Genomic DNA, 72,089 nt, shown 5'->3' with positions numbered 1-72,089 from the left:
CCCCGGTTACTGGGCAATGTTGCATACCAAGCAGCTGCTTTTAGTTCTTGCTCAACAAATCTTCATTACAATCCCTGAGCGAACCAATGTTGATTTTCAGGGTTCCCTTGCACTAATGCATTCCCAGCCCATATTTCCTAATAAAAAAGAAAAGCCCGTCTGCAGTTTCTATGAAAAGCTATGTGAAATTGTCAGGAATATGGCTTGTTTGCCCAGATTCCTCCGGACCGGAATCAATGGAACCCTGCTCCCCTTCCTCCTCACCTGATTCTTCGGATGCAGGCTCCTGTCTTCGCCCCTTTCTTCTGGAAGTCTTCTTTTTTGAGATGAGAAATGGTCTTCTACAACAGGAAGCCACCCTGTCTCCCTGATGTGACAGGGATACAACGGACCTCCTGTCGGAGAAACCGACTGAGAGGAAAAAAGCACAGCTCAAAAAAACCTCTCTATAGATGTTCTTGTCGGCAGGCAGACTTTCGGTGACCAGTGGATGAGGTAGGTATGGCGGAAGCAGAATGGAGAAAATACACTTCCAGCAATCGAATAGAAGATGAGCACACTGGAGTACCCACAACGTGGAAGCACTCCAGAAGACTAAGAACACTATGGAAAGAGAACAGAGTAAGGAGAAAACGGCTACAAAGACGGGTCTGAGAAATGAGGAAAGGAAAGAAAGAAGGCAAATCGGAAAGATCCAAGAAGGCAAAACTGGAGCATGGAGAAACGGAAGGGAAGTCAAAGGTACAGCGGGAAAGGCGGCAAGGGAAAAAAAGTAGGAAGAGAGGAAAAAAGGAAAACTAGTCTGACGCCAAAGGCACCAAACGGAAGCTCAAGAGGGGAGAGAAAGAAACAAGGAAAGACAGGCCGGCGGAGCCGGCTACGGTGAGAAAAGTTTACAGAAAAGACTACGAGAGCAACAAACGCAGGTTCGGCACGGTAAGCAAGAAAATTGCAACGCGCCGATCAAAACAAAGAGGAGGAGCTAAATACAGAAACAGGACAAAGTGAAAGAAAGGCTAGAATGCCTAAGCCGGAAATAGAGGAACTGAAAATGGGACATTCTAATGGCGCCGACGTCGCCATTGATCTCCGAGTCGCCAGGGAATGCCCCTCGAGAACGGCGACATGACAGAAATGTCCCATCAAATGCATGGCCCGCTCTCATGCCGTCACAGAACATGCTTTGTTGCAGGCTCACTCAACTAGATTCCAACCGCTTTCCCAGCAGTCTACCAACTTGCTTTCCTCTGAATCATCCCCTTCTGAAAGAACTATGGTAGAGCATCTTACAGTGCAGGCATTCTCAACTAAGGATTCACTCCTTTAAATATGCAAGGATAGCAGTAAGCAACCCGGATGGTCATAGATCTTACACTGAGACACCTTTGTGTGTCTCCTTTCTTATTCCCACCAGCAGCCACTTCACTACCATTCACTGCCGCCAACACACACACCTGTGCAGAGACTTCAAAGCAAATGCAGGCCTAAAGAGGCTTGTCTCGGGAGGATAGCTCAGGGGCAACGTGCACACCTTGTAAGCAAGACCACGCTGCAGGTTCAATCCTCGGGTCTGCGGTTAGAAATGGATATTAAGCCAATTATAAATATCATATCATGCCAATTACACTTCATGGAAATTGGTCAACAATGCAATAAATCATGCAGGCAACAGATAGATGGAGCTGGAGAAGCAGGCAAGTTGTGGCAGAACTTGTGAAGGGTAGAAGGACTGACGATAAGAAGAGAGCAAGGTCACAGAGGAAAAAGTGCGAGAAAGGAGGCAAGAAAGGGAAGGAAAGCAGAACAATGTGTGAGGAAGGGCAGGAGAGATTAGAGCTGAAGGGAGAGAAGATGAATGGAAAGAGATGTAGAGACTGTGCTCCACTAACACTTGTTTTGCAAATTGGCTTTAAACAAGTGATTCGAACATTTTATTAACAATTGGACATGTATTCTTAGTGACTACTTCGTCAAACTGTGATTGTGTGAATGTTTTTTTTTAACTCTAATGAGAAATGCTGCCACGTTTGTTGTATCATCATTTTAAAACATGTTTTGTTTGATAAAAGTCAGCTCAGGTGCACCTCCAAAGTTAAAGCTGCTGACTCTTACGACAGGTGAGAGTCAGGGTGCATGCCCCTCTGCGATTGAGAAGAAAGCACTGCATCATACTTTTTGCCTTGCGTTCTAAAGCGAAGAAAGCTCCCTTCGTGTTGTATTACACATTACAGCAGAAATTGTAAACATTTTGTCCTGAATTGGTCGTCTATTCCTTTCTTACTGCAAGAAATATGATTAGCTGCATTTCCCACATGTCTAAACATGGCTTTTTCAAGATGGCGTTTTCAAGGTCCAAACAGGCCCCCAAACTCACAAGGTTTATTGAAAAAAACAGTGGGTGGTGTTACGTAGCCTGTTCCGGCTTGCGCAAGCGAGTTCGAATACACGAGGACCGGATGACGGCAGTTGCCGCTGGGACCCCATACTGAACAGACATGTCTGCATGTTCTTGTACTAAGTGCGTGTTATATCCGCCCTACGTCCCGCAGCGCGGTGACGTATGGCCGCTTAATAAAAGCCCCGCCCACGACAGTGGGAGGCAGTTCCGGGCAAACCCAGCACAGTGTGTGGGTGTCTTTTATCTGCACTCCTGCCGATGCCGCGCCCCAGGCCGCGCGGCCTCCTGGACCGGTGCCAGCCCCACGTGCGGGGCCTCCCGAGCACTGGAATATAACAATGGCGACGAGGAAGTGAGCGAGCAACCACGCGCTCTACATCACCTCACACGCGGACGCCCCACGGACGTCCCGCACAAATTTTTGGACACCCGGTGGGGGGCCACCGAGACCACGTGACCCCCACCCCAAAAAAAAAAAAATATATATATTTTTTTTTCATTCCCTATCCAAAAGGGGTCGAGAATTTTTTTTTCCTCTCTTCGTTTGCTTTTCCTCCTGCATGGCGCACATGCTACAAGGCGCCCATCGGTCGGTGCACAAGTGCCAGTGGGCACATTCACCGCGACAGAACACTCCTCAATGCAGTGTGCGGACGAACCCATGAGGCAGGACAACATCAGGCCAGCACGACAGCATAATCAACAAACCGAGGGTATGTGACACCATGGCGGCTGGGTCATCAACTCCTGGACCTTCCACGCCGTCCAGGATCGCGGCAAACCTGTCGATGGCGTCGCCACCACCCCGCACCCTGGGCAGTTCGTCGACGTTGGTTCAACCCTTCGACCCATTCACCGACCCATCGTCCAGTGGACCCAGATGGCAGTTATGGCTACAAAAGTTCGAGATGGCCATGGAATGCAAGGACATCACGTCATCCAGAAAGATGAAAGCTCATCTGCTCCTCAGTGTGGGCGACTAGGTGCTACGCATCTTCAACTCCCTGAATGTTGATGATGGCCAAGACGCGTACCTGAGTGTGAAGGACGCCTTAACGGCACATTTCCTCCCGCAACTAAATCCAGATTATGAGACTTTCATTTTTTGCACGACTATCCAGGCCACTGATGAGACTCTAGACGCCTACCAAACGAGGCTGAGGGAACTGGCCATGTCGTGTGAGTTCACGAACACTGAGAGGGAGATCAGACGACAAATCATAAATGGCATACATTCGGAGAAGCTGAGGCGTCTCGTACTCAGTGAGAAAGGCATCCCTCTACAACGCATCCTGGAACTGGGTCGACAGAGGGAGCTTGCCCACTCCAGGGCCGCCAACATGGAAGCGACACTACAGAAACTGCAGCCGTCCCTCTCAACAGCGATGGTCGCCCAGATCTCAGACAGACCATTTACGAGAGGTGAAAGCGGCGGCAACCACACCCATAACAGGTGGCAACCTCGAGTACCAGGACCCACGGAATGTGGGTGGTGGTCAAAGACACGGAAGGCGAAACTGCCCGGCGCAAGGCACCACGTGCGGAGCGTGCGGCAGGAAGGATCACTACGCGAAAGTGTGCAGATCAGCGAACACGCCACTGCAGCCCCCACAAGGCACTCAGGAAAAGGGGTCCCAGAAAAAAAAGAAGCAAGCCAGCGCAAGGAGGGTCGCAGTAGTCAACTCCTCGACGGAAGAGGAAGGGGATGATCTCTCAGCCCTATGGCAAACGGCGGGCATGGAGAGCGAAGGAAAGGGCCGAAAGGTATACCTGGTATCTGCACTGAATCAGGGGCCAGTACCGCCGAAAAGAACCGCCAGGCGACGAAAATGCACGGTCTCCATCCAAGGCCAGTACGTACAGATGACCATTGATACGGGAGCCTCGGTAAACGTCATGCCAACCAGTGTCTTCCAAACTCTTACACCACCACCTGAGCTCAAATCTACAGACACTCGTCTATTTGCCTACGGCAGCCGGAGACCCCTGCCAGTCATCGGGAGGTTCCGCACCACTCTTGAACATGGCGAACAGAAGGTGTGGTCAAAGATATATGTCGTGAAGGCGGGGATCGAAAGCCTACTGAGCGGAGATGCGGCTGAAGACTTGGGCGTGGTCAAATTCATCTGCCACATTGACTACGCAGCCGAAGTCGAGAACTTTCTAAGGCAACTACCCAAGCTACAGAAGGGGATAGGCTGTCGCAAGGGAAAGACTATCAAACTACACATTGATCAATCAGTGCAACCACGTGCGGTGAGACACCGGAGGACACCGTTCCACATGAGGGAACAGGTAGAGAAAGAGTTAAAGTCACTGGAAGCTGCCGGAATCATTGAAGAAGTCACGGGACCAACGCTGTGGGTCTCCCCGATGGTGGTCACCAGGAAGCCCAAACAGCCCGGAAAAGTCCAGATCTGTATTGACATGCGCTTGCCCAATGCGGCCATAAAAAGGGAACGACACATAACACCAACAATCGATGAAATCATCACCGACCTCACTGGGTCATGTGTGTTCTCGAAGGTAGACTTAAAAGCGGGGTACCACCAACTTAAGCTCCACAGAGAGTCGCGCTACATTACCACTTTCTCAACCCAACTAGGTCTGAGGAGGTACAAGCGCCTGAGCTTCGCCATCTCCTCGGCCGCGGAAGTCTTTCAACAGACCATCCAGGAGGTCATCAGAGGCATACCAAGGGTATTGAACGTGAGCGATGATATCCTAATACATGCACCTGACACCAAGGAACACATCACGAGACTGAAGACACTCCTGGGTAGGTTGGAAGAAGCCGGACTCACAATCCATCGAGAGAAGTGCGAGTTCCTAAAATCGGAAATAACCTTCTTCGGGTACAAGTTTGACCGCACCGGCATCTCACCTGATCCCCAAAAAGTGGCAGACATCCAAGCTGCTAGTCCTCCAGCGACCCCCACCGAAGTACGCAGTTTTCTGGGAATGGCCACCTACTGTGGCAGATTCATTCGAAACCTAGCAACCCTATCTGAACCGCTACGGGAACTTACAAAGGTCAGCACCAAGTGGGTCTGGGGGCAGGAATGCCAGGAAGCTTTCAAGAGCATTAAAGACTCCCTGTCGACTGATACCAAGATGGCCTACTACGACACGGACCTACCGACAGAACTATTTGTGGATGCCAGCCCAGTAGGACTTGGAGCAATCCTGATGCAAGTCACGAATGAGGGCGAAAAAAGACCGATCGCATATGCATCCAGGGCACTCACAGCTACGGAACAAAGGTACTCCCACATAGAGAAGGAGGCCATTGCCGTACTATGGGGGTGTCGACACTTCCACATGTACCTGTATGGGCGCAAGTTCACGGCAATCACTGACCACAAGCCCCTACTACCAATTTTCACCGGGTCATCGGCGTACCCACCAGCCAGAATCACCAAGTGGCTGCTACACCTCCAGCAATATGATTTCGAACTCGTCTATCAGCCGGGCAGTGGCAACCCAGCGGACTTCCTTTCGAGACACCCACGTCCAGCCACTCACCAGGAAGTTCTGATCGCCGAAGAAACGGAGGAACACATTTGTCAAGTGGTTCGCACCATGAGGCCCAAAGCGGTAAACATTGAGTACATTGCAACAGAAACCCTAAATGACCCCTGTTGCGACCTGGTAAAAGATGCCATGATGTCAGGCAACTGGAAGGAATTCATGACGCACACCCGCAACAGAACCGAGGGGGCTAGGGAGTTCCTGGCCGGCATGTTCACGGTTCGACAAGACCTCTCAATCACCGAAGGAGGGCTCCTGCTGAGGGGAGATCGTATCATCATACCCCCAAATTTGCAAGACAGGATAGTAGCCCTAGCGCATGAGGGACACCAGGGTCTCGCAAGAACAAAGGCCCGGGTCAGACACAGGGTGTGGTTCCCGCACATCGATGATCAGGTCGAAGGCTTAGTGAACACCTGTTTACCCTGCCAAATAACGGGTGGGCCCCCAGATCCAGCACCGATTCTGTTGGCCGAGCGCGACCGGGCACGATAGGAAGCGATCAGTATTGATTTTTGCAAAATCAGAGAGGGTCTACATCTACTGGTGGCAATCGACGATCACTCACGCTATCCAGAGGTCGAGATACTGGAGTCCACCGGAAGTGGTCATCCCGGTGATAGAAAAGATGTTTGCCACTCATGGTCTGCCCACAACCATTAAGAGTGACAATGGACCCCCGTTCACAGGGGAAGAGTTCAAGCAATATTTACAGGGACTGGGACTGGGCATCAAATACCACCACATCATGCCGAGGTGGCCACAAGCCAATGGGGACGTCGAGCGGTTTATGAGGACCATCAATAAGGTGCTCCGAGTGTCGAGGGCAAACGCCAGCCCGTGGAAGGTCGACCTATACCGCTTCCTGCGGAACTATCGGGTCACCCCACACAGCACCACGGGCATACCACCTGCTGACCTCATGTTTGGAACCATCATCAAATCGTCGATTCCCCATCACCCAAGCAGGACCCCCGATGACGTCGACAATGCCCGCATGGAGATGAGGAGAACACGTGCCAATGCTCACTTGAGTGCCAAACGAAGAGCAAGGCCGTCCGACCATCGGGTGGGTGACCAAGTCATCATGTTACGAAACCCCACGAAGTCCAAGCTAGACACCAGGTACGAGGAACTGCCATGGACTGTCAGCAACCGGCGCGGGACCATGATAACAGTGACCCGGGGGCGTCGGAAAGTGACAAGGAATGCCTCCTGGTTCAAGCCCGTGCCCTGCACTCTCTGGCCGGACTGCGAGGGCCCTCAAGACGACGACAACTTACAACAAGACAGCAAAGAGCTGGCGCAAGACCCAGAGGAAGAAGCTGCATGGGACCGCAGCTGGCAACCAGAGAGCCTGGCCGGCAGTGGGGACGCCTGCAGTGAAGGTGAGCAGATTCACGAGCCGAGCGGGGACAGCCCCCAGGTGAAGCGGTATAGTCTGAGAGCCAACACGAGGCCGCCCGCGAGGCTGAATGACTATGTATGCTGAGCAGACACCGTAGCCAAGCATCCCACACAAGGGGGAGCTGGTACAGTGTGAAAAGAGAACTGTGTCAGGCGTTTGAAGTTGAGTATGTTGATTGTGTTAATGTTAAGTTTATTTGAAATAAAGGAGGAATGTTATATCCGCCCTACGTCCCGCAGCGCGGTGACGTAGGGCCGCTTAATAAAAGCCCCGCCCCGACAGTGGGAGGCAGTTCCGGGCAAACCCAGCACAGCGTGTGGGTGTCTTTTATCTGCGCTCCTGCCGATGCCGCGCCCCAGGCCGCGCGGCCTCCTGGACCGGTGCCAGCCCCACGTGCGGGGCCTCCAGAGCACTGGAATATAACAGTGCGTGTGCGTGGTGTGGGGCGGCCTGGGGCCCTGATGAAAAGTCAACAGGTGGGATAGGCAAGAGGAGGAAGAGCCAGAGTGGGTGCACAACACAAGAATTATTTTCAGAAGCACTTGCAGCACTAACTTATGGCTTCGATTCACGGCAGCAGCAGGCCTGACTCTGCAAGACTGTCATTTGAGGTCACTATTCAGTAAGCAGTGCAAAGATGGGTAGTGGTAACTAAATAAATCCCTGCTATCAGAAGTACCTGTATAAAAGCCACCCGCAGGAAAGAGTGAAATCTGTTGCTCCCATACCAATGGTAGCAGAGAAATGTAAACAGCCATCACTGCCTGTCGTTATTCTGTAGTGCACATCAGTGTGCATGCGCATGTGAGGGGCGGGCCAGGCTCATTTGAAAAATGTGTTGCTACTGCCATCAGCAAGAGTGCTTCATCGGGCTCAAGGGCTTGATGACACATCTTGCAAGGCAGGAGGAGGCAAACAGTTTTAAGATTAAATGAGAGGGAAAAAACAGAAGACCAGCTCTAGGAGCTCCTGCCCTACCAGCCTGGGGGGAAAATGCCCTCCTGCCTCCCAGCCCAGTCTGATCCTGACATTTAGAGGGAAGCAATAGCTGCTTGTGGCGTCAGGAACTATTAGACACATTTATTTCTGAACAATTATGGACACTGCCTAAGGTAAACAGAGAATTCACTTTAGTTAAATGTATGACATGACCCTAAAGACTACCAGATCTTTACATATTATGCAAACTCCATTTATTACATTTGTGACACAATGTACTTGCATGGCTCTTTGGGGTCTGTTCCTTACCCGAGCAATCATGAAGAGTTGCTGTCATCTGTATAGGTCCAACATGCTTCAGGGCCATATGCCCTGCTGACTTTATGTGATGGTCTCTTGTTGAATGACACCGATTACAATGAGGTGCAAGGGCATGGTATAGGGGTGCACTGGCTGACATGATTAAATGGGATGACACTTATATAGAGTCATGGAGACATTGATTAAACACTGTCATGTTGATGTGCGCTTTGTGCAATGTGTCAAGTGTTTACTTGACGATTCCTGGGGAAAATCGGTTGGACATTCTGCAGTAATCGCTCTTCCACCTATAGGTTATGTGCAGGTTGGAAGAAGGAGTTGTAACACTTTGAGGGCATTTTAGTGTTTTTTGATTAAATTATATAGATAAGGCCTACCATTCACTATTGCTAAAGGGTTCACCCTACCCATCTAAAAGACTAAGAGTGCTCGTCAGTCATCAGGAAGTCCTACAATAAAATGTTCTTGGTCCAAACCTAACTCTACCTGACCTTACCACTAAAATAAATAACTTAGACGCATCTAAGAGGAGATCCTTATTCTCTTGGGTTGGTGATTTTTTCAATAGTATTTGGACGAAATGTCTCTGTTCACCTGTTCCTCTTTTTATAATCTTCTTAAATAAAGCCTGGATATCTTCAACATGAGCTCTTTTAATTCTTGGACAACACTCCTGGGTTGTGTGCTTTCTTTAGGATATGTTGTGACAAATCAATCTTTACATAGTGTTGCACACAATTGACTCTTGTTTTATAGTCTCTCAATTCACCCTTGATTAGATTACATGGGATTTGATCCCCTTGTGTAATGTCTCTCTCATGGGATCTTTCTTAAGTGCTTTCTCTTCTATTCTCATACTTTCTTACTATGAGAGTATATTTCTTAAGACATGGCTTTGGATCATGTTTGCTCCAGTCTTCCTTTCTTGGCTTATGAGACCGTATCTCTTCCTCCCAGGGTATTTGTCTCCAGTCTCTCTCTATGACCCTTTTGGGTGTATTTGGTATTCGCACTACAAGCTCTCCACATTGCCAGATAACCAACTTTAGTCCTTGTGTCTCTTCTTTGGGACCAGGATGAGTTACACTCTTCATGCACGTTATTCCCCTCGCAGGGTTGAAGATGATTGATTCTAGACACCTTTCCAATTGTAGTTCAAAAATTGCGTTCCTCTTGAATTGTCTTTATGACTGGGACGAGTTGTACTCTTCATGTGTTCCTGCCCCGGCTGCCTCCAAACTTTTCCCGTATTCCCCGGGCCCTTCAGGTGAGTATGGGAACCTTGCAGGACTCAGCACTCACTTAGGTATTCTTGTCGGTATTCGGTTTCCTTCTGCTTGGCTTTCATCAACGTCCCAATCTCAGCTACCCCTCGGGCTACTGCCTTCTTTGGATGCATGCGACAGAAGCTCTGCTAGCTCCCAGCAGTGATGGTCTCGGTGTAGTTGGGCTGGTGCTTTGTCCACCATGATTCGCTCGTGCTTATGCCATCACCACGTCCTGGATACCTCTTCTCTCTTGGACAGCGGTTTCCCCAGTGCCTTGCTCGCTGGTCTTTCACTTTGCCCATCCTCACCTGTTCGAAAGATGCATGCTCTGTGCCTATTCTCGACTCTGCCCTTACTTGGTGCTATCACATCAGGGGGCTTCCCCTGCATCCAATACTCTCTCTCCTCCTCTCCACGTTTCATTTAAGTGCAGGACTCTTAAAGGGACATATTTGTTTACGTTCTCTGGTGGTTTTGCTTCAGCATTGCTTGCAGCCACATATAAGGATGGTGAATTCTTGTTCCAGTAGGCAGTCCCATATATGCCGATAGTGTGGTAATCCAGGGAGTTGCTCACAGGAATGGTAGTCCTTGTCCCCTAAGTGGGAGTAACTCTCAGTGAGGTCCCACTTGCCTAGACCCCTAGGAAGGGTCTTGTGGAGTGAGCTCACCTGCCTAGCCTCAAAAGGAGTGCCCCCCCCCCGTTGGGAAGAAGGGACGAATACTGTTGATTCATCACAGGTATGTTTACAAGTTATCCAGTACTACTGCTGTATTTCAGTGGTAATGATGACAAAATTGGTTGAAATGACAACACTCAAAATGGGTCACGTGTTCTTTAGGATTAGGCTGGTGGCATGATGGGGCTTACCTCTATTTCAGGTTCAATGGCACTACAATGGTGTTTTGGAAGTGTTTCCCTGTGAAGGGATCCTAGACCCTGTGTTCCAGCAGGACTTTTGCAATGAAGTGGAGGATAGACCTGAGATTTGTGTGGTTTAATCATGCAATTATACATTGCAGACACATTGATGGCTTTGCCGGCTGTACTGCCATTTTCTTCCCACCCCACCACATTGGGGGACAACCTTTTTTATCTACTGTGTGGCCTGAAGCTGCACACATGGTACTCATGCATTTTCTTCTACAATGTGCCCTACGTCCTCATTTGCACTCACCTGGGTCAACATAACTGCCAATTCCAGCCTCTTCTGTGCCACCTCCCTCTATGCCATCCAGAGCTATGATGCTGGACACTTTTTCCTCTCAGGGTGTAAGGTGTAGTGGCTTTTGCTTTTCCTCCCTAGGCTGCTGTCCCAGAGCCGAACGTGGCAAGCAGAGCATGCACATGTGCCTTCAAGTCGTTCCAGCGCTTCCTGCAGTCTTCCATGTCACATGGCACTGTGCCCATCACCACCACTTTATCCCTGACATTGATCCAGATGGTGCTATTCCTTTGTAAGGAAGTCTTACGGTGCAGGGCACCAAACAGTTCCATTGCATTGGACACCACCTCCTCTTCTAACACCTGCATCTCCCCCTCATTGAATTTGGGCTTTCACAGGTGCATTTCTGGTACCTTGGACTTGTCACCGGGCATCTTTTATGTGTGTATGAGGGTCTGGATGGCCACAGGCAGTGACACATTTTAAAAGCAAAAAATGTCTTGGTTTATCCACTGCGCATTGTCATGATTTACAAATGTTACGAACAAGCTAAGGCAGGTGTGCAACAGATTAGACCACTTCACTCACTGTGCGTGCGCGAATACGAAGTACACGGTTGCACATACGGCAAAGGCTAGTGTCAAAAGACAAAGTTAAGACATCTGCAGTAGACGATATATTGCCATTGATGAATAACACTTGTAGTTTCAGCTAAAAGCAAGCGCAGAGCTTCCTAACCACAGAATAGCAGCATCTTGTCTTCAACGGCTTAATGCCTTGAAAATACACAATCATAGTAATAAGCTATGGATGTTCTTTGGGCATAAAACACCCATTCACACACAATGCGAGCGTGGTTTTCAAAAGACAGAATCAGACACTAACTGTGAACTCACAGGCACTTGCCGTTAGGGTCAGCTAAAGGTGAACAGTTTTTTCCCCTTTCAAACAGAAGAAAGCCAACCACAAGCTTCCTGTTTTAAGATGAGCTTTTAGGCGATAAGAGATGCTTCTGCGCTGATAAGCAGCCAAAGGCAGGAAACACAATACCAAAATAGAAATGGACGGTTGGAGTGGCTGAGACAAATGTATCTGTTTCCCTCTGAAGAAAGGCATTCACTAGAATGAGGCTTTAAAGGGGTCAACGAGCGAATGCCATGCTTTGCTCTTGTCCCTACAGGGAGCACATTCACTGTAAGGTAAATATCCAAGAGGCAGAGCCTCCGACGCTGGAGCAATTGGCACTGGACATGGACACATGTGCTATGATCGAACGACGGATATACAACGCAAGAGGCTGTCCCAACAAAGCTTCTAAAATATGGAGGAAGTGGGAGGAGGGAAGACCCTGATGTATACGGACACTGGTGATGTAACTCTGTACACCTGCAAAATGGGTCACGGTCGGGATCTACGTGAATGGTGATACAAGATTTAATACTACTGTATTACTGGTCGAGCCGGCCTCAATTGCTCTAGCTGCCTTTTTTCTTTTGTTTTTGGTTGTTTTGTTCATGTTATAACTATTTAATAAAAAATGTAAATGTTTTATTAAAAAGAAATATCCAAGAGGCGAAGACGGTACCTGTCAATTGAGTTTTCACATAGGTAAATCATATGTGCAATGCAAACCGAAGCACAAGAGCAGATTCAGACTCTAGACTTTCTCTCCAGACCGAGGAAGTGACACACATCATACATGTAGGCTAAGTCACGCGTGTTACTCTAAAAAGCACAACAGGCTAAGGAGATTCCGCAGCAGGCAGACCACGAGATCGTTGGGGGTCGGGAAGAGCAGTCGATAGCAGGTCAGAGCAGCAAGCCCAGGAAACCGTGAGTTTCAAGTGTGTTGGTTGAACCTTTTTGCATATGTTAGACTGACAGTGTGTTTTATTATGTCACTCCACTCCTGATCATACCATAGTATAGCTTAGACAACCATAACATGAACTCCATGATTGCTCAAGCTGGTGTTTCAAAATGATGAATTGTACTTTATCTTTGTTAAATGCTAATCATGTTTATAGCCTATGCAATAATGCTGTCTCTATATCTGACAGTATGCTATGTTTTTACTGTGTTAATCATAGCAGGTGTTATGATGACCAAATCTGGTAGAGACCAGAAATAATATTAAATATATTGACTTGCTACCTTCCAGTGTCAGCTTCATATTTTTGAGTAATGCTTCAAAATAAGGTCTCTCTGAGTCAGAACGAACTACACAATATTCTTTGGCTGAATTTTGGTCAATTATGACAAGAGGTGCAAACACTCAGGGAAACTGTCAAAGCGCTAGACTGGAACCCATGAGGCGCCTCTCATCATAACTTAAGACTTTTGATTCTGTGCCCATGCCACACAGCCCTACCTAGGGTCGAGGGGTGCGGCCAGGGGATCACGCCCTAAGGGGAAATTAAGTCAGCATGGACAAATATTCATTTCTTCCAAGTATACAGTCACTATTGATTAACAGATGTAATCTTCTTTGATTCTTGCAAATGAGAAATCTCAGTAAACTCTTCTGTTTTCAAGTCCTTATTTAATTTCTATTGGTGATTGGTATAATCCTGTCAACAGGTGTTTCGACATTTAAGAACATAGTTCTTCATCAGGGCCAGTATATCATCTTTCTCCCATATAGTACTTGAACAAAATACTTTGCAACTGGTGTCCAAAATCAATCAAATGATCTTCCTATATGAATAGTTTCCACAATTTTAAAGGGCTGTTTCCCACTGGCTGCTTCCCACTGGCATAGGGGATTGTGCACTCTTCCTGAACCTATATTGTGCTCCAACTACTGCTGTCCATATAACCCCAATAGTCTGCTCTGCACAGAGCGCAATATAGGTTCAGGAAGAGTGCACAATCCCCTTTGACAGTGGGAAGCAGCCAGTGGGAAGCAGCCCTTTAAAATTGTGGAAACTATTCAGATAGGAAGATCATTTGATTGATTTTGGACACCACTGTACAAGTATTTTGTTCAAGTACTATATCCGAGAAAGGTGATACACTGGCCCTGAAGAAGACCTGTGTTCTTAAAGGTCAAAACACGTGTTGGCGAGATTATACCAATCACCAAAAGAAATTAAATAAGGACTTGATAACAGAACTGTTTACTGAGATTTCTCATTTGCAAGAATCAGAAAAGAATACATCTGTTAATCAACAGTGACTGTATACTTGGAAGGAATTGAATATTTGTCTATGTGCAGTAGGGTAGTAGGGTTGTGACGGTATACCGTTATAAATACTGTGAACAAGTTAATTGTCATTAAATAACCGCTATCTTGTTTGTAACGGTATACCGATATCGCATTTGTAGTGCACATGTGCAGTGCACTTTACAATATGCGAACAGGGCTGTGGAGAAACTGGCTTCTGTTTGCAGTCAGTGAGCCTGGGACTGGAGGAGTTTGCCCGGGAGCACTGGTTTCTGTTTGCAGTCTGTGAGCCAGGGACTGGAGGAGGAGTTTGCCTGGGGGCACTGGCTTCTGTTTGCAGTCAATTGATTGATTGATTGATATTTTATTTCTATCGCGCTCGTACACAAGTGTTTCAGAGCGCGAATGAGCCTGGGACTGGAGGAAGAGTTTGCTCGGGCCCGGACTGCTTAGAGTAGAATGTGCCTGACGGCCGACACATGTCTCTGACTAAGTAAAGTCAGAGAAACAGTTAGCTCAGCACTGTCGGACTCGGCAGCAGTGCCTGCAACACTCGTTCGGGCACCATAAAACCAGCCTGAACCATTCACAGCTGGTGCTGCTGTTAGAGCAGCGGATTAGTCAACAGAAGCTCTTTTGACTTCTTTGCTGTGACTCGAGTGACAACAGAACGATGACAGGTGGGTGTTGGTGCGGGCTAATTACATTCGTAGCCCTTTTCCACTCCGAGATGGTCTAGTGCCCTGGATTCTGAATCAGACGCAGTAGCAGGGCAGCATCAGCACAAAAAGAAAGGTATGTGTTTTTTTCCCTAATTACATGAAAGTGCGATATAAATAAATGGGTCCTTGACACCTTCTTCAGAGCCAAATGGGCTCAGGCTGTACATTCAAGCACTGGCAGTTTCCGTGGCTATGCAGGTCGGCAGGCATGGGCAGTGAGGAGGACTGGGGCCAGTATTGAGGGTATAAGTAGGAATTATAAAATGTGACGAGGATTGCGGAGATGAAAGAGGCAAATAGTGACAGTGTGGATTAATAAAGAGATGAGACCTCGGGTAGGCTTTGTGGAATACAGATAGGGTGGTACAGATTGGCAGTGTGAAATTATACAAGTGGGTGGGTGTAAATATGCGACAGTGAGGTGAAACGGAGGGGCAGCCATGAGGTAAAGTAAAGGTATGAGTGTATAGGGTCTGTGCGGTCAAGGAAGGTATCCAACCATTAGCTGTAGCAAAAAAAAATGGGGGGACAGTCATTTGGGACACAGTGAGATGGTACAGCCACTGTTTTTAAATTGGGCAGGGGTCAGAAAAAAGCTTGGGGAGCCTTTATCTGAGGGGTGGTGAGTAAGAGATCCGCAGCCTTTTCCTATGGTGGGGAGGGTGCGTGGGAGTCTTAACTCCAGCATTAAACCTGGGTGGGTGTGACTGTGAAACCTGCAGCCCTAGCCTACGGTGGGCATTGGGGGTTAAATACAGACTTTACCTGAAGAGGCCGAGGTGGGGGTCTTCTGACCTTAACAGCTGCAGCCTGTGGAGGGGGCATGCAACCTAGTGCATGTTTGTAGGACGAGCTTGACGAGCTAACAGTTGGCGTATTAAAATATGGGGGCTGTAGAAGGGGGGAAAGGGAGGTGGGTGTCGGAGGCAGCAAGGTACTGCGAGGGCAGGTGCTCAGGTTGCAAACACATTTCTTTTATCAGTGGCATGATGGAACGTTTCCAACTCAAAGAGCTCGCAGAGCACCAGTTACCTTGTAAATGTGTGATAGTTAAAGTGAGCAACACAAAGCACCCATTTAAAGACATCTTGAAATGCAAAAAAATAAAGTTGCTTTTTGTCACTCACTAATCAAATGTTTTCAACATCACGATGAATAACAACGAGCAGAGGTTTGTTACAAAGTCTCTCCATAGCTATCTGAGTTTATAACTTTTTTTTATCACATGCCTTAAATCACTGAAAGTACACAGTGGGTGACATCTTGCATTCTGGGACTTGAGTTTATCATTCAGGATGTAAAAATTAAAGCCACAATGATATTCATGTGGCTTAATTATGCAATTGCAATTTGCATTTTTTGTAAGTAACCTCATTATTACTGTAGGCCTTGAAATCCAAACTATTTTTACAGAGTAAAGCTTGGAAAGTAGGTATATGGTCAAATTTGAACGATAGATTAAAATCCCTGCTTCACTCACTGTTCAGCCAAAGTTTGTGATCCTTGTCTGCCCCTGGGCCCTCCCTGCCTCGCCATCACACTCCCTCCTTTTTGGAGGCATCCAAAGTACCACTCGCTCCTTTTTTCACTTCCACCACTGCCTAACTGGCAATTTTATGTACATGTAGCTTCCAATGGGCAGCTTGTTGCAAAAGTGCCCAGGTGCTTCCTGCTAACATTTTAACCTTCTAAAATAAAAGAAATGCTCATGTTGTATTGCTCTTTTTATAAAACAAAACATGGGGCTTGCAGGAGTCCTCCCCAGTCCACTGACTCCAGCCCTAGGTCACTCACCTTGACGGCCTGGAAGTGCAACTGGAAAACGAGTTGATCTGATCTTATTTGTGCATATCAGCTCGTTTTCCAATTTGTACAATGCAGATCAAATGCAGAGCACACTCAAATTCCCATGCAATTGCTTGCAAGGTCGCTGGACCATCATGAGATGGGATCACAGGGCTGTAGTGGAGGTCTGCTGAAAGGAAGGCAATCCCCATGTTTAATTCCGTTGGAAGCATACAATTAAACAGGCCTTTTTAAAAAAATTGAACACAAAGTAAATTCTGTCAGCCAGGGCCGTTGCTTTGTCATCCCTCCCTAACCCCTACCAGTCCAGTACCAGTTAAATGTTATTGTTTTGCCCAGATCCTCTAGCACATGAAGTGCCACGTTAATAGCCCTGCTTGCACTTGCAGTGCAGAGCACACATCAGCACATGCTTTGCAAGGGCTCATCAGAGGGGAGATGGTGTAACATCACGGGTCTAGTTCTACCATCCGAGGTAGAGAAGACTGAGCTATTAACTGCAAGAGTCCAATAGTCTACACATTACATAGCCGAAAAATAAGCTCTCTTGGGGGTCATCTTTCCTTGCATGGCAGAGCTATTCAATAGCCGGTAAGATAGCAGCAGGCTACTTGCTGAGCTATATCTGTGATCTGCAGGTTCCAATCCCTGCTAAGTCAACTCAGCCTTTCATCTTTCTAAATGGGCTTTAGTCCCAGCCCCTCAACCCCCCTGCAGTTTTGGATCATAGTGACTTGACTGACCGTGGCAGAACAGGACATGACACAAACAGTGCCTGTCACTGCACGCGTCATAAAAACCCAGCAATTGCTAATGTAAAGCATGCATGGAGGTGCCGAATTAATTGCCTGCTGATTCTGAATGACTTTAGCAATGAACCTCACTTTGCCCCCATAGGAAAGAAATGTTGCATAATTTCCAGTTTCTGGCCGTACATCCTAAGTGTGTCTGTGTCATTGTGCTGGGAAATGTGGATGAAATACTGTTAGTCATAGATGTCAGATGAACTGTAAATAATGCAGTGATTTTGTGCAGTATCTCTATCGGGTATTTGGCATCCCCAATCCATTCCGTGTATATTAAGTAATCAGGCAATACCTTTGGGGAAAGAAGGCCTACATTTTCCCACACTGCTGAGTCCTAACTGAGCCGAGTGTAATGCATCGGCTTGCACACAATCACACGTCATATGATCCAAAAAGAATAACTTTTTATATGGCCCTGTCCCCCCCTGACTCACCCCAGTATGCTGAAAATATCTTCTAAATGTGTGCTTCTGTGTTGACCAGGCTCTTTCAGTCTACAAGCAGCAGCGCCATAGCATCTGAACCCTGCAAGTTCTTCTGACATCAAGCCTCAGTGACTAGAGCTTCCTTCCACTTCCTTGTGATTTAATTTGAATATACACACCTGTGTTCTATATTGCAATAACTGTGGTATACTGTCATTTCAAATGAAGGTTATCATACCGTCAAAAAATCAATATCGTGACATCCCTATTTATTGCGCAGTGGATACACCACATTTTTTTACTTTATACTATGTGTTAGGCTCATGAGGGGACCCTGAGTCTGGATTGGCAATCCTTGCAGCAAGGACATGTAATTGAGTGGATACAACACTTAATCAATTTTGCATTCATGTTCAGTGGTTTGCGCCTTAGAGTAGAAATCCCCACTCCCTCAGTTAAGTGAGGGTCTACCCCGTTTTGACACATTTTAAATGTATTGTGTTTTTAAAAGATGGCCACTGCTGAGCTTTCCGTTTATGTCAAGATGACATTTCTGCTTGGCTGTAATTCCGCCAGCGGGATTACCATTCAGCAATTCCTCCAATTTTGCGGCAGTAACATTAATTCTGCAGAAGAATGGACAATTTACCAATTAGAGTTACCATTACTGCCAATGGTTAGTGAATGCACCTGTCAACTGCCGATGTGGCAGGAATTTCACCTGACACCAGGGCTTTGACCGTAATCCAGTCTGGCAGAATAACTATCAATTTCACCATGCCACATTTTAATGAGGCACTATGTGTCCCGTGTTGGGATTAGTGCTGAACATTTTTGTTTTATCTTATTCAGTTGCTGCTGCACAACTCAAAATCAAATTAGTTTGATTTGGATAATATATGGTTAAACAATATCAACAAATCATCCATATTAGTTAGATATATAAATCACAACAATTAATATACATCATTTTCTAAGGTATGTACGACTATTTAGATCCATTACTCCAATTCAATACATCAAATTGGAAGCAACAGGAATACATACATTAGTATAATAAGCAATTCTAAGCAAACTACAAAATTAAGCTGAGACCTTCTTCTCATGGCAGTGGTCAAGGAATGTTCTAAGCTCCAAATAATTTGAACATCTATTACTTTAAGATATATATGCGAAAGGCGAATTTAAATGTTATGATGGTCACATTCTTAAGAAAAGGTCACATTGGTTTGGAGTGAGATATACAGAACAAATAGCACATGCACATGAGACTCAGCTGAGATAGTATTGGAGTTATATTATATTACAAATATAACAATTCATTAATATTATACTGCGCTAGTCTGAATACAGACCAGAGGAATTTCTTGTATACTGTAGTGCAAAGAACAATTAGGTGTAGTGTCAGTCCCAGGCGTGTTGCTAGGTCTGGAAAAGATCTGTGACTACGCTAATGTATGGACTTTTGGTACTCCGAGCTAGCTAGCCTTTTGGTTGTAGCCCCTGAGATTCTATCCAGGGATACAACCAAAATACCCAGGGCTATAGCCCCAACCCCCCCACCTGTCCTAGCAATGCCTCTGGTCAGTCCACTTTTAAAATCAAACAAAATGCAGGATTTGGTACCTTCTATTGGCCTAACTGGAAATTCTATGCAGAGATGAATAATGCATTAGCTTTCAAAGCCCCATATACTCCTTCATCAGATGGCCCAGAGTGAAATGGTTGGTAAAAGAAAAAACCCATAGGACACTGCATCCCTCAAAGCCAAGGAAAATAAATTGCATTTTAAACTTCATGGTCTGAAGAAACAGTATGCATGTAAAGCAGGTCTGAAAGTGGTGTCTTATCTAAAAGACAATCAAAACTCCTGGAAGCAGGGAACACACAGAACGGTTTGATAACACAAAAATGATTTGGGCAAGACTGTCAAACACTTCCATGAATCACTAAATGGGTTCCACCAGTCTATAAAGTTCACCATGGAATATTTCAAGAAGAATATACACTTCCTAGATGCAACTACCTCTATTGGATGGAACAGCCAGCTAGCACAGCCATCTAGAAACAGCTTTATATAAGAAACTCATTCACAGGAACAAATACCTGTACTAGGTACGTTTCCATCTAAGGTACACAAAACGGCCGGTTACCTACCACCAGACCATGCTCCATACAGCCTTCCTGCCACAGTCTTTACATCTTTGCTGCAAAAGGGACTCTCAGCCAGACAAATTGATAAGGAATTTGATCATGCATTGAAGATATCCAGGGATAATCTCCTACAATATGCAGACAGCAGAGATACAGAACGAATACCTTTGGTTGTCACCTATCATCCAGCACTAACACAACTGAATAGGATTGTTAAGGACTTACAACCAATATTTAATGGTTGACAGGGATGATAAGCTGAGAGAAATGTTCAGAGAAGCACTCCTAACTGTATACAAGCAACCGAGAAACCTAGTGCGGTCTCTGCCCAGGAGTACATTTCCACCAGAACAAGAGCAAAGACCTATAAAGTACCCATGCAATGGCAGAAGATGCAAAGTGTGGCAACACATCTGCACCGGAATCAAATTGAATGCAAATATGAACACTGGAATCCAGAAATAACAAACATGACACTTGAATAGAAATGGGAACAGCCTTTAGTGACAGGTTTGCACTTTCATAGAAAACTCACTACTAATCAATAATCCAAACTCATGGAAGGTTGGTAAGTATCTTAAATGGCATACAGCAAACAACAAAGCAGCGTACATACATCAATGCGACAGGACAAGAAACACCCCACTCCAGATGTTCGGACTGAACACGATCCAGCTACCCCCTTCACTGCTATAAATGGCTTTTATACATACCATAAAATGGTCTTCTTTTGAAGGAGCATGACAGACTAATTTCAATGACAACGGTACAACATGTATCAGGTTATCTCCAGCCTGTTTCACACGGTCCTCATAATATGTACATTAACGGCATTCTCACGTTTAGCTGAGTATACTTTTCAACATGTAGCAGATGTATTCAGATGCATGTTGAACAAGTCAGCAGAATCTGTGCTCTACATCTCGCTTTACTGAGCCAAATCAATCTGGCAAACACTAGATAGAGAAGCTTAGCTTTGTGGCTAAGGCATAGAAGGCATTCAATGAACTGCAGTATATGTATATTTTCCATGACAATTCTCTCATATGAGACCTTCACTCAAGTCTCATCCATTTACTGATTCAGAACTGCACATATCGCATAAATGTACATCCTGACAGTGCAGTTATTCAGTGATTTTTGGAGGTAAAGTGGAGGAGTTAAAAATCACCAGCATTACCATGCGGTGTTACCGCCGGAAGTGATACCGGCAAAAATCCCTAACTGAGCCCTATGGACTCCATTAAATAGGGATTTGCACCAGCAAACTGTCACTTATAATCTGGTGGTATTACCGCCAGAGGCAATACCTCCAGTGGTACTGCTGCCTGACCAAGTGACGTATCAGTAATTCTGTTTGCCGGTATTCCAGCAGATTTACCACCAGAAATCCAGCAATCTCGTAATGAGCCTTTATCTGTCAGGCAGTTTATGGCGAGTACCTAGTTGTAATCTTTTAGACTTTGAAGATCAATAAATACAGTAATATATTTAAATGTAACTTATAATATCTTATTGTGTTATTTGTGACGTACCATTGAGCGAATTTCAATGCATAATTTATGAATGATCATTACATGGTATGCGCAGGAGTACACAATTCTAAATACATTTGCAGAGACGAACAAGATGGTGGCATCCTCCCTCAAATGTACAGATCTCTCCCAGTCTACACCTACTCCGCCCCCTTCCCTTCTCAATAGGATCAAAGAGCTTTAGATATGCAGCACCCTAGTGTGAGGCCAAGTCTTTTGTGAATGCGTATGCCCTTTGATTACTGTTCCCAGGCCAGCTTCCTGTGTAGGGGCTGCCCTGGGAAAGGGCGTTACCTGCCCTTAAAAAGGAACACAGAGGCAATCCCCCAGATAACGTTCCTGCCGGTACAGCAAGTTCCAGCTTGTCTGGGGAGAATACACATAACCCTTCCACAGTTGCGCTGGCTCACAGGAGCGGACACATGTGATGTGATGTATTGGATGTGGCTAAAACGATTATGAGCAGTGCCAAGCACTATGCCTTAACTCAAGCATGGTTTATTTGTCTGTGGTCACCCTGACAGCAGCATGGGCTACTCATAAACATAAGATTTTGATACAGTGGGGCCTATCGTAATGCAGCCCCGTGTGCTGCAGAAACATGGCTGTCCCTGCGGCTGTCTAATGGGCACCTATGACCTCTGAACCTACTCCGTGCCATTGGTAGAGCAGGCACTGCAGATCAAGATACTGATGCAGCCAGGCACAGGTACTTCTGTCCTTTTGGCATGGAGAATATGAGGGGGGAAGCTGATTGGCAAGTTGACCTTCAAGAAATGGAATTACCAGTATCCTTTTATTAAATTAATAAAAATCTAATTGCAATCTTGTCATAACTGTAGTAATTGTGACAAGTGGTATTGAAAGAAGCAATCACAGTGAGGTGAACAAAAAGATGAGCATGGATGCAGTCTGAGGCACGATGCTCTAGTCACACTGTAGTTGTGCACAAAAGGTCTCATAGACTGGGCGTACTCTTCAAGGGTAGTTCATAAAACACACGGTTTGTGATCAATTCCAATAGTTCAGTTCAAGAAGGTAGAGGTGAGAGTCTGTAAGAGACACAAAGGCATAGTCTTTGGTTCTGGCTGGGCCTCGAGGCAGGATCAGACCCTCTGAAGTTCTTAATTGCGCATGTCAGTAATGTCAAAGATAACCAAAGACCCATAACCACCAATGCACCCCACTCAAACTGGTGAAAGGATAACTGCGAGATGGTAGCAAAAGGGTCCAACCCCTTCAGGTGCAGGCATCTTGCGTTGCAGATGTTCCCAATCCTGCCCCTGCACTATCACATCCGGGAAGTGCATCGCCAACCTCCAGGCAGTTCAGTAGTTGCTTGGCATAAAAGGAGAACAAATCTCTTATAGCTCATTAACCTCTGGGTGGAACTGTTTGAGGCTTCAGGCAATATAGCCTCAGGGCTGGGAAGAGAGGTCCAGAGGAGTCAGAAGCGAGAGGCTGGAATCGAAAAGGGAAATTTTATTCAGCATCGACTCTCGGGGTAGTCGGAACAGCAACTCTTGAAGAGATCCCACTACGTTGAACAGTCTAAGCAGCTGCAGGTCTTGATTCAGGACTTGGGCATACAGGTAGAGTGGGACTTGTGTAATCAGCCCCTGCCCCTGCACAAGGATGGCTCGGACGGAGGTGCAGGTGGTGCAGTCATTGATGTCTCTGAACTGAAGCCATCTATTCAGGCTGCACCAGTTCCTTGCGGACTGGTTCCTGGAAGGTGGTTGTCAGGAGCTGTGATACCTGAACTGGCTACAGAATCCAGTCACTTGCTACAACCTGGTGACCTGGGCTACCGATGCATGCACCAATGGATGTCGGCGCTACAGCCCCAGTGGCCAGGACCACACCAAGTCCTGCTTATAATCCAGACTGTGGTAAAGTGAGAGGGAGTGCCCTCCTGGATTCACACTGCCCTTTGCCAGAAAGTGCAGTCCTCCGCTGTCGGATCTGCCTTGACCCGAGTGTAAAGAGAATAAAACTGTTTTAACACAAGCTTGACAGTAATGTAGGACCATATCATCTTCTAGATGCAAGTTCAAATAGTGAAGAGATGCACGGGGTGTGGTACTCGTATGATTTGGGTGCCCACTAAGGATCTCATGCAGAGACAACCCATGCTTTCAGTGTGGGTGATTGCGCATGTGGAGCAGGGCAAGGGGCAATGCTTCGGGCCATTTTAATCCAGTCTCATGACAGATTTTTGACCGAGTTTTACTTCAGATTGCTGTTTCAGCATTCCACTTCCTCGCTAGACTGGGGATGTAGCTGCAGTCAAATTGTTGAGAAAAATGTAAGATCTTGCACACTTTCCTGATACACTTCCTGGAGAAAGTGGGTGCCTCGATCACGGTCAATTAGGAGTAGGAACTGAAACCGGGGAATTAGGTCAAATAAGAATGTCTTGGTAAAAATAATAGCATCAGCTTTTTGGCAGTGGCAAGATTCCAACCACCCAAAGAAAATGTACACTACCGTGAAGCAGCATTCGTACCCCATGATTCTGGAGATCTGTAGGAAGTCAAACTGCACATTAAGAAATGGCCCTTCAAGTACCGAATGTGCAGACTGCCTGGTTTTCACCGCTCGTCACACATTATGAGCTAAGCAAACAGCACAATTTTCACTATATACCTGGGCCACAATGTTAAATATAGGGGCATATCAGTCACAGTTCACAATATCAGTCATAGGCCCTTTACTGGAATGTGCAATGGAGTGTGCCAGTTGGGCCAGGTATGGTAAAAGTACAAAGGAACCACCAAGCAACCGTCTGGACAGCACCAAAGTGTGTCAGCGGACAACTTACATCTGTCAAGACCAGAACTTATTGTTAGACTGGAAAGAGAGGCAATCAGTGACTGTTGAACTGAAACACAGATAAGGACATCATTAGGTGCCATGGGCCCAATTTACAGCTGTATTTGGAGGTGACTTATCAGCTAGAGAGTTGCCCACAGCAGTAAAGGATTAAGAGGGGTTGTGCCGCAACACTTGACCATTGCTAGGGCAGAAGGGCGTAATAGGGTTTGTAGCAAAGGAAACGCATATTTCTGTTCAGAATAGGGGTACCCGAAGTGATCAAGTGGTCCTTTTGCTGCACAAGGACACCATAATTGTGACCTACCCCATGAGCATACAGGGAGTCAGTATAAATGGCCGCTGACTTATCTTTTGATAAAATGCATGCTCGAGTGAGGGCAGTAAATTTGGTGGATTTATCAAGCGATAAGCTTCTAAGACATCGTGAGGAGAACATGCAGCATATCCAGACATCACTCCCCCCTCCTTCTGATACAATAAAAAAGAACCATCCACAAAGTGGATTAAATCAGGGTTGCACAGAGTTGTGGGTCTTTCAAGTCAGCACAAGGAGGACAGGGTACTCCCAGACAGTCATGTGGTTCCCCCTTCTTGAATGTTGGGATCAGAGATGCAGGATTCAGAACAGAGCAAAAGCTAAGAGTGCATTGGCAGCAGAGATAAGAAGCTCTTTATACATGATGAGTCAGGAGTTGGATGTATGCTTTCCCTTGAGTAGGAGGGCAAGGAACGTGCGTGGCACTGCAATGGTTATGTGGTGGGCCTGAACCAATACATCAGACTTCTCTACCAGTGGTGCCATAGCAGCGACAGCTCGCAGACATGCCGTTAAGCTGGCAGCCATGGTATCCAACATCATACTTTGATAGGATACAGGACAGTGCTTTTCACCATGTAGTTGGATTGGGCTTAACACAAAACAGTAAAAAAAAAGTTATCAGGTAGTCCAGCAATCTTTTGGCCAATGCTTTTGAGAGCTCTTTCTTGATGACAAAAGCTTCATCAGCTTCCGTAGACCATGGCAGGGGTTTGGTAGTTGAATCATGGGTGAAGTGGGCTTAACTATAGTGGCGTATCCCAGTATCCATTGCCGGCAGTAACTGACCACCCTGATGAATCCCCTCATCTGTTTGCAGGTCCGGGGTTTGGGCACCTGCCGGACAGCGTTAATGAGATACTGGGACAAGTGCCTTTAGCCTATTGATATATCATTGCCTTAATAGCGCAAGCGTGTCAAGCAAAACTGCAACTTTTCTCTCTACGAATTGTGACCTTTTTGAGAAAAAGCTGTCAATTAATGGTCTTGTTCACACGCTTTAAAGGAGGGGGGTGCCAGGAAAAGATCTACATATTTCACAAGAAGAGACCCTCCTTTAAACTCAAGTGAGTCAAAATCCCTTTTGAGTATCTGGGAGAAGAGCGTGGGGCTCTCTACATGCCCAATAGGAAGCCTAGTGAAGGTGTACTGCAAGGTTTTATAGGCAAATGTGAACAAATGTTGACTATCCTGGTGGACTGGTATTATGAAAAAAGTGGAGCACAAATCAACAACAGTAAAATGTGTGGTGGGGGAAAGCATGCAAGACAAAATTGTGGCCGGGTTCAGAACCACTGGAAAGGGGGAAATACAGCTGCATTCACTGCGTGTAGGTCCTGAACAAATTGATAGACATCTTTACCAGGTTTCTTAGTCAGAAGAATGGGGGAGTTACAAGGGCTGGAAGTGGGCACAATAATTCCAGTGACTCAATAACAGGGCAAGTCCCTTCCCCCAGCTTTTTTAGAGAGGAGATAGGGTACTGTGGTACATATGGAAGTGATTTGGCTGTGTTCAGAGTATTCTTCACAGGTTCGGCATTCAGGATATGACCAACTTCATTTGCATGTGTATCCCATACTTTGGAAGGAACTCGCTCTAACAATCCCTGTTTCAACAAAACAGAGTCATTCCGGGTTTCCTGGTTCAAATTTGCCTCTTCCTGTAATGCAGCCAAAACCTCCAATTCCAAATGAATGAGAATGTTATGATTGGGAATGTTATGAAAAATACCTTCTGTGGAGCAGTAGTTAGAGAAACACATTTTTCACAATAAATCTAAACCCAACAAGTTAACAGTGGTACAGGGACTTCGCAGAAAAGCATGTTCTTCAGAAATAGGACCTAGAGCTGGTAGACAAAGGGTCAGAGACAGGCTGTCATGATTCCTGCCCCTCATGTCCCCAGCCCTCCAAGATGTCAAGCTGGAGCCAGGCCACGATCACCTACATGGCCCTCAAGGGCCTCTCCATCCCTCCAAAGACCCACTTGGAGTCAGACTTGGCGCTTGTGGCACCAGACTCACTCACTCCCATCGGATAACATTGGGCATTGGACTTGTAGTGCATTGATGCGGACAAGATGGATGCCCTCACATATTTCGGTTCCCAGAACTGCTTGTGCGTTCTAGTCTTTTGGGTGTGGTTCAGCCCATAGGCACCTGGGATACCCAGAGACTATTTAAGCCACACCCAGGCTGAGAAACATGCTTTGCGTTTTCTGCACCTGCAGCGTGACACTCACCGTGTTCGGATCGCTCTCCAGTAGGCCTGCATCTTTCTTCTGCGCTCAGCTCTTGCAAGAACAAGAACACCGTTAGGAACAGCCTCACCTTGCAGCGCTTCTGCCCATCAGTCATCGCTCCTTCTGTTCTGCGGGCATCTTCGGCAGTGTCATTCCCATCCCGGCACGCCGCTTCCTAAGGAAAAGGGAAAAGAACAGAAAAAAGGCATTAGTAAGCATTCTGAAAATCTTTGCTTATTTTTAAATACTGTACGAGCTTCAATCGCTTACCTGAATCCCAGCCGATCTGGGGGAACTCTGTCTCCGGAACTTCTCATCCATCTGCAAGAGGGAAAAGACACACCAGGTTAGCGTGGAAACATCTAGAGGCGCCGCATACCGCGCTTACCCACCGCATTTGTTCTTCATAACCGGCGTCCACGCTGAAAACGTCGCGGCACCTAAAAGACACAGAAAAAGAACTCAGTTCAATGCAAATACGAAAGGGGTGCATCGCGCATCGCACTCTCACTCACCTTCAGCACTACTCATCTCAGCAGCAGGCCGCCATCCCCGGACGCCGGCCATCACCTAAGGAAGGAAAGGAACGAAGTTAGAGAACTGTTCAAAAGACTCATTATACTTACCTGTCGGACTCTTGCCAGTGAAGTAACTAGGCAGCAACAAGCCCGCATCAATCAACGCGCCCCTGCGCTGAAGGCAGGACGGAGAGCACACTATCCAAGAAAACAAGGTGAGCTGTGGATCAAAGGGAAGGGTTGGACCCCGGGAAGAAGGGGTTCAAGCACACAGAGACAATAGGGAGTTAAACTCTACCAACCCTGTGTTTCAGGCCCAGTCTCCAGTCGAATAGCCTCCAGGGAAGGGTTTGAGGTCGTAAGAGGTCAGAACAGGCGGAGTGACGTCCACGTGGATACCAGGTGAGCATTACACAGGGTGGGGGTATTGGCACACCCCCAGTACCAACTAAATTAATGATTTAAGTAGAGCATAAAACATGAGGAAATCCAGAAGCATTCAGTGTGGTGTGTGAAGCCCTATCAAACAAACATGAAACCGTTTGTCTTCCCATAGCACAATTTACATAAGCGGCAGTAGGTTTAAGCAGTATCAATGGGGCAACAATCTCACAGAACACCCGGCTGTCCAAATGGATATTCAATATGGCTGACGGTGGAAGCTGGGGAAACCCAGATGAAGCAAGGGCTGTGGACTGGTTGACTCGTCTGCCTTGTGGTGGCCTGTTCGGACATTCAGCTTTCCCATTCTTTACAATAAGTACATTGATAATTTTACATTTTCTCAGTCCGTCTTTTATTATTGCTTCCATATTCCACCTGCAAGGACAGACCTCTTCCTCTTCCCTACTCTCTTGAAGTAGGCCAGAATCGTCCCCTCCCCAAAGGGCACATAGCTGCTGTATCTGTAAAGACATGAGCCTTGCTTCAGTACTCTATCGGCTTTCTCAAAGAAGTGCTGTGCAGCTAACAAAGCCCAAGTCAAATTTTTTCCTCACCAACCAATTAGAATAGGCTTTGCCTCTTTGGCTACTTTCGGGTACAGACCTATAAAAAACTTAGATACCAAGACTTGTGGGGTGGTAGTGGTAGCAGCTATGATTCCTGAATATTGAGCAAAACATTGTTTCAGTCTTTTGGGAAAGTCTGTCAAATTTTAAACCTCAGCCTGTTTACAGGCGTTGATTTTAGACCAATCTGTTGTTTTAGGGCAGATGTACCAATCTGTCGGTGAACGCTTTTAAGCCTCTAAGGGTGTTTCTGTTGGCTGGCCAGTTAAAAATGTCCTTAAGCAGGGTAAACATGTCAGCAGGGAGAACAGCTCTCAACAAATGATTAAGGCCGGTGTACGTGGGTCAGTATCAATCAATAATGACATGCAATTCCTCCTGAAACTTGGTGGAGGCCTACAGACTGCGAGATCCAGCAGAATACGAGGCAGCCAAGGGGGGTCCTGTTGGGAAACCAGGATGCAGGCGAGAATGGGACAAAATGTTGGCACTGGGGCCAAGAAGAGCAATGCGAAGGCCACAGTATTGGGAAACCTTGCAGGTTGGTGCCTGCAGCAGGAGCTCCATGCCGGAGAAGAGATCCAGTTGTTACAAGTCACTGGGAGGAGAGGAGAGGAGAGGAGAGGAGAGCAGGGCTCGCCAAACACAGAGGGGAAGTATACGTGGAGCAGAGCAGGATGCGACAGCTGCCCGAAGGAGATGCCGGAGACTGGTGAGTGAGGAAAAGGGATTACTCAGACTGGGGTGCTCCTGGGGCTGTTACAGGGTGAAAGGGGAATCCCGAACTGACGAGAATTAAGGTGCAAGACATGGTGAACCAAAGTAAATGGGTTTTGGTGATTAATGCAAAGTGTGAGCAAACAAGAACTGGAAACTATTGAATACTGAAATGAATGAGAGAATTTGGTGAGCATAGAAAAGCTTTTAATAAACCAATATGAAAACGACAAGTTGGTGTGAAAAGTGAATATCATATATTGCAAGTTAAGAGCAAATCTGATGAAATACAATTTAAAGCAAGAATGCAACATTGCTACGGAGTGTGAATGCAACGTGGTGAAGGGAACGGAGCACCACAAGTGAACTGTATAACTGAGCTCCGGGTGGCAAATTCCAGAGACTGGCAAAGAGTGAAACACTTTGTGGCAAAGCCAAAGGGCTGGCAAAGAGAGAGCCAAGGGAGTATGAATCAAAACACAGGTGCAGCTACAGAAGAAGCTGTGTGGTCAAGCAAGCCTAGGGGGACCGGTGCGTGACTGCGCCTAGACCGGGTATACCCTATCTGTGAAAGCCAAACAAATATACAGAAAGTAATTACCAGTGCCTGAACGAGATTGCTGAAGTGAGGTAGAAGAAAGCAATCTGTATGAACTGTCAATAACTAGAAGGAATATAAAGTTGACTTGGAACTGGTTTTGTATATTGAGAGACTGACCTTAAGTACGGGTTGCAAGCTGAGCACGCTGAGAACCCTGAGATCTCATTTTGAAACTGTGCTGTCTTCTTGGGGAAGGGAACCCCGAGATGCCTTTTGAGACTTTGTGGAACTGTCTTGAACTTGGGGAAGGGGGGCTGGAAAGTAAGCCCAGAGCTGTAAGAAACCCCTCATTAGGATAGGGCAAGTTAGGCCTTCAATCATCCTGACCTTTAAGTTAATAAACCATTTGTATTTGAACGTTGAATCTGTTGTCTGTATCTTGCTTCATGATGCCTTCACAGGTCCTTTTGGATCTTGGGGAATTTCTAAACAATGTTAAAAGGCTTTGGTAAAGGAGAGCTGGTTTGTCTGCAGACCGTCCAAAATAACGTGGTCTGGGCCGTAGAGGTCTTATGTAAGAAAGATCATGTTTCAGATGCTAGGAAAGCTCCCTTCCCTGTGGCGTCAAGAATTATTTCTGCTTATTGACCATCATGCAAAAGTGCCTCTATGCAAGAAGCCTGGTATACCTGTCCGACAGGCTTCTCTGGCAACCAGCACGCAGAGTGCTTCCATCTAATAACTCTCTTCTGCATGACCCACGGCTAAATTGAATCAGGTGGCTCATGGGTACTTCCCCTGTGTTGCACCTGAAGGCTGGAATGCTCTTCCACCTGACCTGAGGTCCTGGCGCTCTCTTACCAGGTTCAAGTGTGGCTTAAAGACATTGCTATTCCATTAATTCCTCTTGTTCCTCGCCTGGTGTCTGCTCTGCCCTCTTTCAGTCTGATCAGTCTGATGGTTTATGTGGTGTCCAGTCAACTGGTCGACGACAAACTGGTCGACTGCAATTTGGTCGACACCATTTGGTCGAATGCCAAATGGTCGAATTTTTTTTTTTTTTTATATATGTGTTTTGTGGGTTTTCGTGTGGGGAAAAAAAATAAAAAAGAAAAAAAAGAGGGTTGGGGGGGGGACCCCCCCCAAAAAACCAAAAAATGGGTAAAAAAAAATTTTTAAAAAAAATCGACCATTTGGCATTCGACCAAATGGTGTCGACCAAATTGTCTGTCGACCAAATGTTTTCGACCATTTGACTGGTAACCGGTTTATGTTCAATGTAGTCTGTCTTGTCAGCACTCCTATACCTACAGGTCCTGTCTCAGCGCTATATAACTAATAAATACATTCAATAAAAAAGTGGTGGCAATCCAGGGTGCGTGGACTGTAACCAACATGTTACTGCCCCCTTCGAGCTATCTTAAAAAGAAACAGCAGAATTGTTGGAAAGGTGGGAGTTTGAAAACCCTTCAAAAGTGCTTGAGGAACAGGTTAACTGTTGCTGGACAGTGTCCAGGACGTAGAGTGAACTTGGGGTACTGGTGAGTAATTGTGTTGGAGTGGATCGATTGCACATGGTTGGTACGCTCAGGGTAGAATCGGGAATCAAAACCACACTGCTTTTGCTCTGATGCAGAGCAGAGCAGGAAAGGAGGCAGAAATGGATATCTGCCCTGGTGATTGGGTGCCAGATTCAAGAAAGCAGTGCTATAGGATTCAAGAACTTCTTGCGGTGGGGGTACCCCTTGGAGGACTGGATACAGATGACTATAGCCTCTTTTGGTTTTTAGACACCTGGAGTTCGGCACATTCTGCCTTAAGGGTTTTAACTTGCTCCTGCAGCTTCTTATGCATGTCTTTAAGTGCACATGTTTTTGATTCCTAATGTCTCTTGGTTATTTCAGAGTACCAGTGAAAATAGCTATCCCCCTGTTGCTGGTGCACCTTGGCGTCTTTTGTTTCGAAGGCGCCCCGCAAGAATATGAAGCTGTCTAAGTCAAGTGTGCCTCCCTGGGCAAACTGAGTCATCTCAAGTACAATAGTGCCATTTGTCCAGGTACTTAAATATTTTGGGGGTGTAATGTATATACCTGAAGTGGGCTGGACTTCCTTTAGGAGGAATGTGAAGGATTCCAATTGGGCGTCACACACCGGACCAGGACCCTTGGTCTCAGCCTAGCATGTAGCACTCAATGAGAATACCTTTTCTTTATTTTCTACGAATTCGAATTGAGCCGATACCCAACCCGTCTCACACCCCTTTTACAAATAACCTGGGTCACAATGGACCATGAACCAGGCCGGTGGGTGGTAATACAATACTTATTTATTTTATTTTCAAAGGAAATCACACAATTTTTATATTGGGCAGCAATCACCAATGGGGTGATAATTACAATGAAAACGATTGAAATACACTTGGTTAACCTTCTACCAGAACACATCCAAAGAACAAATTAATGGTAGCACTTTTTCTATTCGGGTAGATAGCACCAAAGTTAAGGTTTCACCGTGCAATGTTCCCTCAAACCCCAAATAATGGAATTCTGAGTGGATAGAAAGAAGCAGCAGGGAGTCAGGGATATGAGGCAGCAAACAGAATCAGACCTTCCCTCAGAAAGTGAGAGGCAAAAAACCCTTTGCAATGGCATAAAATGACACTCGGAAATTGACAAATAATTAATTATGTGTGTGATTAAATAATGATGTACATATGTTTTATCACAGTATCAGAGATGTTATATCACTAGCATCTATAAGGTAAAGTATCACAAAAGGCATACAGTCCAAAAGCAACTTGAAAAGGAGAACATATTGCAGTCAAAATCACACGTGGAAAAGTTGCAATTTACATTTTTAGCAGCTTTAAATGTCAACACGTTTATTTTTTATTAAAAACGGGTGAATATACAGAATCGAAATGCGTTTTTTAGGCTGGGTGATAGATGCACATCACAGGGATCATATAGAGGTGAAAGAGTGACTATAGCTGAATAATTGGATGAGATTTTCAAGGGGAAAGAAATTCGGTTTTGGTAAAATAAAGCAGTTAAAAAGAGAAAATTGGTTTGGAAGGAAAAAGGACACATTTTACTTAAACTAGATTATCAAGAAGATAGCGCTGCCCATGAAACAGGTTAAACGGCTGTCTTAACCCCCTTCACGCTGCGTGTCTCTATGTGGAAATTATTTAAATTATTCATAATATTGCTAAGGAGTTACAAGATGGGGTGAATGAAAGGAGGGAGCTAACACTAGGAAATCAAGGGCAGGATGCACAGAGAATTCTAACAGTTTTAAACAAGTTACCAGGGTATTAATAGGTTTACTTAGAACATAGGACAAAGACAAAGGGTCAAGATGGGATAGGATGTGTGTTGCTATGGGATGGGAAAATACTCACAAACCGCACTTGAGTTTGGGATTTGGGACAGCCAACCGGGTTGTGGACTCAAAGGGATATGGTCACAGCATGGCAGGCGCTCCTTACAGCAAACAGCTGGGCAAGTCTGGTCTCCGGATGGCAAGGGTACAGCGGGTATGCAGGTGGTGGGCAAAAAGCCAGTCTGGTCACAGGATGCTCCCAAAAGGGTACCACAGCTTTTTTCCCCTTTGTTATTGGGATTTTTAGTGGGGTTTCTGGATCAATGGCCTTGCTGGGATAGGATTAGCTATGCTTTGGCCTGGCAGTAGAGTCTGTAATCTTGCAAAGGTGGATCTGTCATGTCTGGATACGCCGGCGCTGGAAATTCAGGAGACAGTGTCCTGTCCCTGTGGGCTCCCACCCCTTATATAAAGCGGGTGACATCATCAGGTTTATTGTTGGGCAGAACTAAGCTAGACCTACCCCCAAGAACTGGATAGGTCAGCCTAAATTGGTTGCCTCCTCCAGGAGGGGACTCAGTTTATGGGTTTGTATTTCATGAGGTGCAAAGCCATCCCGCAGTCCTTTTTGCCCAAAATCTATCTGAACATAAATCATACATTTGTTCAGTTGTGGCACTTTCGCAAATTACATAAACAGATTACATATTTCACACAGAGCATGGCAGTCTCACGTTTGTAGGACTTGGTTTCGTCCGTCTAATAATTTTTCGTCATTTTCAATGAAATTATTTTACCTAAAAATCTATAACTTTAGACATGTGTATATATTATCATAAGGCATGTGAGTATTATATTTCAAAGTGGCATCATATACACTTTCCTCAGAATGTCCAATTCTCTGCCATTTCTGTCCCCACTATGCCAGTGAAGGCTACCAAGTCTTAAATTAAAGCCACCAAAATTGCATCTAGATTGTGAAACTTTCGCATTACTGCGTTGTGCAATTTTGGAGATAAAAAGTCTTGAAATGTATTAATAAAATAGCCTTTGGAGCCAGATGGCGACCATTGTCAACCAAAGATGGGTATAACTTCCAAGGCTGCTCTGGAGTTGGCTTTGAAGCTCCCCAGTAGAAGTTGAGGGGAGGTGATTTTCCAAAAGTCACATGTAGGCGTCCCAGCTATTGTGTCAACCTGGAGCATAGACAGAAATATGATGAGCGTGTGATATTCTGCCTCCTGGTCCATTCAGAGTTTCAAAGGGCACAATTAGCATGTAGGTGTCCCAGAAATCCCTTGTGGCTTCCTTTGGGGGTAGGAAACTCCTGTTGTCAACACCCACGTGTCCCTTGAGCCATGACAGAAAACCTGTTTGGGCTGATTTCCCAGTACAGCCAATACATTTATTTCTTTATTTCATTTTGTTCTGAATCAAACGCAAGCCTGTTGAACAAAACATCCCATATATGTTTCCCAGCAAAAAACCCTTTACATTGCTAGGCAAGTACAGGGCCTTATTCAACATTACACTTTTAAAACAGGTATTTTTCCGATTTGCAAAAGCACATTTTAACACGTGGTGAAGTCTGCTGGGATGTCCCTTTCATAAGGTCTTCTCTTCTGAATTCCCAACATTATTTTGCAGCCCTAGTCAGTTTCTCTTATGCAGCAGTCTGTTCAAGACACAGGTCCACTGAAATTGACATATGCCCATAGAGCTAGGGTTTCTTTTGAAGCATGGATTTTTGACATTTTGTAGGCCAAAAGTCAAGCGTTTTCCATGCGGCTGAAAGCAAAGTCTGTCGATTTCCCAGATCTGGTCTGACACAGCCTGTCATTCAGAGATAATGTTCTCTTCAGCTGGAGCACCATCTGAATATGGATGGGCAGGGCAGGGTCTCACTGATAAAAGGAGTGTGATGTTGAACATATGAAAAGAGCATCAGGGCAGCATCCTTTTCAGCGTAAAATATTCCCTTGTTAATGGGAACTTTTTAGCAAGCAGCAGAGCAGCACTGCTTTTCAATTTGCTTCTTTGGTGCACACAAGAACACACATTGGCAGCCTTTCTCAGTGTGCTCCCTGTTCCAACTTGCCCAAAAGGTGCTGGGCAAGACAGTGCAGCCATCATTTTGTGGCTGCAAACGCAGTTTTGATGCAAGGCAATGGTGCTCAAAGGAGCCAGTGCAGCCATTTTGCTATTAACTGCTGAAATGCAGCTTGGTTATGGATGGGAATTCTGCTGAGTGGGTCAATGTATCCCACAGGAAGCAGCACTTCTCTAAACTGACTAGTTCCATTTCTCACAGGGGAACACAAGTAATGGCTCATTGAGGAACTAGGTCCATGTCACTGAGTCAGCACCAAGAGATACCGTGCTCTGAGGCTGGTGGAGTCGACTCAGCTCATGCTGACTGCAGTAACATAGCTATTCAGTTTTTGTGTGTAGCCGCATGAGCTCTGCTCCTCCCCCATTACTGTCATTTCAATTGCTTTGTGACAAAGGCATTCTGTCCATTTGTTGTCCCACCCAACTGTAAGCTACAATGTATACAGAGTGGTCCAGAGACTGGGGTCGGAAAGAGTCGAGGACAAAGACACACACGAGCGAATCAAAGCCTATATCGGCTCCAGTACTAGATAGAAAGAGTTGAAGCATGATCAGATTGCACATGCTCGGGTAGGGAAGGGTTTAGATGGGACAGAATAATAGTGCACGTAGCCAGCATTTTTTGTTCACATCTACACCAGGTACATGCATTCAAGACCCGCTCCTGTCCCACAACTTTCATCATCATCAGTTATTCATTTTGTACGTTTTTTTCTCAGTGTCGTGCATGGTGTTAGTTACATTCCTTGTTATTTCTTGGCAAATTAGATGGCCAGCCACTTTCCTATTTTTTTAATCCAGAACAGACTGACTTCAGATACACACGGTACTGTCACTCTTTGTTTGTGTATCCTTTGCCAGAGTTGATTATTCCCAGCCTCGATGGTAAAAGAATGCATGCTGCACACTGTGCTAACATCCGTGCATTTCATTTTCACAACAATTACATGATGACGTCAGGAGCGGGCAGCGCAATGACATCATCATGAGTATATCAATTATCATTAACACAAGATGGTGCTTTAAAATGAACAGACTAAACTTGGACTGAAGGTAATGGAATGCGTGATGTGCATGGCGCTCACGTTTGTGCATTTCCGAACATTAACATTGCACTTTAAAAAAGAATAGATTTAGCTTGGTTTGAAGGTAACCAAATGCATGCTGTAAGCGGTGCTAACCAGTGACGTCACTAGGGGGGGGCTGCCTGGGCTCTGTAATGTGTCACCCCTCTTGGGAAGCTAGGTTTTTCCCAGGGGCTCGGGCAGTAACCACGCGATTGTACTCAATAAAAAAGATTTGCGAGCTTGCGCTCGTCAGTCTTCAAAGCAACAAACATGGTGTGATGTGTTGATTATTGCACAGCGCCATGCTGGCCCTGCGTAGCTGACTGAGGGCCTGCGCTGCAGGGCCCTCCACCATGACAGCGACCCTGTTGGGCAACGCTGTCCTGCATGGCTGTCTGTCGTGCTGACAGAGCCCCTGCTGGGCAAGGCCGGCGTCACCTGCTGATGCAGGCCTGGGTGCCCCCAGGCCATGGATGAGCCCGTGTGCTCACGGGCTGACCGGGTGCCCCCTGTCCGAGATATCTGCTGGGTGCCCCCAGCCTTGGTGTCTCGTCGGGTGATCCCGACTTAACCAGGGTGATCCCTGCATATAATCCGGCTGCATGATCGCGGCACATATGTCTGCTGGTCGCCCCCAGCCTTGGTCTGCCTGCCCTGGGTGCCCCCAGGCCAGGCGCAATCAACAATGAAGAGCTGTTAAGTTCCTTCTGCCGCCAGGACCAGCTCCTCCAATCAGAATGTAGCCACAAAACTGTGAAGGATGGGTCATCAGTGACATAATGGCTATGTGCCTACATTCTGAGGGGAGGTGCAGTGGGGCTTCGTAGTTGGTGTGCACAAAAGCTTCTCTGCAGGAGTGCTTGTGAGATCACACATTCCCTTTCAAAGGCGGCCCCCCTACTTTTGTCTGTGGCCCCCCTACTTTTGTCTTTGGCCCCATTTGTACACCCCTAAATTTGATTCCTGACAACGCCACTCGTGCTAACATCCATGCAGTTTCACAACAATGACATGAGGACGTCAGACACGGGCAGCATGATGACATCATCATTAATATATTAATTATCAAAAACTCAAGATGTTGTTTCCTGCGCCGGATTGGCAACTGTGGCCCATGTAAGTATATATGGGATGCTCACCAGTTCTTTAAGCAATAATAGTTTAGTTTATTATTTGTATAGCGCAGCCTAAACCTGAGGTATCTGGGCGCTTAGAATGGAGCATATGTTACAGTTGCAATGTATCAGATAAGGAGCAAAGAATTGTGAGACCAGGGTTACAGAATGGTCGTCAGTCGTATTACAGTGGAAAAAGAATGCAGAATTTGAGAAAACCAGCTTGCTACAAGTAGGCCGGCTAACATCAGGCAGCGGTCCAGGTTTCAAAGGTAGACTGTGTCTGCAGCATGACAGAAATAATGGACTACACGAAACACAATAGGCAAACAGTAGGTACCCCCAAACTGGGTATGCAAAAGGTGATAGACAAGACAGGCGTACAAGTGCAGTAGGAAAGCACAAATTGGGTGAACCTGGTAAAGTTCTAAGGATACATATCAGAATTGTGGCAATCTAATGTTGCTGGGTGAATAGCATGTTCTTCACTTTAGATCTAAAGGACCAGAAGGCGGGTTCTGCTCTAATGTCTGTGGGGAGTGTATTCCAGTACTTTGCTTCTAATACTGGGAAAATCAACCCACCTGCTGTTTTCAGGTTATATTTGGGAATATTGAGGCAATGTAGATAAGGTGATTTAGTTGAGCTGTGCCATGAGAATTTGTCAGTCAGGTATTATGGTGCTGTTCTAGACAGGCATTTATGGGTGATAACAAGCGTATGTAGTGTAATTCTGTCACATACTGGTAGCCAATGTGCATCCCGTTTAATGGTGGAAATGTGATTGGATCGTGGTATGTTTAAGGCGCAACGAAGGGCATTGTTCTGGAGAACCTGTAATCCATTCAGGTTGTGGTTGGTGGAATCAAGGAATATGGTGTTACAGTAATCCGGTCTTGATAGAATCAGGCTCTGGCCAGAGTGAGGCAGTTATTAGTGGACAAAAAGGGTTTGCAGGCGTTGATAAGTTTGTTCGTATACGCTGTGGCGGAGGCTGTGGAGTTTACTTGCTTTTTAAGGGAAAGGGTGGCGTCAAGGTCATGTTACCATCTATGTTGAAAGACTGGTAACGGTGGTCGAGTTTGTTTAGGCGGACTTGGGTGCCGATGATGAGTAGTTCCGTTTTATCGTCGTTTAAGCAGAGGCTGTGTGTGACCATTCAGGCCTGTATTTCTAAATAGATCTCATTTAGCTTTGTTGAATCCCGCTCGTAACAACCAGTGAGAGTAATGAGGACCTGGGTGTCGTCCGCATAATTCATGTCTGTGACACCCAGGTCATCAAGACGACCAAAGAGGAGGTTCGTAAAGATATTATAGAGTGCAGGTGAAACACTGGACCCTTGGGGGACTCCACACTGGACCCTGGTTGTCCTATTTGAAAGAAAGGATCGGATCCAACTGGTGGCATTCAGTGAGAAGGTAGCAGCAGTGGAAAGGTGTTGAGTCAGGATATGGTAGTCGACAAGGTCAAAAGCAAGAGATCCAGCAGGAGCAGGCTAGCCCAATTGCCCTTGTCTTTGGTTTCATCCATTTGGATTTTAAGGTCCAAAAGGGCTCTCACAGTCCCATGCCTGGGTTTGAAGCCGGATTGTTGCAAGCCTAAGAGATGATCCTTCTCCAAATGTTGTTGAATTTGGAGATAGGCCACTCTATCTAATATCTTCAGAAGGAATGGACTGTTGTAATGGGCCTGTAGTTTGTCGGGATGTTGGGGTCTAGTTATTTTTTTTAGGAGAGGCATGCCCCATGCTTCTTTGAGGTTTTTAGGGACTGAGGAGTTTTTGAAAGAGGAGTTGATTAAGGATGTAATGAACGGTGGCAGTTCTTTTGCCCCATCTTTAACAACTGAGGCTGGGCAGGAATCTCCCTGGCAATTAGATGGTTTGAGACTTAACATTATATTTGCCACTTCATTCACAGTTACTGGGGTGAAGTGGAAAGGGAGACAAGAAGGCAGATGAGGGGAGGGCACTATGGGTGACTGGTTGTTACATGCAAGGTGGTTTTTTTTGTTTCAATTTTAGATTGAAGAAGAGCTATCTTGTCTAACAAGGCTTTCTGGATGTTCGCACACCAAGCCTTGTCTTTAATACAGTCTTCAGGGAGTGGTGCAGGGGTCTCCAATTCTCTTAGAATGGGGAAAAGTTCTTTGGTACCAGATTTAGCATTCTGAATTCTGGTATTATAGATCTCCTTTTCAGTATTGGTGATGGCCGATTTGTAAGTGACCGCGGCAGTGGAGAATATTTCCATCAGGAGAGGAGGGGGATTTTCTCCAGATCGCTTCAGATGTTCTTTTAATGGTGCCTAACGCTTTAAGTTTGTCCGTGAACCATTTATTTAGATGGGCGGCTGGTTTGGCCTTCCTCAATTTTAGCGGGGCAATTTGATTTAGGGCTTGATCCATAGTAACATTGTAAAGGTCGACCATGGAGGCAGGGTCAGTAACTAGGTTGGCGAGTGGGCTGGTGATAGGACGCAGCAGTGGTAAAAGGTTTTCCAAGGTTATATTGCGTTTGTTTCTGGACAAAGATTGTGGAGCGATGACAATTGGTGTGTTAGTACAAGTACCTTTAGGTATGGAAAAGGTAATGCAGTGGTGTACTGACCAGACAGAGGGTGTATTAGTGAGTATAGACACGTCACAATTAGAGTCAGCCAGCCAATCCAGCGTTCTGCCTTTAGAATGGGTAGGGTCAGTGATACGTTAAGTGAAACCCAGTTGTGTGATGGTGTCATCCAGCGAGGAGGCACTAGAGTTATTAGGGTCATAGAGACCAAGATTGAGGTCGCCCAATAAAATGATTTGTGATCCTGATTTATTATTTAAGGTTAGAAGATGGGTGATGTCTTCCTGGAAGGAGGAAATGGCTCCTGGGGGTCTATATATGAGGTGAAGTAGGATGGTACGGGTGTCAGACAGTGAGAGTTTAACTGAAAGGAGTTCTGCTGAGGGTAGGCCTAACTGAGAATTTTCAAAGGTTCAAGTGGGATTTGGCTATGAAGGCCACTACGCCATCTTTCCCAGTGTCTTTGTCTGCTCGAATTATTGTGTAGTTGTCAGGAATGGCTAATGATAGTGAGGGGCCTGCGGCTGGGTGTAGTGTCATGATTCCTGACCCTCATGTCCCCAGCCCTCCAAGATGTCAGGCTGGAGCCAGGCCACAATCACCTACATGGGCCTCAAGGGCCTCTCCATCCCTCCAAAGACCCATTTGGAGTCAGACTTGGCGCTTGTGGCACCAGACTCACTCACTCCCATAGGATAACATTGGGGATTGGACTTGTAGTGCATTGATGCGGACAAGATGGATGCCCCCACATATTTCGGTTCCCAGAACTGCTTGTGCGTTCTAGTCTTTTGGGTGTGGTTCAGCCCATAGGCACCTGGGATACCCAGAGACTATTTAAGCCACACCCAGGCTGAGAAACATGCTTTGCGTTTTCTGCACCTGCAGCGTGACACTCACCGTGTTCGGATCGGTCTCCAGTAGGCCTGCATCTTTCTTCTGCACTCAGCTCCTGCAAGAAGAAGAACACCGTTAGGAACAGCATTACCTTGCGGCGCTTCTGCCCATCATTCATCGCTCCTTCTGTTCTGCGGGCATCTTCGGCGGGGTCATTCCCATCCCGGCCCGCTGCTTCCTAAGGAAAAGGGAAAAGAACAGAAAAAAGGCATTAGTAAGCATTCTGCAAATCTTTGCTTATTTTTAAATACTGTATGAGCTTCAAACGCTTACCTGAATCCCCGCCACTCTAGGGGAACTCTGTCTCCGGAACTTCTCATCCATCTGCAAGAGGGAAAAGACACTCCAGGTTAGCATGGAAACATCTAGAGGCGCTGCATACCGCGCTTACCCACCGCATTTGTTCTTCATAACCGGCATCCACGCTGAAAACGTTGCGGCACCTAAAAGACACAGAAAAATAACTCAGTTCAATACAAATACGAAAGGGGTGCATCGCACTCTCGCTCACCTTCAGCGCTACTCATCTCAGCAGCACGCCGCCACCCCCGGAAGCCGGCCATCATCTAAGGAAGGAAAGGAACAAAGTTAGAGAACTGTTCAAAAGACTCATTATACTTACCTGTCGGACTCTTGCCAGTGAAGTAACTAGGCAGCAACGAGCCCGCATCAATCAACGCGCCCCTGCGCTGAAAGCAGGACAGAGAGCACACTATCCAAGAAAACAAGATGAGCTGTGGATCAAAGGGAAGGGTTAGACCCCGGGGAAGAAGGGGTTCAAGCACACAGAGACAATAGGGAGTTAAACTCTACCAATCCTGTGTTTCAGGCCCAGTCTCCAGTCGAATAGCCTCCAGGGAAGGGCTCGAGGTCGTAAGAGGTCAGAACAGGCTGAGTGACGTCCCTGTGGATACCAGGTGAGCGTTACATGTAGCCAGGTTTCGGTAACAGTGAGAAAGTCCAATTGGTTGGAGGTAATGCGGTCCGCAATGTCAGGACCGTGAGCGACCAATGAGCGTGCATTAATAAGAGCACCTTTAAAGAACGGAGTGTCAATGACTGTGGCTCCTTGTAGAAGATTGTGGTGTGTAGTGGGGCTAGCGTCATTATGTAGGCAGGTGGATGTGGGTGGGTGTAGGTGGTGTGCAGATCCTGTTAGTGTGGTGAAGGGTCAGTGCACTGTGGGTCATCTCCCTACGAGGGAGGCGAGAACCTAGTCTTGTATTTCTGAGGTTGACAGGACATGGAATCAGAGTTGTAGGTGGGGAGGCAAAGCGGGTGATCCAATCTGCAGGGGAGATAGGATATGCCATAGTATCAGAGGTTGTATGCAGTGTGTCTGGGGGTGAGTGTCATGGCCACTGCTTTCAAGGAGTCAGGACCTACCCAACATCCTTGGAAGCAGGCTCATAACATGTCTTATCGGCACCAGCAAGTCCCAATAGGGACCTTTTGGACCTTGTCCTGGCACCGGTGGTGCCAGGCTCATAGTAAGGATCCGTCCCGGCACAGGAAGCGCCGGGCTCATATCAAGTGTAAAGGTGCTTGGGTGAACCTACCTGGAGCAGACCATGCTGCTTACTTACCAGCAAGATGATGCTTTACTCTCTTCTGGCAGGGACTACTTTTCCTTCTGGGTGGGGCAGGCACCACTCCCTGGATCATTGCTGCTGGAGCCCTTCTGGAAGCAGGAACTCTTTTACCTGGGCGAGGCTGCTGTGGAAGAAGACACCTAAGCACTCCTATGGGCTATTTAAACCACACCCGATTGGTACCACATGCTTCGCGTTATTCTGCATCTGCAGCAGGACGCTCACCGTGTCAGCTCCAGCGAATCTTCAGCTCCGGATCCTGTAATTACGAAAATTACCTGCTGGGAACCAATCTTCAATCTTCAGCGGCTCCTGCAAAACAAAAGGCACAGGTTAGACAAAAGCAAAGTTAGCGCTTCAACTCACCCGATCCATCGGCAGCATCCAAGATGTTTTTTCTGCATTTCTCGTCCGGCATCGGGCCTGCAAAGACAAAGAACATTGGTTAGTAACGCTTGGTTACAATACTGCTTACCTGTGTTGCGCTTGCTCCAACCTTGCTCGCACTGCATTCCGGCACCTGTAGAGACAAAAGGGGACATTAAGGTGCATTCTACGGCCCCAAAGCAGCCTTCCTACTTACGTGCCTTTGAATTCATCATCTTCTTGTTACGCTCTCTGCCACGAATCGGGGAGAGAATCTTCTTTGGCATCGACAGCATCTGAAAAGTAAAAGACATAGACATTAGGGAAAAAGACATTTGAAGAGAGCAATCTAAAGAGAACTTTAATACTTACAAGTCACGCTCGTGCAGCAAACGGCGGCTTCGCTCTCAACTACCCTCTGCAATCAAGAGGCGGAACTCACATCCAGTGAAGTAACTGGATCCAGCGCCCCTGTACAAGACGCAGGATGGAGAGCTCAGCATTCACTTACTTAAGGTGAGCACAACAATCACCCGAGTACCACGGGAAGAGAGGGAGAGAGGGGCTAAGAACTTCTCCCAACCTTCCAGCCACTAATACCTTGATTTTCCACTTGCAGACACCTCACTCTGCAGGTCAAGCTTTCGGTGAGGAAGGGGTCAAATCCGGGAGCCAAACGAATCCTACGCCTAACGTTGAAGACGTTTTCACCGCCCAGTCAAGACCCAGCGCCTCAGAGGGAACCAGGTGAGCGTTACAGAACGCGAAGCCTCACCATACATTTCTCGCCCGGGCGCAATGGAGACTTCGGACACAGACCAATTGGCCCAGTTGCTCGGGGAGTTGAGAGCAGAAGTACACGCAGCTCGCCAGGAAACAAATGCCCTAAGGAGAGAGCTAGTGGTTTCTAAGGAGCGAACAGACGACTTGGCTAGACAATTGTTACAAGCCCAAGCGGGACAGACCCCTCTGCCTACCCCTGGTGGAAGCCATGCCCCAACAGCTTCCTCTAATCCGGTGCAAATTAATCTACCAGGAAATGTACCTTTGGCTCCGCCCGAACGCTTTTCAGGTGATCCGAAAAGATTTGCTGTGTTCATCAATCAGTGTCGTTTGCACTTTCTGTGTAGACCTGCCGCTTTTCCAACGGACCAGGCTAAGGTGGCCTTTGTGCTCTCATATCTTAGCGGCAGTGCCGCAGATTGGTCTATTCCTTTAGTGACTCAAGATAACCCTATTCTGTATAATTTCCAGGACTTCCAAGCTAGTATGGAAAGATTGTTCGCAAGACATTCTCAGGGACAGGCCCTGGACAATGAACTTCTTTCACTACGACAGGGCAATCAAGATCTTCTGGCCTACATTGCATCATTTAACAGACTAGTGGTTGAAACCGGGTGGCCTGAGGATAAGAGAATCACCCTTTTCTATAGAGGCCTTCGTGGAGAATTTAAAGACGTTCTGGCCCAGGTGGTGAATCCTCCACAAGACTGTTCCGAATACATTGATCTGGTGGTGCAACTGGATCATAGAATACAAAATAGAAAAGCCGATCGTTCCAGGTTTGAGAATCGAGTTTTTTCAAGACCACAGAGCTCCGTTAAAGGAAATGATACTGTGGAACCCATGCAGATTGGGGTGGTGAAAGGACCTCTAACCCAAAAGGAAAGAGAAAGGAGAAGACAACTGCAATTGTGCCTCTATTGCGGGAACTCAGGGCACTTCCTCCAAGATTGCCCAGTGAAGCCAAAGAAGAAGACAGTAGGAGCTTCCGATAAGGGTGCCAAAAGTTCAGAGTCGGAAAACGACCTCGCCCGACAAGTGTAGAGGTCCGCTTGCCGAGCGTTAAAACCATTTCTTTGACCTCGCATTTTACCATGCCCATGGTCCTCGTGAGTCCGGAACAACCCAATCGTATGCATGCCATTAAAGCATACATAGATAGTGGCGCAATCGGCAATTACGTGGACTGTGAATTGGCCGACAGGATGAATCTATCTCTTTGTCCTAAGTCGGTGAAAGACGTTATCACCACCGTGGATGGTACGGAAATAGCTTCCGGGCCAGTTACTCACACCACCATGGAAGTGACGTTGGTAAGCCAAGATGGACATCAAGAGAAAATCGTGTTTGACGTGATCAAGGCTCCACAGTTTCAAGTTATCCTGGGAATCCCTTGGCTGGAGAAACACAATCCTCAAATTGATTGGCGAGCAAAGACAATCCGGTTTCCAGAATGCACACCTACCTGCTATCCGCAGCCCCCCACGAAGCTAGCTGCAACTGCTTCTGAGAGTCCTCACCTGCCTCCTGAATACCGGGAATTTCAGGATGTCTTTCGGAAAGATCAAGCTAATTCGCTGCCTCCTCACAGATCATACGACTGCCAAATAGACTTGGTTCCAGGATCCATTCCTCCATGCAGTCGAATTTATGCCCTCACAGAACCTGAAAATCTTCACCTAAGGCAGTATTTGGACCAGTACTTGACTAATGGATTTATCCGTCCCTCGAAGTCCCCAGCCTCTTCAGCTTTGTTCTTTGTGCCAAAAAAAGAGGGAGACCTAAGAACATGCATAGATTACCGTGCCCTGAACCAGATTACGATTAAGAACAGATATCCGTTACCATTGATCCCTGAACTTCTGGACCAGGTTAAAAGTGCCTGTATCTACACAAAGCTGGACCTCAGAGGAGCTTACCATTTAGTACGAATAAAAGAGGGCGATGAATGGAAGACGGCCTTTCGTACTAAATATGGACTGTTCGAGTATCAAGTAATGCCCTTTGGGCTTTGCAACGCTCCGGCAGCCTTTCAGTATTTTATGAATGACGTCCTCAGAGAGCTCATTGACGTATGTGTAGTTGTCTATATTGATGACATTCTGGTCTACTCGTCCTCTGAGGCGGAACATCGAAAACATGTCACCGCAGTATTGGAGCGGCTCCGAAAACACAGACTCTTTGCAAAATTGGAAAAATGCGTTTTTCACGTCACGGAGGTCGAATTTTTGGGATTTATTTTGTCACCTAATGGAGTCCACATGGACTCAAGAAAAGTGGATGCTATCGTTAAGTGGCCCTCACCAACGTCAGTGAAAGGAGTTCAAAACATGTTGGGCTTCGCCAACTTTTATCGAAGATTTATCCCAGAGTTTTCTCGAGTAGTCCAACCCATTACAGCCCTCCTCAGAAAGAATAAACGTTTCGAATGGTCTACAGAGGCTGAACAAGCTTTTCAGGAACTAAAAACAAAATTCACCTCGGCTCCAGTTCTAAAACATCCTCGCCCGGAACTTTCCTATATAGTAGAGACTGATGCTTCCAGTCTCGCAATGGGAGCAGTACTTTCGCAAAGAGACCCGGAAACAAATCAGTTACACCCAGTGGCATTTTGGTCCTGCAAATGTTCAGCTCCTGAAATCAACTATACCATTACAGATAAGGAACTTTTGGCTATCAAGTCCGCCTTTAAAGCTTGGCGGCATTATCTCTTGGGAGCCCGACACACAGTCACCGTCATCACGGATCATCGTAATTTACAGTACCCTAAATCAGCCAAAGCTCAATCCTCTAGACAGCTTCGCTGGGCATTGTTTTTCGCCGAATTCAACTTTGTGATAACTTACAGACCAGGCAACAAGAATGGAAAAGCAGATGCTCTCTCCCGAATTGGAGTAGATGAACTCACGACCAATCCTGAACCCGTACCCATAATTCCGGAACAGAGAATCCTGGGTTTGATAGATGCACAATCCATTGAAGACATTGAAGCTAAAGTTAAAGATCTTCTGACTCCAGCAGAAGTGCAAGACTGGCAACTCAAGGGAAATGATTTCACAATGGATAAGAACCTACTATACTTTCGAGGAAGATTATATCTACCATGTACCGATTTACAAAGACAGGTGATCTCTTGTTACCATGACTCCTTAATGGAAGGACATCCCGGCATTACCAAAACGTTGGAAAAGATAAAAAGACATTTCTGGTGGCCGTCTTGGAGAAAGGACATTAAGGTTTTCATTAATTCCTGTGGTGTGTGCGCTCAAAGCAAAAGCCAGAAGGAGAAACCAGCAGGCCTCCTACATCCAATAGACATTCCTCCACACCCATGGCATACTCTCTCCATGGACTTCATCACGGATTTACCACCATGCTCCGGATTTAATACAATCTTAGTGATTGTGGACCTATTCTCGAAAATGGCTCATTTCATCCCATTGAAAGGGTTACCTACAGCTCCAATTTTGGCCCGAGAATTCCTCGAAAACATCGTTCGGTTGCACGGCTTTCCTTCAGTTTTAATCTCAGATAGAGGGAGTCAATTTATTTCCCACTTCTGGCGGAGTTGTTGTCGCCTAGCCCAAATTGACATAAGGCTTTCGACCAGCCACCATCCCCAGACCGACGGGCAGACCGAGAGGACCAACCAAACCTTGGAACAGTATCTACGCTGCATGTTACAGCAATCAGAGGGTACTTGGAAAGACATTCTCTGGATTGCGGAGTACGCTTATAATAATTCAGTCCACGCCGGAACTGGAAAAACTCCGTTTTTTCTTTCATATGGAATCCACCCTCGCACCTCAAATCTTGACCCACCTCAGACTCTTGGAACACCCGCTGTAGATCATCTGCATTTGACAATCACTCAAGCCTTTAAAGAGGCCACATCTCACCTCAAGCAGGCCAAGGAGCAATACAAGAAGTGTGCGGATCTACATCGAAAGAAAGCTCCTCAATATCTTGTGGGAGATCAGGTCTGGCTATCCACCAAACATTTACCCCTAAAAGGACCGCATACTTTCAATCCACGATACCTGGGGCCTTACCCAATCACTGCCATAATCAATCCAGTGGCGGATAAATTGGGCCTACCTGCCCATATGAAGATACATCCAGTTTTCCACGTCTCACTACTGAAACCCATGCAACCTGGAACCCGTTTGACAAAATCTCCAGACCCTATTCTTGTGGACGGAGAACTAGAATTCGAAATACAAGACATATTAGACTCCAAGATTTCCAAATCTAAATGATACTATCTGATTGACTGGAAAGGTTATGGCCCCCAGGAACGATCTTGGGAACCGTCGGAACATGTTCATGCACCCCGTCTGGTTAAGAAGTTTCATCGAACTTTTCCTGATAAACCAAAACCCCCGGAGAAGACGAATTTGGGAGGGGCCTTGAGGGGGGGTGCTGTCATGACCACTGCTTTCAAGGAGTCAGGACCTATCCAACATCCTTGGAAGCAGGCTCATAACATGTCTTATCGGCACCAGCAAGTCCCAATAGGGACCTTTTGGACCTTGTCCTGGCACCGATGGTGCCAGGCTCATAGTAAGGATCCGTCCCAGCACAGGAAGCGTCGGGCTCATATCAAGTGTAAAGGTGCTTGGGTGAACCTACCTGGAGCAGACCATGCTGCTTACTTACCAGCAAGATGATGCTTTACTCTCTTCTGGCAGGGACTACTTTTCCTTCTGGGTGGGGCAGGCACCACTCCCTGGATCATTGCTGCTGGAGCCCTTCTGGAAGCAGGAACTCTTTTACCTGGGCGAGGCTGCTGTGGAAGAAGACACCTAAGCACTCCTATGGGCTATTTAAACCACACCCGATTGGTACCACATGCTTCGCGTTATTCTGCATCTGCAGCAGGACGCTCACCGTGTCAGCTCCAGCGAATCTTCAGCTCCGGATCCTGTAATTACGAAAATTACCTGCTGGGAACCAATCTTCAATCTTCAGCGGCTCCTGCAAAACAAAAGGCACAGGTTAGACAAAAGCAAAGTTAGCGCTTCAACTCACCCGATCCATCGGCAGCATCCAAGATGTTTTTTCTGCATTTCTCGTCCGGCATCGGGCCTGCAAAGACAAAGAACATTGGTTAGTAACGCTTGGTTACAATACTGCTTACCTGTGTTGCGCTTGCTCCAACCTTGCTCGCACTGCATTCCGGCACCTGTAGAGACAAAAGGGGACATTAAGGTGCATTCTACGGCCCCAAAGCAGCCTTCCTACTTACGTGCCTTTGAATTCATCATCTTCTTGTTACGCTCTCTGCCACGAATCGGGGAGAGAATCTTCTTTGGCATCGACAGCATCTGAAAAGTAAAAGACATAGACATTAGGGAAAAAGACATTTGAAGAGAGCAATCTAAAGAGAACTTTAATACTTACAAGTCACGCTCGTGCAGCAAACGGCGGCTTCGCTCTCAACTACCCTCTGCAATCAAGAGGCGGAACTCACATCCAGTGAAGTAACTGGATCCAGCGCCCCTGTACAAGACGCAGGATGGAGAGCTCAGCATTCACTTACTTAAGGTGAGCACAACAATCACCCGAGTACCACGGGAAGAGAGGGAGAGAGGGGCTAAGAACTTCTCCCAACCTTCCAGCCACTAATACCTTGATTTTCCACTTGCAGACACCTCACTCTGCAGGTCAAGCTTTCGGTGAGGAAGGGGTCAAATCCGGGAGCCAAACGAATCCTACGCCTAACGTTGAAGACGTTTTCACCGCCCAGTCAAGACCCAGCGCCTCAGAGGGAACCAGGTGAGCGTTACAGAACGCGAAGCCTCACCATACATTTCTCGCCCGGGCGCAATGGAGACTTCGGACACAGACCAATTGGCCCAGTTGCTCGGGGAGTTGAGAGCAGAAGTACACGCAGCTCGCCAGGAAACAAATGCCCTAAGGAGAGAGCTAGTGGTTTCTAAGGAGCGAACAGACGACTTGGCTAGACAATTGTTACAAGCCCAAGCGGGACAGACCCCTCTGCCTACCCCTGGTGGAAGCCATGCCCCAACAGCTTCCTCTAATCCGGTGCAAATTAATCTACCAGGAAATGTACCTTTGGCTCCGCCCGAACGCTTTTCAGGTGATCCGAAAAGATTTGCTGTGTTCATCAATCAGTGTCGTTTGCACTTTCTGTGTAGACCTGCCGCTTTTCCAACGGACCAGGCTAAGGTGGCCTTTGTGCTCTCATATCTTAGCGGCAGTGCCGCAGATTGGTCTATTCCTTTAGTGACTCAAGATAACCCTATTCTGTATAATTTCCAGGACTTCCAAGCTAGTATGGAAAGATTGTTCGCAAGACATTCTCAGGGACAGGCCCTGGACAATGAACTTCTTTCACTACGACAGGGCAATCAAGATCTTCTGGCCTACATTGCATCATTTAACAGACTAGTGGTTGAAACCGGGTGGCCTGAGGATAAGAGAATCACCCTTTTCTATAGAGGCCTTCGTGGAGAATTTAAAGACGTTCTGGCCCAGGTGGTGAATCCTCCACAAGACTGTTCCGAATACATTGATCTGGTGGTGCAACTGGATCATAGAATACAAAATAGAAAAGCCGATCGTTCCAGGTTTGAGAATCGAGTTTTTTCAAGACCACAGAGCTCCGTTAAAGGAAATGATACTGTGGAACCCATGCAGATTGGGGTGGTGAAAGGACCTCTAACCCAAAAGGAAAGAGAAAGGAGAAGACAACTGCAATTGTGCCTCTATTGCGGGAACTCAGGGCACTTCCTCCAAGATTGCCCAGTGAAGCCAAAGAAGAAGACAGTAGGAGCTTCCGATAAGGGTGCCAAAAGTTCAGAGTCGGAAAACGACCTCGCCCGACAAGTGTAGAGGTCCGCTTGCCGAGCGTTAAAACCATTTCTTTGACCTCGCATTTTACCATGCCCATGGTCCTCGTGAGTCCGGAACAACCCAATCGTATGCATGCCATTAAAGCATACATAGATAGTGGCGCAATCGGCAATTACGTGGACTGTGAATTGGCCGACAGGATGAATCTATCTCTTTGTCCTAAGTCGGTGAAAGACGTTATCACCACCGTGGATGGTACGGAAATAGCTTCCGGGCCAGTTACTCACACCACCATGGAAGTGACGTTGGTAAGCCAAGATGGACATCAAGAGAAAATCGTGTTTGACGTGATCAAGGCTCCACAGTTTCAAGTTATCCTGGGAATCCCTTGGCTGGAGAAACACAATCCTCAAATTGATTGGCGAGCAAAGACAATCCGGTTTCCAGAATGCACACCTACCTGCTATCCGCAGCCCCCCACGAAGCTAGCTGCAACTGCTTCTGAGAGTCCTCACCTGCCTCCTGAATACCGGGAATTTCAGGATGTCTTTCGGAAAGATCAAGCTAATTCGCTGCCTCCTCACAGATCATACGACTGCCAAATAGACTTGGTTCCAGGATCCATTCCTCCATGCAGTCGAATTTATGCCCTCACAGAACCTGAAAATCTTCACCTAAGGCAGTATTTGGACCAGTACTTGACTAATGGATTTATCCGTCCCTCGAAGTCCCCAGCCTCTTCAGCTTTGTTCTTTGTGCCAAAAAAAGAGGGAGACCTAAGAACATGCATAGATTACCGTGCCCTGAACCAGATTACGATTAAGAACAGATATCCGTTACCATTGATCCCTGAACTTCTGGACCAGGTTAAAAGTGCCTGTATCTACACAAAGCTGGACCTCAGAGGAGCTTACCATTTAGTACGAATAAAAGAGGGCGATGAATGGAAGACGGCCTTTCGTACTAAATATGGACTGTTCGAGTATCAAGTAATGCCCTTTGGGCTTTGCAACGCTCCGGCAGCCTTTCAGTATTTTATGAATGACGTCCTCAGAGAGCTCATTGACGTATGTGTAGTTGTCTATATTGATGACATTCTGGTCTACTCGTCCTCTGAGGCGGAACATCGAAAACATGTCACCGCAGTATTGGAGCGGCTCCGAAAACACAGACTCTTTGCAAAATTGGAAAAATGCGTTTTTCACGTCACGGAGGTCGAATTTTTGGGATTTATTTTGTCACCTAATGGAGTCCACATGGACTCAAGAAAAGTGGATGCTATCGTTAAGTGGCCCTCACCAACGTCAGTGAAAGGAGTTCAAAACATGTTGGGCTTCGCCAACTTTTATCGAAGATTTATCCCAGAGTTTTCTCGAGTAGTCCAACCCATTACAGCCCTCCTCAGAAAGAATAAACGTTTCGAATGGTCTACAGAGGCTGAACAAGCTTTTCAGGAACTAAAAACAAAATTCACCTCGGCTCCAGTTCTAAAACATCCTCGCCCGGAACTTTCCTATATAGTAGAGACTGATGCTTCCAGTCTCGCAATGGGAGCAGTACTTTCGCAAAGAGACCCGGAAACAAATCAGTTACACCCAGTGGCATTTTGGTCCTGCAAATGTTCAGCTCCTGAAATCAACTATACCATTACAGATAAGGAACTTTTGGCTATCAAGTCCGCCTTTAAAGCTTGGCGGCATTATCTCTTGGGAGCCCGACACACAGTCACCGTCATCACGGATCATCGTAATTTACAGTACCCTAAATCAGCCAAAGCTCAATCCTCTAGACAGCTTCGCTGGGCATTGTTTTTCGCCGAATTCAACTTTGTGATAACTTACAGACCAGGCAACAAGAATGGAAAAGCAGATGCTCTCTCCCGAATTGGAGTAGATGAACTCACGACCAATCCTGAACCCGTACCCATAATTCCGGAACAGAGAATCCTGGGTTTGATAGATGCACAATCCATTGAAGACATTGAAGCTAAAGTTAAAGATCTTCTGACTCCAGCAGAAGTGCAAGACTGGCAACTCAAGGGAAATGATTTCACAATGGATAAGAACCTACTATACTTTCGAGGAAGATTATATCTACCATGTACCGATTTACAAAGACAGGTGATCTCTTGTTACCATGACTCCTTAATGGAAGGACATCCCGGCATTACCAAAACGTTGGAAAAGATAAAAAGACATTTCTGGTGGCCGTCTTGGAGAAAGGACATTAAGGTTTTCATTAATTCCTGTGGTGTGTGCGCTCAAAGCAAAAGCCAGAAGGAGAAACCAGCAGGCCTCCTACATCCAATAGACATTCCTCCACACCCATGGCATACTCTCTCCATGGACTTCATCACGGATTTACCACCATGCTCCGGATTTAATACAATCTTAGTGATTGTGGACCTATTCTCGAAAATGGCTCATTTCATCCCATTGAAAGGGTTACCTACAGCTCCAATTTTGGCCCGAGAATTCCTCGAAAACATCGTTCGGTTGCACGGCTTTCCTTCAGTTTTAATCTCAGATAGAGGGAGTCAATTTATTTCCCACTTCTGGCGGAGTTGTTGTCGCCTAGCCCAAATTGACATAAGGCTTTCGACCAGCCACCATCCCCAGACCGACGGGCAGACCGAGAGGACCAACCAAACCTTGGAACAGTATCTACGCTGCATGTTACAGCAATCAGAGGGTACTTGGAAAGACATTCTCTGGATTGCGGAGTACGCTTATAATAATTCAGTCCACGCCGGAACTGGAAAAACTCCGTTTTTTCTTTCATATGGAATCCACCCTCGCACCTCAAATCTTGACCCACCTCAGACTCTTGGAACACCCGCTGTAGATCATCTGCATTTGACAATCACTCAAGCCTTTAAAGAGGCCACATCTCACCTCAAGCAGGCCAAGGAGCAATACAAGAAGTGTGCGGATCTACATCGAAAGAAAGCTCCTCAATATCTTGTGGGAGATCAGGTCTGGCTATCCACCAAACATTTACCCCTAAAAGGACCGCATACTTTCAATCCACGATACCTGGGGCCTTACCCAATCACTGCCATAATCAATCCAGTGGCGGATAAATTGGGCCTACCTGCCCATATGAAGATACATCCAGTTTTCCACGTCTCACTACTGAAACCCATGCAACCTGGAACCCGTTTGACAAAATCTCCAGACCCTATTCTTGTGGACGGAGAACTAGAATTCGAAATACAAGACATATTAGACTCCAAGATTTCCAAATCTAAATGATACTATCTGATTGACTGGAAAGGTTATGGCCCCCAGGAACGATCTTGGGAACCGTCGGAACATGTTCATGCACCCCGTCTGGTTAAGAAGTTTCATCGAACTTTTCCTGATAAACCAAAACCCCCGGAGAAGACGAATTTGGGAGGGGCCTTGAGGGGGGGTGCTGTCATGACCACTGCTTTCAAGGAGTCAGGACCTATCCAACATCCTTGGAAGCAGGCTCATAACATGTCTTATCGGCACCAGCAAGTCCCAATAGGGACCTTTTGGACCTTGTCCTGGCACCGATGGTGCCAGGCTCATAGTAAGGATCCGTCCCAGCACAGGAAGCGTCGGGCTCATATCAAGTGTAAAGGTGCTTGGGTGAACCTACCTGGAGCAGACCATGCTGCTTACTTACCAGCAAGATGATGCTTTACTCTCTTCTGGCAGGGACTACTTTTCCTTCTGGGTGGGGCAGGCACCACTCCCTGGATCATTGCTGCTGGAGCCCTTCTGGAAGCAGGAACTCTTTTACCTGGGCGAGGCTGCTGTGGAAGAAGACACCTAAGCACTCCTATGGGCTATTTAAACCACACCCGATTGGTACCACATGCTTCGCGTTATTCTGCATCTGCAGCAGGACGCTCACCGTGTCAGCTCCAGCGAATCTTCAGCTCCGGATCCTGTAATTACGAAAATTACCTGCTGGGAACCAATCTTCAGCGGCTCCTGCAAAACAAAAGGCACAGGTTAGACAAAGGCAAAGTTAGCGCTTCAACTCACCCGATCCATCAGCAGCATCCAAGACGTTTTTTCTGCATTTCTCGTCCGGCATCGGGCCTGCAAAGACAAAGAACATTGGTTAGTAACGCTTGGTTACAATACTGCTTACCTGTGTTGCGCTTGCTCCAACCTTGCTCGCACTGCATTCCGGCACCTGTAGAGACAAAAGGGGACATTAAGGTGCATTCTACGGCCCCAAAGCAGCCTTCCTACTTACGTGCCTTCGAATTCATCATCTTCTTGTTACGCTCTCTGCCACGAATCGGGGAGAGAATCTTCTTTGGCATCGACAGCATCTGAAAAGTAAAAGACAGACATTAGGGAAAAAGACATTTGAAGAGAGCAATCTAAAGAGAACTTTAATACTTACAAGTCACGCTCGTGCAGCAAACGGCGGCTTCGCTCTCAACTACCCTCTGCAATCAAGAGGCGGAACTCACATCCAGTGAAGTAACTGGATCCAGCGCCCCTGCACAAGACGCAGGATGGAGAGCTCAGCATTCACTTACTTAAGGTGAGCACAACAATCACCCGAGTACCACGGGAAGAGAGGGAGAGAGGGGCTAAGAACTTCTCCCAACCTTCCAGCCACTAATACCTTGATTTTCCACTTGCAGACACCTCACTCTGCAGGTCAAGCTTTCGGTGAGGCAGGGGTCAAATCCGGGAGCCAAACGAATCCTACGCCTAACGTTGAAGACGTTTTCACCGCCCAGTCAAGACCAGCGCCTCCGAGGGAACCAGGTGAGCGTTACAGTGAGAGAGACTGCAGGTAGTCATGGCTAGTATGCGATTGGCTAGGCACGAGAGCAAGATAGAGTGGGGGCCCAAGTGAAATACTATGCTGGTTGTTAGGTATTAGCAGCTATGAGTGTACATGGCATGGTGCCGTGGGTGCTGTTTATCAATAGGCAAGCGGTGCAGTGGAAAAGCGGTGTATAAGGGCCAATGGCACCATATGAGGGGGTGCAACAGTCACCACAGGAGCAGTGAAGGATCTCAGCAATAGGGTAATGAGTGGTAAGAGGCACTGTTATGTGGAGAGGCTAAATCAACAGTACAGAGGTGGTGAAGAGGTGATATGGTAGAGCGGAGGGAGTGAGAAGCAGGAGATTCAAAAGGTGGTTAGAGGCAAATAGGTAGCTCATCGGTCATAGTGGTAAAAAATGCATAAATTACAACGTAGTGTAAGTCGCTCTGGTAGCGGAACCGTCTATGCTAAGTTCCAATAGTAATCACGTTATGGAACGGGCTGTACTGAATTCAAATTAGTAATCAAGTATAGGGAGATAGTGTGCAACATGTATAATATTAGCAGTCATCAAGTACAGGTAGACAGAGTGCAACACTTATCATAACAACAGTGCATATGCTATTGGTGCGCTTGAACTCATTGGAGCCGGCGGGCTAGGCTAGCACCAGTAGGTAGTTAAACATGGCAATTTTTATGCAGGCCAACAAATAGAGTTTTGCGATACCATATTTTGAACGATGTTCAGCCAACCAATCTCAGGTGGCGCTAGACTTGGGGAGTAATGATAGCGGTGGAAGCGAGATATACCGATGATGAAGTGCCCTTATGGAGCTAATATCATGGGACCGGATGCCAAAGTATTAGGGGGTGGCAGGACGGCAGTCATTGGTGCAACGGTCGGTTTAAGCGCTGTGCGAAGTGAGAGTGGCTATGCAGTAGTTAAACAATCAGAGTGGCGCACTCAAGTTCAAGATTCTGTGGTATGGAACAAAAAGGCTTGATGTAGCAAGAGAATTGAATATTACAACAACAATATATGAAGCACACGCGCTATGAGCACTTCGACATTATGCGCTAATAGTAAGCGTCCTAGAGAGACTTGACAGGCGGTTTATCATAGATTAGCAAATTGCGCCTTTCAAGACAAGCTCAGCAGAAATCGATAGGTTCGGAAGACAGTAATTACATGAAGCGAGGGGTCACAAAAAGGAAGGCATGCACATAATACAATGCAAAATACAAATGTTCTCAGGACATGACTTCTGAAGTCACACAGACATATTCCAGAGTGCCGGACACTCCAAATGGTACATACTGCAGGCAAGGGTAAGTGCTCTCCGAAGACAGCTGTGGCATTCGAGGTCAGACGATATGACGTTTAAGAGATGGTACAGTGTGATGCTATGGGGCACGGTGATGGTGCCTCAAAGGTGCTACTGGTGGTGCGAAGGACAGTTAGGGATAAGGTATTCAACAGTCGCCAAGATGGAAGTCAGTAGAACGTAGTCCGTGAAAGTGTTACTAGACTAGAGATAACAACTCCTCAAGATAAACTCTGTACATCTAGAGGCCCCGAGTTAATTCATGACGTGTTGTGAATAGACTACCCTGTCCATATGTGGACACATGCATAACTGAAGGACTATTGAAGATCCCAGTTTCCACTTGTAGACTACAGCCACTCCCAGGCGAGCAATCCAATTAACTGCGCTACAGGAAAGATCACCAGAGAGCAACCTTAAAGTCAATGTGACCCCATATCCTCCTGAAGAATGTTCCAGATCCAAATAGCAAACTGAAACATGTCGAGACAGAGAGAAAGATCTAGTAATTACTTGTACTAGAGTAGCGCATGGATAATTGTGGATTGAACCAGAGTTGAATAGTACACTGAGATTCTATCCCGAGGTTATCGATCTTATATCTGTATCTGTATAGAATTTCTGCAATTTAATTACAGGTTTTTTGTCACAAGAACTTTATTTTAAAGTCTTTTACGCTTTGTAGAGATTATATGTTATGCATATAGAATCTGTTTAATTCAATCTTTCTTAATGACATTTTTTGAATAAATTGAAATTTTCTGTATTTAATGATCAAGTTTGGATGTTCTGTTGTGAACTTATCTACCTTCTATTGATATATACTCTAACCCATCCCCAAACTAAGGTAGAGATTTAACTATTCTTGTATAGTGCTATTTGGGTTTCCCTTTAAGTATATGCGTACATTTGGTGAAGACATGCGCACAACGACATAGGATTAGGCTGGTTTGGGACAGTGCATAAGAATTTAATATGGCAACACAAGCTAAGCTTAACTTTGCATGTAAGGCATAGAAGGCACTAAAGAATGGCAACATATGTATTTTCAACAACACTCTTATTTTGCAATTCCTTCCTGAAATTTGACCCAAAGTTTCAAGGGTATCGTGGTGCTTCTTCACACTTTTGAACACTTGTCCACTGCCTTGCCAAAAAGTTGGCTTCTCAAGCAGGGTTGCTTGGGTTTCTGCTCCAAATACAGTCCCTCCCAGCTATGCATCGTATTTGATAACCACAGCTCCTGCAGCCCGATACTTGGGCAGCATTCAGTGGATTTGTTATAAGGAAATTAGCAACTTGTTCCCTTCCTAAATGATTTTCTGGATGGTGGCCTGAAATTTTCCAGGGATTTGTTTGCCTAATTCCTTCATATAGGTCCACTGGGAATGATTATATCTGGTCATAAGCGCTGCAGCATTGGCCATTCTGATCCTGTAACCTGTGGAAGTTGCAGCCTTACGATCAAAAGAATACATGTGTCTACTGTCCCTATCTGGAGGATATTCTGTTTTTGATATGGGTTAATTTGCTCTATTTCTGGCAGTAGTTACTGCTAAAGGCAGGTGCTTACTGATCTCTGATTTACATTGGGTCTTTTGAAGAAGGATTATATTTGATCTCCACACTGGGATTCATTGCTTTAGTTTGGACTGGCTTTTTAAGGAGGGAGTGATCCTCTTTTTAATAGAGGCCGTTAAGGGAATACAGTATGAAATCTGCTTTCTCTCCTCTAAAACGTCCTCAATGAAATCAACATGCTCATCTGGCTATTGAATGAGGATTCCAAATTGATATACTGCCTTAGTATACAAGTATGTGTGTTTGTACTAGTTCTCTGTGGGAAAGGACATGACTGAAGGGTGGGGGTCTCCCTCATTTGGGAACACCACAATAATCATCTGAATCTATGTAATCATGGTATCCCTGATGCGAGTGAACGTCTACTGTAATCATGATCATCATTATATGTGATTAATACGGACGTGAAGGTGTTCGCTAAGATATTGGAAACCTGACTTGATCCATGAATTCCCTACATGTTGCATGAAGATCAGGTGGGATTCGTACAGGGAAGGTCGACGGCATCAAATATACGTAGGTTCTACAATATATTGGCAAGGATACCACAAGACACTGAAGGGGTTTGCGATTTCCCTGGATATGCAGAAGGCATTTGACACAGTATATTGTCCTTTCCTGTTCAGGATGCCACAGAATTATGGGTCTGGCCTGAACTTTATATGCTGGGTGCAAATTCTATACACGCCAGCTTATCCGTGAAGGGGGATCTAACTTCACTACTGAAACTAGCGGGCGACACCAGTCAGGGATGCCCGCTATCGCCTTTACTATTCGTGTTGGTGATAAATCCTCAGGCGGACCTAATGAGAACCCACCACGCACGGGCCTGTATTAAAATATCTGGGCGGGTAGAATTGATTATGTTATACGCAGATGACATCTTGATGTATGTGAGAAATCCCAGGGAAATATTTGCAGAGGGTGATAGCCGCGGTCCAAGAATTTGGGAAATACTCAGGCCTCCGGTTAAATAGTAATAGGTCCAAAGTATTCCCACTGACTGACATGACGGGTGAACCCAACAAACCTGCTTGGTCTGAGATGGCTGTCCCAACAGTGAAATATCTAGCCGTAGAAATGGCACGCTTGGCAAGTATGGTTCGCTCCCTCAATTATTACACATTGTTCAACGCAGTGTGCACTAAACTGGAACAATGGAATCAACTCCCTACCTCACTCATGGGGCGAGTGGCGCTGGTGAAAATGATTATACTACCCATGTTATTTTATCTCACTAGCACTATTCCACTGTGGCCGGGTAGATACTTTTTCACCAAAATAACAGGAGCATGCTCCATGTTCGTGTGGAAGGGACAGGTTAGGGCCTGCTGGAACCGTCTCACACTGTCATACGAGTGCGGGGGCCTAGCAGCTCCGGATTATGACTTGTACTACTTGGCAGCTCAGGCATATTACGCAACACACTGGACGGAGGGCGGGCCACACACATCATACCTGGATCTGGAGAGGCAAGGGAAGAATAAGGCTAATCTGTTGCATGGGGTGGTCATGGGAAAGCAAGGGAATGGTAATCAGCTGGATCCAGTGGTAGCTATACAACAGGCATGGTCTAGGTTGTTCCAACAACCCAAAAATACTATAATATATATAGCCCTGGCATGTCGATCTGGGACGTGCCCTACCTGGATCAGTCGAGGGATGCAGCACTGCCAGCACACTGGCAGGGGGCGGGTTTATTGAACCTTGGGGATCTGTAACGCGATGGTCAATCTGTGACCTGGGATGATATTAAGATGCATGTAGGTGACACCCCATTACAGAAGCTGCAATACTTCAGACTTCGATCGGCAGCAGCATCTGTCTGGGCCGGGTTCCCGCTGAAACCGCTGTCGCATCAAAGTCTGAATAACATCACCTCCTCTACTGCAACGAAGATAACTGATTCAGCGTTATATAAATTGGTGCTTTCCAAAAGGAGGATCCAAACACCAGACATTAAGGGGGCGTGGGAGGTGGACCTGGGCATCACTTTTACAGCAGCACCTTGGCTACAATTGTGCAGACTGACAAACAGATATCATTCAACTCCAGGTACAGGCTAATCCACTTCATAATATTGAATAGAATGCACCTCACCCCGGCCCACCTTAAGAAAATGTATATAACAACTGAGGGGAGATGCCCAAGATGTGGGAATGAAGATGCTGATATGATGCATATGCTGTGGTGTTGTGGGGCACTCTGTGTATTGGGGCAAGGTATGCGGAGTGCTAGAAGAAATGGTGGAGCAACCTGTAAGATGGGAACACACGTCGTGCATACTGGGCAATGTGCTTAAAATGAACCCATTGAAGCAGAAACGTATAAACATAGTACTATACCCTCTTACCCCCAACAAGTCGACCAAGAGATTTATGGGGAGGATTCCGACAATATCTGACCAATACAGATGAGGCGGGAGGTGACACGAATAAAGTATTGTAAATGCTCACTACATGGATTGCCCAGTTGCGGGCTGCTGTATTGTTTCCTGTACCATGCGCTAGCCGACACAATGGATATGTGATGTTGTAAACCTGTGCAAATTCAAATAAAAGTTTTAAAAAACTTAAAAAAGGACTTGTGGTACACCGTGAGCATTAAGAACAGCATCTTCATGTGTGATCAGTGTATAATGATTAGCCTAAAATTCCGACTAGAGAAGCGGCTGTCATCGTTTACAGTGGTAAAATTGTGGTACCAGACAATAATCATTCTTTGACATGAGTCCAGGAAACACTGCAAATTGCAGTGGAATTTTTTGCAATACATGATTCGGGAATGATGGTTTAATGGGTTATTGTCCATTCGCAAAGCTGCAACTGTGGACAACCTTACTTGCATGGGTATCAGTCGAATACTGAGCAACAGAACATTTCTAAGAAGGAAATACAGAATTTCGAAATACACATTTCCTGGCAATTATATGTGGGGGGGTATAGGTTAATAATCAATATGTAATTATGGGGTTTGGGGGTTCCGTTAGGTCTCCCCCGCATATAATGGTGGAGAAATTTGAGGGGAAAAAACAGAAATCGGTATTTTCGTTTTCAACATTTATTTTTCCAAGTGATCACATAGATGATCCCTTGCATGTATGTAGGTCATGTAATAGAGCTTATTCAATGATCGATTTGTCTTCTGTGAAGAGATTCTCCTCTTCCACTTAAAAACATCTGGGTACTCCATTAATAGCATCCCTTCACTACACCTTTTCCTCACACGGTTCCCGCTCACACATTTCAACACGTCAGACTGAAGGACACATCAGCAAACATGTGGTGGATATTGTTTCAGTGATTTATGCTGTGCTTAACTAGCTGCTTTACAAAATTAAGAAAGTAAGGGGGCAGGGGCTAAGGTGAGTACAAATGAAGTGACAGAAAGTTGACACGTTTGTACGCCAATAAAGAACCCTTAAACACAAAACACTCAACCACTTTATTTGTCCTGTCCAAAATCACCAATCAAATAAATGAAATGCATGTGCTGTCTTGTGAGGACACCTTTGGAGCCTAACATAGACAATGAATCAGTGCATTGCTTCCACTCCTGGCCTTGAGGCTTAGCTTGCAACATTTTGCATTCTGGTAATTGTAGTATTACACTTACCACACGCGTGCAGGACTGCAAAAAAAAACAAACTTGCAAATTGATGGGAGCTAATGATTCAGAACATGTAACACCTGCACTTAACAGGTCGAGACCAGAAATGGTGGTCTTCTCGGTCAATTCAAAAGTACAAAATCCTCACGTGGGCCCACATCCTGTGTGTGCAGCACGTCCAGACCTAACATTTTCTTTGCATTCAGGTACTTGCCCTGGGTTTTTAAATGGTGTACTGTGGATCGTCTCCAAACTCACCAGTAAAAAGTAGTCTAATAAGCAGGGTACACCAGGCAAGAAGTCACGCAATTTATTCTGTGTCCAGGCACAGCTGGGAAAGCGAAATTCAAATAGAATGTGGAACAGAACTATATGAAAAGTGCTGTCAAAAGTATGCCACAAAAAACAAACATTTTTATAATCTTAAACTAATTAGCATCAAAACACATTGCAACATTAGGACATTCCTCCATGGGAGGCTGATTGGCAAGATTGTGTCCTTCCACCATAGAGGGACATACATTATCTTAAAATGATTGGATCCTGCAAACCTTACCAAACCACCCTTGTCCACCCATGTGACGTCACAGTCCAACCCACAATTCCCACATCATAATGCCTATTCATTGAAACATTTGAGATGACCAGCGGATCTTTATTCTTCTGCGCCTGTCATCTCCATCCTGTTAGGGGAATTTCTGGGCATGCAAAGCCGTGCTAAGGGTCCGCGGACTCCAAGCTCACGGAAGGCCCTAACTCCTTCCCTTGTCCCAAAGTAGTTGAGGTCCACACAGGTAGCAAAGTGTTACTGTGGTTTTATTATAGACAACAAAACACACACGGGCCATATGCACGGAGGAAAACCCAGGCACATCTCGCTGCATTCTGGCTCGCAGGGCAGTTTTGTAGACATGTGACGGCATAGTATGCGTCACTCAGCAGGCTCCCTCCCCAAACCTAACAGCACTTAGGATTGGCCACTGAGTGGTAGTTCCAGTATAGGAACCTATAGAGAAATTATATTAGTGGATGCCGCTATGCCAGGTGGTGTACTTGGATCATCCCTGAAAATTGCGAATCTAAAAATGTTACATTAGGTAAGCCCTGTGATTGGTCGATAGCCTGTGCCATCTGCCCCCAGACCACAGTGTCCTGATTGGTTAGGCCACGGGCCCCCAAGCCTGGGACAAACTCTGTTCCCAGCCCGCGAGACACCTGTTGTCATTACATGTATACTATGTGTCAGAGAGGTGCAACTATGTGTGTGCATTATACAATAGTGTGTAGAAGACTAATGCCATGAGAGCATTCCATTTCTCATCAAGCAAGGTAGCTGGAGAGTAGCAAGTATGTTGTGAACCGCTGTCTAGCCGTGGGACGGCTTCTCGTTCCCAGCCTTCGAGCCTTGGCTCGATGTCAGTTCGGCCAAGTCACGTGGTTGGAGAACACTCTTTCAGGCTCAATTGCTTCGAATCAGCTTGTATTTTGTAGGGAATATTCTTTTCTGCAGCTGGTGTTACCATGGCTTTGTGTGTGGAATGCCGTTTGCAACATTGTGGCCTTGGCTGCCGTTGCTCCTGTCGTGGCTGTTCTGCTTACACATCATCTCGTGGCTTTAGGCTTCTCTGAGACGATCCTGGCCTACTGTATTTTCCTAAATCCTGCTCTGGCTTCTATTATGTCTTCTCCATATTGTCCAGGTTAGTGTGCGTCATGGTCTGTCAGGTCCCTTGAGTGCTCCTGTCCTTCCATAGGGTTAGTTGCATGTAAGCATTTGCAAGCATGTACACAAGCTCTTCCGGCGTCTTGCTTTTCTGCGTTGCTGTAGCGAGCCTAATGGCAAAATAATAAACATGCCGACAGTATGTATATGTCACTGTGCTCTAACTCATAGAGCTGTGCATGTGTGTTCTTCATGTGGGTTGGGTGTGTGAGTGTCCCGAATATGCGGATTGCATGTGTGCTTCCTGTCTACCGTGGTTGGGTCGTCATGATGTCTCTGACTGGAGGCGTGGCTTCTTGGTGCTTTTAGTCAATTTTGTCCATGTAGTCGTCTCCAGCTCTGTCTTGCCTTTCTTCATCCACTCTAGGTAGGGTCCGAATTACTGCAGGGTTGTATGCTCTGCTGGCAGGGTATCGTTCATGATAATTATCCATGGTGGGAGCAGTGGGGACGGGTATAAGCTCATGCGATCGGCGGCCATATTGTCGTTGGTGCTTCTTCTGGTTGGGGGGTCTCTCGGGACGGAAGGTAGTTTTAGATTTTCCCTCTTCAATCCGCTTCTCATGGAACTGCATTCGATCATGACACTGACAGAGACTTGAATGACAAGCAAGTTACTGCTTTAATGTTGCATCTTAGGCACTCTTCGGACTTCTTCCCAGGCTAAGATTTACAAAGGGGCAATTTGAAACTGCAATGGGCATTTTGAAACCATCAGTAGACCAGCTTCATAAACTAAGATGCCAAATTATAAAAAATGGTTGGTCATTCACTGTTTTACCACGGGACCCGTAAGCTCTGCTTCCTAACCTCGAAAGTAACAAAGGCTGTTCGCTTCCTACCGTACGATCCTGGGAACGTGTAATTTGCAGAGTGCTGCCATCCTCCGCAGCCACTAACCAAGTTAATTAAATGTGAAAATGTTTCTAAAAAGCATGCTTTGAGGCCTGTTCACAGTGCCTTGGTGTAAAGTTACACTTTGTATTCTTACCTATAACTCAACTTTATTGTCTATATGTTATTAGCTTAAAACACAATTATTAAGGGAATTCTCCAGCCTAATGCATATAAGAGTGTGGCTATCAATGAAGCTCCCCGTTTTAATGGGCTAGTCCCGCAGCTGGTAAATTCACACATTTTTACTGTGCTGTACTTGCATTTTTACCACATTATTTCCCCTTTTATTGATCCATCAATAACTAACTCTTCTAGTCTCCCCAGTCCCCACTTTGCTGCTTTCTTTTTAGTTAGCTACACCTTTTTTGTCTACTCATGTCCCCTCCATCATCTTCCAATTTTCCAATGGTCCATCTATCAACACACACCCTGGCCCATCCTTGTCACATGAAATCAAATAGGCTTCATAGTTTTCTGCGTCTTCGGGTTGTATTGTGACCCAATCAACTTCATCATTTTTGTCTCCCTTTGTTAGTTTGTTAAGCAGGTTATTTTGGTCATTTTCCCAGTCAACATTCAGGGGCAACATATATTTCCCTCTCCTTTTGTTAGTATAGAGTCTCAAAATAGTTTTGCCATTGCAGAAGGTGACGAGCATGAGGACCAACGTGGGCACAGTCACTCTAAATACTGAAAATGCTGTCCAGCCAATTATTCGACTGCACCTCACTAACTTAATTTGTCATCTTTGCATGGAGTGTCTGTATTTCAGGGATAGCTGCTTTCAATGTTGCATTTGAAGCTTCTCTATCGGGCACTACTGTACAGCAACAGCTCCCAAAACATGGTTCACACTCCTCCTTCTATAGCTGAAAGATGGTCGAGTACATATCTATTTTGGAGAGCCACTAAACGTAGTACTCTCAACTCTTCCTTTACTGCATTTAGGCCCTTTAATGTTGAATTGGCCAGCTGCAGTAACTCCCATCTTGCCAGCTGGAGCCATTTTGAATTGGCTGCAGCCTGCACACCCGGGAGCAGCAATGATGTGAGAAAGGTCGCTGCCTTGGAAAACAGTCGTAATTCATCATGCATAGTGGCCACATTTTCAGCACTTATTTCAGACTAACAATTGTTACTTCTTAACTGTCTGCTTAGTAATGTTTGCTCCTTGCTTTGCTGCACCATTTTCTCATTTAGCGCAAATTCCATGGCACTGCTGTTTTGAGGCACCACCAGGACAGGGCTGTGCAGTGTAACAATCACACAAAACCCACTCCAATTAGGCGGAAGCTGGGCGTGGCCCTTCGATCCACATGCCCACCACAGGTCCATAATCACTGCTGACCACTGTGTCAGCGCCACACTCCTCATCACCTCTGCACAGCCTGTTTTAGTCCCCAAATGGATGGACCCACTCAACCTGAAACACAAAGGGAATCATGTAAAGCTCTGTATGTCAACTGGTTGATGGTGAGTTTCACTGATCCATTTCAATGCATGCACATATTTCCCCCAAACTGCAAACTGTTATTTACTGTAGATATCACATTTTGTTCAAATCCCAACAAAACTTCAGCACGACATGGCATTATTCCCCACCCCCTCCCATTGGCCACCATACCACACTGCCCCTTTTAACCTCATTAATGGTCTTGAGTGACACCAGGGAATGCAATTTCTCTCCTTATTGACGCACTGTAATCGTTTGTGTTCACACATGTTTTGCTCCCCCTTTTAGGCTTCTGTTATATATTCAACTAGCATCTTTTTGGTTTCACCTTTTTGGGCCATCCTGTTTAGTTGAACATAATTATCTGTATAGAACTCTTTCCTTTCATCTACCCACTGGACAAAAACACTTGCTCCTTGGAACAGATCCCTAGTTTGACAGAGGGATAGGTGCATTAGGCAACCTGCTTCCTCACAGGAAACAGCCTGAGGCAGGAAAAGCTTGGGTGCTCCTATTAATTGTGGGATGAGTGAGCAGACGTAGCATGTGCCATTCACCCTGTTTCTTCCCAAATGCAACATTTCATCGTACCAGACGTTTCCAGATGATATGATTTGCTCTTTTTCTGTGTCATGATGGAACTCTTCCTCATCTATTACATTTTGTTTACTTCTATTCACACTATCTGAACGTATAACACTTTGTTCTTTAAAAAGAAAACATAACAATATCAATCCTATACTAATGCATATCAATATCATAATACTCCATAAAACAGAACATTTCTGCTGTCTATTAATAATGACATTGTCTTGAAAAACATTCTCTCCTTTTCCCTTGTTGGTCTTCTATAAAGTCATATTGCTGAGAAAAAAAGTTAATGAAAGCTGACTAATACTTCCCATCACATTGCGCTCTGGTCCTCTTCTCTGTGGGTGCCGGTGCCCTTGTCCCGGGGCACATCAGTGATGTCAACCCATCCTCGGCAGCCTTTGATATTAACAGCAGTTGGTGTTGCATAGGTCACTGTGTGAGGAATTGTGAAGCGCTCCTCTTTCTACTTTCTGGCCTGGTTCTTTATAAACACTGTCACCCAGATAAAGAAGTACTGCTTGCGGAAAGTCTCTTGCCTGCTCGCCACCGTTTTGCTCTTTCCACGTTCTTGGATTTGTCTGTTGAAATATATAGGCGAGAGATTTTGTAAGTTCTGTGAGGAACACATGAAACTCCTCCCCCATTATGTTGGAAGAAGAATTAGCATCAGACATTGTACATGGCGGAGATATAGGCACATACATTCTCAAACCAGTGACAATTTCATGTGGAGTGAGATGATGATCTCCTCCAGGCAAATTTTGCAAAGAGAGCAAGTGTTCTTTTAGTAAGCCATTCATTCTCTCAGCCAAATCTTTTGCTTGCGGCTGGTAGATGGTGCACAATTTGTGCCGATTCCCCAAAAGGGCAGTTGTTTCCTTAATCAAATAATTTGTGAAATGCTGACCATTGTCAGAGTGAATTTCATCTGGGATCTCCCACCCCGGGAACACCTACCTCACCAAAAATGTCAGAGCTGAGTGGGTGTTATTATGGACCCGTAGACCAGCCTCAAGCCAATGTGAATATGGGCACACCACAGTAAGCATGTATCTATAAGAGGTACATCTGTCTTGCATATCGATATAGTCTATATGCAAGTGCCGGAAGGGCCGTTCTGGTCGTAGTAATATTCCCCATACCACTCTCAAGGTATGATCTGGCAGAAATCTTTGACAAATCTTTCAATTATTTACAAATTCAGACACATTTTCATATAAATTTGGCACAAACCAGTCCTCACTTATCCCCACAGCCACATGCTCTTCTGTCATGTTGGTGGGGTAGTGAAGCTGCTCCAGTGTCACATTCAACAACTTTTTTGGCATCACAACTTTGCCTTTGCTGTCATGCCACCAAATTAAATCCATTGGAGACAGAGAGCCCCCTCTTTTCTCCCCCACTTCTTTTTCATCATTTGGTGCTGTAACTCTATTATCTGAATTATCTGTGTTGCTTTGAAGCTCTCTGGCAGTACATTTTGTTCTTTAGTGGCTCTAATCAATGTTATAAGTGGGACATTTTCCTTCTCACCAGGGAACAGCACATGTGTCCCTTTTGGCAAATATTCTGCTTCTTTTGCTGCTTTGTCTGCTCTTTCTTTGCCAAGCAAAATAAAATCGTGTCCACCTGTATGGGCCTGGCACTTTATTATTGAAAATTCTACTGGAGTGGCAGTAATAATTTACTCAAATGTGCTGCATGCTGTACTGGTGTGCCATCACTTCTCTTGAATCCTCTCCTTTCCCACCTTGCTAGTCCTGAATGTACAGTATATCTTATGTAATCTGAAAATATATCATCTGCTTGATCCTCTGACATGTTTAGTGCCTCAATTAATGCTATCAATTCTGCTGCTTGTGCAGAGTAGTGTGCAGGCAATTGTGTCTGTGAATACGCCATCGACTCCCCTTCCTCATGTATTCCATGTTTGTGTCCCACTATTACTGATCCAGAATGCCTTTGTCCTGAATATGGGTTGATACATGAGCCCCACCTTTAATAAAGATCATGTGCCCTCCTTCAATCACTTCTTTTACCAGGGAGTTCCTTTCGTTCCTGTCCATGCATGCCACACAATCGGGTGTACAATCTCCTTCCTCAATGGGTTCTGCAATGAATTCTGCTGGATTTACCTTCCTGCATCTTAACATTTCTATTGCAGGATTTGTCAGTATTATTTCATAGCCTAATGCTCTCTGAGTTGTCAATGTTGATTTTGACCTTTCTAGTACTGCAAAAGATGCATGGTCCACGTATAAAATTACTGGCATCCCATTATTATTGTTGATCCTTTCCCCACTGCAAATGCAGCGGCAGCAAGTGCCTGCTCACAAGGGAAGTGTCCCTGCATCACTGGGTCTAGTGACCCACTGTAATATGCCAGAGGCTTGTGTCATTGTCTCTTCTTTTGTGTCATTTCTTTACCGTCTGAGTGAAAAAACACATTTTACTGTTCTTTGTAATTGGGTGTGGCCAATACTGATGCATGTACCAGTTCCATTTTGAGCTTGTCAAAATTCTCATTCATCTCAGCTGGTGATTTGATGTTGCTTTAGTTTTTCTGAGCTTCTTTGAGTGCCTGAAGGAGTGTCCTGGTGTATGTGGAGTAATCAAAGACCCATGATCTGCAGTAATTGCATAGACCCAGAAACTCTTGCATCTCTTTCACGGTCTTCGGTTTTGGTGTTTTATGTATTGCTTCAACCCTTTCTGGTGTTATTTTTCTCCCGTCTGCTGATACAATCTGCCCCAAGTAAACCACTTTGGTTTGGCAATGCTGCAATCTTTCTCTGTCCGCTTTGCACCTCTTGCCAGCCAGCAATGTCAGTAGAGTCACTGAGTCCTTACTGCACTCGTCTTCTGTTGTGCTACACACTAAAAGGTCATCAACGTATTGTATCACTGTACTTGCTACTTGTAAATTGCTCAAATCCATTTGTATTACTCTGTTAAATATACTGGGCTCCTCGCAGTATCCTTGGGGCATTCGTGTATGTTTAAATCTCGTCCCGTGATACATAAACACAGTGAGATGTCTGGATGCAGGGCAATGGAGAAGGAAGCATTCTTCAAATCCACTACTGTGAAGTACCGTGCCTCTGCTGGAATACTGCAGAAAATTGTCACTGGATTTGGAACCAGTGGAAATTCTGCTTCAATGACGTGGTTAAGAGGGCAGAGATCCTGCATGAATCTCCACACCCCGCCTTTTGATTTTTTAATCATATATATCGCCATATTTCATGGTGACGTAGACTCCTGTATGATACCTTGCTGCCATAAGGCATGCAGTGTCTTATATATAACCTCATCTGCTTGTTCTGAAAGGGGGTATTGCTTCACTCATGGCAGCGGTGCTCCTTCCTTTATCTCCCGCCCCTTCAATATTCCTACATCACAGGGTCCTTTGGTCCATAGCGCTTTTGGAACTTTTCTCAAATCCTCCTGGATGTATTTTGTCACTTTTTTCACCAACTGTGTCATCTGGGGGCACTGCTCTTTCCTTTATCTGTATTGGACAGGGTATGCTCAACTCAAACACTACCTGTCTGCCCTCTTCGTCTTTTGTATCAAACAACTCTGTGTCTGTTAATCCTGTTGGCGCGGGATCGATGCACAATATTGATAGCAACTCCATATTATCATCATCTGTAGAAACCAATACAATCATGTCTTTTCTCACGACCACCTCTTCTAGGTATAGCAGTGTGTGTGTGGCTGGTGTGACTTGACAGGTACTGTGGACTGAATACAAATCATTTGGCAGTCAACAAACCTTTCCTTGTATCCCTTAGACCTATCCTAACAGTACTTGCACTCTATACAAGAACACCTGTGTGTGTGTAGGTAGCCCTCTTAATGTGCTGTGTGCATAGCACCCTTGTATCAACATTGCCCCCTTGGCTGGGTACATCACAGGTGTGGTGCACACTATCCCTTTCTCTGAAAATGAGATTGTGGCTTTCAATGTGCTTAACAAATCTCTTTGTATAATGTTGATAGGTGTTAAATGTTAAAGGTATTTATATTGTGCACCGTCACAAACTTAATTGTCCCCAGGCGCTCAGGCGGATCTGTAAAACAAGAGGTGGGCGGGTTAGGTTAGTCGGTGGAAGGAGTAGGAAAGTGAGAGAAGTGGTGTGCTGTTGGCGGCTTCAGTTTGGTTTTCACTGTGCGCTGAGATGTGTCCTTTGAATACAATAATGGCGCTACAATTTGTTGCGTTCCTATTGTCAGTGGTAAATATTTTGCTAGAGGAACCATTTGAATTGTCCCCGAAAAGCCTTGTTTATCCAATTTCCTGTTTGATAATGGGAATCCCTCTTCTTTTATACATGATCTGGTTGCCCCAGTATCTATGAGAAAGGAAAATTTGCTCTGTCCTATTTGAACTGCTAACTCTGGCTCCTCTTTGGGGTCTTCAGTTACTGTTAGGACAGGACACCCTGGCACTTCCCATGGGCACCCCTATTGGGAAAATGTGTTTATTGATGATGTGAATGGATTAGCGCCCCCAATTGTGATACTGAGGCACCTCATTCTGTCCCAATATCATCACCTTCATATGCTTACTGTACCCTGCGTTTCAGCTATCACGGCTCCTTGCAACGGTACTTGTTCTGTGTTGGTACAACCCGTGTCTGTTGAGGTTGCAATTGCATTTCCTGTTGTGGCACCATTTGCATCTGCTGAGGTAGTATGTGTGTCTGCATATGTGGCTGATGTTACAGCACTCCTTCTTGCTGCCCTGTTTAAGGAATGAGTGGACATGTTCTGGCAAAGTGACCAAAGTTGCATGCACAACACTGACCTCCAAACCGGGGTCCCATACCCCATATCCAAATCCCCTTCCCCTTGGATAGTATCCTCTCCTGTCATATATTGTCCCATCTACTGATTTACTCCTCCTACATATGCAAATCCAGGCTGTTGTATATTTGTAAATACAGGCTGCTGTTGCATCTGTTGTACCCCACATTGTTGATTATATGGTGTTGCGTGTACCCTCCTTGCTGTGTTATCACTGCTACTGGAAGCCACCCCGCCCCCCTGTTGTGTGGGTGGAACAGTCACTGGTCCTGTAAGCACTGCCCCTTCCATGCACATTTTGGCCAGTTTCTTCTGCACTCATTTGTTTTCAGCTTTTACTGCATTGTCTGCTGTCTCCTTGTCTTTTCCCTGTTTTCTTTTATATTAATGTACAAATGTTGCCTGTATCTCAGGCCATCCCTTTGCTTCTATCCCTACTACTTTTTGTAGGGAAACCTGAACATCCGAGTGAAGTCCCCTCACTAGGATGTGCTAGAATAACAGTATTTTATCATCCCATGACGGTTTATTCTCTTGTGTCCACATTTCTTGTATTAAGCTATTCATTCTGCGGGGTCCTCATCTGGCTTTATTTTACATGCTAGTATTGACCCCATATCGGATGTATCTGGATACAGTTCTCTCAGAGCTTTCCACACGTGTGTTCGGTAATTGTTAAAGGGTGCTCCATCATGTATGTTCATACTTAATTTTACCCCTATATACCCTGCTTGCTGCCAATTTGTGTCCCTTCGTTCCCCTACTAGGACTGCCAATACACTCTTTATGTCCCTTATGGCCAGTGGGATCCACGCTGTCTCCTTCTTGAAAACATATATCCATTTGCT

The sequence above is a fragment of the Ambystoma mexicanum genome, chromosome 4q, assembly GCF_040938575.1.
Source record: "Ambystoma mexicanum isolate Mex_15411 chromosome 4q, UKY_AmexF1_1, whole genome shotgun sequence".
In the NCBI taxonomy this organism is placed as follows: domain Eukaryota; kingdom Metazoa; phylum Chordata; class Amphibia; order Caudata; family Ambystomatidae; genus Ambystoma; species Ambystoma mexicanum.
This window is presented reverse-complemented; position numbering follows the sequence as displayed.